The sequence below is a fragment of the Streptopelia decaocto genome (assembly GCF_964273445.1).
Source record: "Streptopelia decaocto genome assembly, chromosome: 4".
Lineage (NCBI taxonomy): Eukaryota > Metazoa > Chordata > Aves > Columbiformes > Columbidae > Streptopelia > Streptopelia decaocto.
Window position 1 is genome coordinate 52,046,802 of NC_138658.1, and position 60,615 is coordinate 52,107,416.

A 60,615-nucleotide genomic window follows, 5' to 3' on the forward strand; every position below is an offset into this window, starting at 1 on the left:
AACACATACAGAAAAAGCCCAACTGACATCCTTAGAAACGCACCACAAAGTAATTATTCGCGATAAAGTTGGTATAATTTTACCGCACTATAGAAAGGAGCCTAGGATATTAATGAGACATCACCCCAGAACTTGTGCATTACTGGGAGATGGAGGGATTTGGACACAGCAGGTCAAATCCTGGTGAAAACCCTGAACTGCTTTGCACAGACCAATTATGTCCACATGAGTTCAAGAGCAACTGCCCACAGCAGGCTCTGTAATTTCCTTTGCAGTGATTTTGCCATTTCCAGGGATAACACTTTTACCAATTAAAGGACAGAGCTTCTCTTGGAACTTCTGCTGATCCCCATACACACGTGGCCAAGAAACCTGTAGCCTTGAGAAGAATAAGAAAAACCCCTCCAGCTTTTTCCCTTCTACCTGCAAAGCAGTAGGAATGTTGGTGTGCAATTATGTGACTGTTTTCACTGGGCTGTGGCTTTCACAGCTATGAGAACATGTCAACACAGACAAAAGACCAAAGCTTGCATCAATATGCTGATAGTCTCGAACGACTGTCACTTATCATGTGTATGACATACAATTGGGTCAAGAAGAGGGTTTTAGTTGCTCATTGTCCAGCATGTGTTTCCACAGAAGTTCTCAGGTTCCAGCCATTTTTCTCTCTCACAGCTGTGAAAAAACAAAACAAACCTCTCTATTTTTTAAAATATCACATTGTTTTTTTCTTTTTTTTTTTTTTAGTTCAGAAATATCCTTCTAGAGTGATGCATAAATCCTTTCAGCCAATGTCTGTGCCATAATAACATCTCCATGACATAGCATTTATTGAAAATGACAGCCTGACAGATGGCAGGGCAAACCCTTTAATCCTAGTTCTCGACACAGTAGTACTTTGCACATCTGATGCCAAAGAACATTTCTCTCATGTATGCAAAGCCATGTGCTCTGTAAAGCCTTCAAACTCCTAAAGCTACCATGTAGGTGGCTCAGTTGTTGCACAAAATGCCATGCACCCTCAGATGGTTAATAAAATATCTTTGGTATGATATATATTGCACGACATAGCACCTTACTAGCTGAAGAGCTAGACAGAAAGGAAGGGGAAAAGTGTATAAGTGGAAGAGAAAGAAAATTACATATTTTGAGGAGAAATTGTCAAAAAGTTTTGTCCATGCAACTGCCAGGAAACAGTAGCCAATGACTGTAAGAGGCCACAAGAGACAAAATGTCCTTTTCTGGAACATCTTTCAGGTCACCAACTGCCAGAATTAGGAAATCAGAAAAATGAGATGCACAGGCAATTTCTATAAATTATTCACAGAAGAAAAATGCATATTTTCCCAGATGACAGTACTTAGGCCCAAGGGGGAAAAAAAAAATGAATAAATAAATAAAAAAAAAATAAAAAAAGAATCAACAGTTCCACTTTTTTTCCTGCTCATTTCCATATGAACAACACATAGGCTAGGAAATGTAGATTACAAATGATTTGACAAGCCTTCCTCTGACTCAGAATTTTACTTTACAATTACTGTCCAAATTAAACTTTCAGACCTAGATGCCATGGCATAACATTTCTTTGTGATCCTTTGCACAGGAAGACCATCAGAGGAAATTCCAAGCCAAAAGTCGCTTCAAGCAAGTGCCCTGCCTTTCAGAACAACTTTGGGGACTATGTGGCAAAATATGTAACTGCTAAGGTGCTGCTTACCCTAAATACATTGTTTTACCAGGCTGTCAGCAGATGGAACTCAAGTGAGGAGTACCACATTCAGATGGTCTCTTGCCCAGCCCATTACCTCTCACTGAAGTGAGGGACATACATAGCTCTTTGTGTACATCCACTGACCCAAAAAACCAATATGGTCATGCAGAGCAGCTGCCCTATGAATTGGGGGAGAGGTGGAGCTAGGAGGCACTTGAACTGGGAACTGGGGAAGAAAATTAAACCACTACATTTGTGCTTTGATGAGGAATCAGAAGGGTGAACTGGAAAGAGAGGAGGTCAGGCAGTCTCTCTTGGAGAAATTCACAAAATGAGGTGGGGTAGTACAAGAAGTACAATAAAACTTGTGCAGATAAAGCCTTTGCAAATTAAATGCATGTGCATGACTGAAAACCTGTACTTACACACTGACACAAACTTCTTTATGGACTACTGTGCACAGAGATGACACCCAACCCACATGTTCACTGATCTGGAGGCAGCACGACCATTCTTCTTCTCCATATCACCTCCTCCCTCCAGTGACTATGTCCTGCAAGCCGATCTTCACTTTTCCCTTAGGGTCTCTCACCTTTTCTTTATATTCCCAGCTTAAACTGTTTATCCACAGCATTGACTCAACAGCATGTTCTACTCGCATGGCTTCTGTTGAGTCAGGAATGCTTCCCCTCTGTAGAAAAGGTTGCAAGCCAGAAATTTTTATTATTTTTTTTAATAAGAACACAAGAACAACTGTACCAAGGTCAAAGAAAAGATCCATCTAGCCCAGCAGAAGGTTTTATGATGAGAAAAGGATTTTAGCATTGTGGGTGCCATTTGTTTTTGAATTGGAAGCAGCTGAAAGGAAGGAGGCAACTGTCTCTTGGTCAAAGAGCATTTGACATATCCCCAGAATGGAGAGAGAATGCCTTTATTAAACAAGAGTGGTCATCTGTATGCACAAACAGTCCGTACAATTTGTTATCAGTACACTTACTCAGTGAATCAGTCAAGAGCTGACTCATTCCAACCATTTGTGGCTTCTTGTTTGTGGATTCATGCCTTGCCTAAATTGAAATCAGCAGGAGCATCTACTCCTAGACATAATCTGGCTGTGTCAGTTGCCAACAGCAATTACAGAAACTCACAGGGAACATTGGCTGCAGGTTACCAAAACAGATGTCAGTTGTAGCAACACAGGCATGAGACTGAATTTCATTGTGCAAGCAGCCCAACGTGCAAGTTCCAACAGCTCCGACCATAAATCAGACCAACAGCCAAAAACCACAGTTTGCGACCATCATTTACATACAAAGCACCCCCTACCTTCATTTGCCTTGTGGAATCACACACATATCACAGTAAGAACTTTTATGTTTTTCTTTCCTAGTCAGTTTTAGAACCTTATCAGAGGTACGTAAAGCAGGGAGGTGGAGATGTGACAACAAGCAATTCGAAACACAGGCTCATTCCTATTAGAGGAGGACAGTCATTCTAGTAATGAGGTTAATAAAATTTTGAGATTAATTGTATTGGCAGATTTTTGGTTTTTTAAATCTATGGAATTTTAAAGCACATGGCAAAAAATCTTTCTGCAAGTTTTGTGTTTTCATCATTCACAACTGTGCACCCTTTTTAATTAACATATCTTCTTCTGCATAAGTGAAAAGTGGAAAAAAAAAAAAACTGAAAATGCTGAATATGCGGATTCAAGTAATCAGTATGGACAGGTCTACCTTGGGTTCAGATCTGGCCTGAGTCTGCCCCTCATTTTCTATTCACCATCTTACAGCCACAATCACAGTCTCATTCCTTCAAGGTAAAAATCCTACAGTGAGAACAGGCAGGGTGAGTCTTAGCACTGCTTTATATGCAGCACAACTCAGGCCTGGGATCTACAAATTCTTCAAGTACTTTACAAACCTGGTCCTCAGAGAGAGCTACAGGAGGTATTAATAACATGCAGCCTGTTTTCTGCATTATCTAAACATCCTGAGGCAGTGCTAGAGCAGCCTGAAGAAAACAGCTCCCACATAGTATCTCTTGTCCCACTAAACACACGCAGCAACTAAACTCAAACTTTTGAAAGGCACAAGTTTTCCACTAACAAGCAAAGCATTCACATCACTGATAACACGCAAATTAGCTGACATGGGACACTGTCATAAACATTGCCTAAGAGAGTGAAAACAACCTGATGCTAACAGTGTGACAGCTCCAGAAGCCTCGTATTAGTTTTATATGGAGCTAGACAAAGGATTGCTGAAAACTGTCCTTGGCAGACGTCTTCATAGTTCACAGCAACACCAGGAGAGGCCCAAGCCTTCCTGCCAGAGGAGGATGTCAAGCATGGCAAAGCCTCAACAGAGGAAGACTATGAAAAGAAGGTGGAAAGAGTGTGACCTTTAAGGATGGCACACTGACTGTGGAGAGGCACACTCATATAAAGTCTTGTGTGCAAACTCTCTTAACCAAAGATGAGTGACACACCGTAACTCCCCGCCTCCGTGAGTTGTTTGGCCATACCCATGCCACCCTTACATCCATGTCTGCAGAGACAAAGGTTACTCTTTTAGTTAGATTGTCTGTGGGTGCGACTCCAGGTGTCAAGAGCTCAGCAAACTGTAGCATTTGCTCATGCTTTCCTGCCTTTCTGCCTGTTCTGCCTACCTAATCCAGATCCTGGCATAATTTCAAGCTTCCTGGTCTGCCTGCTACAAGCAAAATTTAAAGTAATGTCAACCACAAATTTCTTTCCCTTCCCAAACTGCACTAACCTTGAGGTGAATTAAGACATGCACATTTTTTCATATTCTGTCTTTTGTGCCAGTGTTAACCCATCTGTAGAATCTGAATAGATTTTATAGGTTTTGAAGTAAATAGGTTGCATTCTATATATTTTTAGATCTTAAAAAAAAAGAAAATGTATTTGGAAATCCTGGCTCTACAAGGACTTTGTTAAAGAAATAAAGGATGCAGTGTTAGAGAGTCAGGGACAATCCTGTCCTCAGGTCTTTCAACTCCTCTGCCTGCTGATCACAACCCTTTTAGCTTGACAGGTGGCAACAGAGATCAGATGAATCAAATAAAATAATGGGGCTATTTCTGTGGAGTCCTCACGTGAGAACAAAAATGAAAAAAACAAAACAAAACAAACAAAAAAGAAACCTCAGCCATGCATTAAGAGAGAAAAAGGGTTTGTAATTGGGTCCCACCTGGAGATCCACTGTTTTGTCTCCAGAACTGGACAAAGCAGGTAGGTACACAACCACAAAAGGTACAGTGAGTAGAGAATAGCCTGCCCTTTGGGGACCGGCAACTGCTCCTGTTTGTAGGGATTAATAAAGAATTCGCCAGGGGGAAGAATTTGCTTAAGCCTTCTCTATCTTCTCAGTCCACTTGTAACACCTGCAGGTGGGGCCAGAACTATTGTCTTCCCTTCCAGGAAACAACGACCCAGGTGGGACACAAGATTCAGCAACTCCCCTGGATGATAACCACTTTCTAAGATCTAATCGGCAGAGGGTTATTGCGACTAAGTGTGAGGTAGATTCAGAAAACCTATGGTTAAAATGGCAGCGCAATAAATACAAAGTCAATCCAGATAATCACCCATCAGTAGTTTGCTGCACATTCTGCAAAGTGGGCGCAAATATACTTCTGAACTGCTCGAGCCATGACTCAGTCTAGCATGACTGAACGGCTGGCATGGCAAAGGACACCACCAGAGTTTCCAAAACTAAAGTTATGTATATTGAAAGAAATTACCTTGGAAAAATAATATATGAATTCAATTTTACTGGAGTCTTTATGTATATATATATATATATATATATATATATATATATAATTTCTTTTTTGAAAGGCGTGTAAAGTTGATTCTCATTTCATGCCAACAGTTGGACTAAAGAAACAAGGCAGTATGACAGACTACAAAGAACATAAGGTATTTAACATGGAGTATTTAACAAACTAATGATTTGCAACGCTGAATTCAGAGGTTAAGATGATGACAGAACTACAACAGAAGCTGAAATGGCTGGTAAGGGAAGGCAGCCATCTGGAAAGAGAGAACACTGCACAAAAACAGCTTTGTTCCCCTCCGCCTGGCCCTGCCCGGTCCAGTAGGGCTCCGCGGGGCTCGACTCGGCCCAGCTAGGCAAGGCCCAGCTGGGCTCAGCTGGGCTCGGCTCGGCTCGGCCCGGCGGCGGCCCTCTGCTGCCCCCTGCCGGACACGGCGCGGCAGCGCCCCTCGCAGCCAGCCCTACGGCTGGTGAACAGGGCAGTTCATTTCGCATCAAGGCAGTCTGCCGAAATAATGACATATCAAGGAAAAAAACAAAACAAAAAATTTAAAACCAATCAAACAAACAAAAACAAAGGCTGATATTTGAATGGTTTATTCAATAAAGAGAGAGATAGTAGGTCCAAACTACATTTCTTGAAGCTGTTTTACAACTCTGCTCTTTCCAAGCTTTTCTAAGAAAAGGCGAAGTCAGTTTCAATAAAAGGAGCAATATTAAATGAGATGCAAAATTCTTTTCACTACAAGTACTAATAAAAAACACTGAGCATGATCTTTCTTGTTATCTCGCATCATCTTTGAAAGCCTAGCATGAAACTTTTAATCCTGGTTTAGTTTTGCACACTGTCACAGTTTTGAACACTGTCAAAGGAGTTTTTGACATGAACTTTTGAATACATCATGGCCTGCCAACTAACAAGTTTAATTTCCCGCATAAAAATTTGTCAGCTGTTTTTGAAACAAACTGAGAAGAACTGAGACACTTTCTAATTCCTCTTCCATCCTTCTAGACCAGAGAAACTTCATCCAGATTATTGTCCATAAGTATCTGTTTAGTGTTTTCTCACACATTTGCAGAAGTGAGAGCTCTAAGAAATTACAGACTTTACAGGGAGAAATATTTAAAAGGGAATTTTGAAGTGGGAACTCTTCCAGTTAACTTTCTTTATCTTTCAAGTTTTAAGTAATGGTGGAATTGAAATCTAAATGATGTCTACCTAGTGGCTGTAGAAGCTGTAATATTGCTTTAGCAACTACATGAAGGTTTTCATTGTTATGCATTAGTTTTGTGTAGGGATACACAAAATTTTCATGAGCACTAGGGAGTCGTGGAGTTTCTTGATACTTATAAATGACATATACCCAGAAACACTTCCAAGCACTGAGCTGACTGGCACAGGATGGCCTGCAGATAAGCTAGTAAAACGTTTGCTGGCTGTAAAACCAGGGAAGCTATTCCCACGTGCGTAGCTGGAATAGGGTAGAGTATTAAACATATCAAGCATCTTTTTGTGCCAAATCTCAATAATCTCTACAGAAACACCTACTACTTCTGCTGCTTTCTCATTGGCTTTGTGCAGCACATGGTAATGTGACATTCTAGATGGAGCAATTAACATCAGGGTCAGGCCCTCCTGTTCTTCTTCAGCATGGCCTCCCTACCCTGTCGAAGCACGATGGTAGAGGAGGCAGAGAAGAGCAAGCAGCTGTCCATTTGCCTGACAGGATATTGTGACATAGGACTACAGATACACTGTGTGCCTGCATTGTGGCTTCCTGAGAAAAGATAATCAGAAAACTGATTTTCCCAACACATGTGCAGTTAAAATAGAAAGACTATTCATGTAAGAATCTGAAACGACCACCACTAGCTAAATTTTGAAACACTGCCACCTGAGCTGTAATTCAGCTGACTACATATTCATATATTCACTCTTTACAAACTTCCATATCCAGGCTATTCACATTTTTCTAAAAGAGATGCTTAAGATTAGCTAGAATTCAACCACCCAAGACAGATGTCTTATTCCCCCCACCACTCAGCTGACCACATTCTGGCAATGGTCCTGCAGCTACTGTGAATCAGCCCACCCACGCTTTCATCAGGCTGCCTAACTGGGCAGACAAGAGTTAGCACGCTGAGCAAATACTCATATCCCTTGTCATCATTCACTCTCGTTCCTTAACAGCTAACACAGCAACCCTTACAAAAACACTTCAATCAGTCTTCTTGACTTATAAAAAAATCCATGAAGCATTAGATCAGATATTATCTGTTTTTTTTAAAAAAAAAAAAAAAAAAAGTGGTCCCCCATCACACAGCACTTGAAATAAGGGCACAGCTTTTGTCTTAAGCCTGTGAAGGACCCTGTGATTGATGCCCTTTATTTCTACCTTTAGAAACTTCTTCAGTTCACAGAACATGCAGCAGGCAACAGTTTGTCAAGTGAACAACCTGTTGTACACATTTCAGCCCAGTCATATTCCTGGAAGGGCTCACTCAGCCCAGGGGAAGAGTGCATTAGGAGAGGGGAGACAGGTAACTAAGAACTGTGCACCCAGAAAGGAACAGGCTTAAACAGCAGCTTAGAGCACTGTCAGAAATTTCTCTCCACATCTCTGCATACATTAAGAATGTTCCCCACCACAAGGGCAAAGCCAACCGTCGGTTTATGCATTCATATCTACAGGGCAGCTGACACTTGCATCACAAGGAAGGAGAGATCTTATCTGGAGGGAATGTAGGAGGCAGCTCTGCCTGTTGGTTCAGGCACAATCACCTGTGGAGAAATATCCTGCCACTCCAGAGACACACACAGAAATTACCTGCGTCAGCTCTCTCTACATGGCAAAATGAAGCAATCCTGAGGAACAAACACCATCACTGAGCCACTACTCTGAAAAACCGAAGAGTTTACCAGCAATTAGGTAATAGGGTGATGGAACAATGTTTGTCATGTGCCCCTCCCCTCATCACCTTTATTGCTTACTCTGTAGTGATCGACTCTGATGTTCAGAACCAGCTGGTATGGGGTAACTGTTTCAGCACAGCTTCTAACAGAATCTATGTAGGAAGCACATGGCAAGAACAGAAATGGAAAACGAAAGCATAGGGTGCTTCTCTGTTTTTGTGCATAGTTTCACAACGTGCCACAAAGCCTAGCCTGTGAAAATTAAGATGGTGCTAAATACTATCTAGATGCTTTGTTTGTGTCTCTGTTGGCATATTCCTGGCATCACAGAATCTGATGTTTCCTATTTTACTGGAAAATGGTTCCAATGGGATTGTTTCATAAAACATAAAACCATGAGACGTCATATGCCAGGTACTCCCCAGCTTACAGACACATGGTGAGATCTAACCAAGGAAGCTTTGAAGAGAGCTGTTGACAAGTACAGGGATACATGAGTATGTGAAAATATCTTCAGTCTTTGGGAACAGTAAGCAAAGCTGCCAAGTGGATTCAGTCCTTTCAGGCTTACGTCCAGAAGACAAATGAAGTTACCAGAAATTCAGCATGCTTTAGTCACAAGAAAACAGGAGGCTATTGACCCTGTGGCATAGAATGGAGTAGCAGGGTTAATTACCACTGTCTTCACATTCTTTCAGAGCCTTGAAAATTTAAAAAACAAACAGAAAAACACAAACAAAAACAAAAAAAAAAAACACACCACAAGCAAACAAAACAGACAAAAAAAAACAACCGGCCAAAAAAAAAAAACCAACAAACCACAACAAACCAAACCCACAAAATCTTCTCTCCACTGCAGTTTTCCTCCTTCTCCCCATAGGGTTATCACCCTCTAAAAGGTTTCAGTTGCTGCTTTATTGTGTCCTTATTCCTGATTTGCACACTTGTTACACAGCACAGCTTAACTCAGCAAGGTAGTAGAAGGTAGTCCTTTTTAAAGTCTTTTCATCAATTATTTGTTTCTCAACCTCTACATTTAATGCCTTGGTAAATATCTTCATTTCAACCTTTTTGGCTGCTTCTTGGTCTTTTCTACATGTGAACATCCATTTGAGTAATATTCCTTCATGGGTCCCAAGTTTGGGCAGGACCCGTCACTCTTCAAACTAAAAAGGAATGAATCTGAAGTAATAGCTACCTTGTTAAAAAAATTGATTCAAGTTCAGGTGGGCCTCCTTGGGTAAAATTCAATGCAGCTTGGTTACTACTGAAGTACATCCAGTTTAAATAACTAGTTGCTTAAACACAGGTTTTAAAAAAGCAGCACAAAAGCCACCTGATCATAGCAGATTTGTAAAAATCACATTGCCATAACTAGAGTAAATGAATTAATACTTAACAGAAGGGGCAACTAAAAAAAAAATATTATCACAGAAACACTGCTCCCAGAAGCAACAGAAAGACACAGGGATTTTAAATGCTATGACTGTGAGGTTTAAAAAAAACTAGTCACGCTACTCAATAAAACCTAATAAGGAATTAAAACTTCATCTAATTGCTAGCAACAACACTCAGTGCATATAAAGCATTTTGCATATGCTACTAGTTAGAAAGAAAAATCTGAAGAATGACGTGGGAAAAATCATACCCTATGCATTTGCAAAGTAACAAGGAGAGGTAGAATTGAATGTGCTCACAGAAGACAGAGCATTTGTCTAAGAGTAAGTAAAATATAAGTAGTTGATAATATTGCCAAGTTTGCTAAAAGGCAACAGACACAGAAGGTTGTTCAGAATATAGAGGCAGCAGGAAAAAGTGCAGAAAGTTCCACTGGGTATAGAACAACACATCACATACTCACTCATCTCCTGGAGAATACGCAACATGGGAGAGCCTATTATCTGAATTTTAAGATTTTTTTGATTAGTAATGAATTAAGTGGATTTTCAAGTTGTGGAAATCAACAAAACTTGTGTGACAGATCTTGGTTTGATATGACAACTTTGTGTGCAATGATGAACAAAACCAATGAACTACAGCAGGATAAGGAATATATGGTAGGGTCACACCTAGAGATTAGAACTGGGAACTGGATCAGAGGTGGGAAGCCTGAAAGTTGAGTGACACTGTTCTGCCAAGGGAAAAGGGGGTAATGCAAACTCCTGTTCCTGCTGTACCACCCATTTGGGCATGCACCACCCTTACCTTGTCAAGGCAGCAGGTAGCAAGTGTACACTAAAGCAAAAATCCTCAGAAACAATTTATCCTCTTTAGATCTGGGTAGCTGGTAAAGATTCTAGGGGAGTACAGAAGCCCATTGCTGCTACCTTCAGCTACAAGCTGGCAACACTAATGATGCAAAGACAGTGAATAGACAATATCAGCAGGACAGCAGGGAGCTGATGAAGAGAGAAGCACAGATAGATGCTGGACCATGAGAAAACTAGTAAGTAGTCTCTTACATTGACCTTTCATTTCAGAGAACAGTGCACACCATGAAAATAAAAGGATCTTACCTACAAATCTGGTGACCTAGGCATGTAGGCACCAAAGAAATGTGTTAACTAGTCTGTTATACGCAAAACTAGTTTACCACTGAAGTGTTATACATGGTCCATACAGCTAAGGAAAAACAGAATGAAACTCCAGAGGCCAAGCTTTGGTCATTACACGAGATTTGAAAATCACAACCTCTACTGCAGCATCCTCTGAAACAATTAGAGCAGTAGAGGCTCAGAACGTTAATCAAGAGAAAGCAATATCCTTTAGGACCTAATAAAACTTATGAGACAAAGACTTTCTATGTAGAACAGGCATGAGCTAAATCAAGTTGCTGATATTTGAAAGTTATATTCAAACAAAACACAGATTTTGAAAAAAAAATATATTTTTATTGCTTGCCTGCTAAGCCTCAAAGACTCCAATAAGATATTTTTTTTCTCACAAGGTTGCAAAAGCACCCTTCATGCCTTTGGCAAAATATTACTCAATCTTTCTAAACTACCTTGCAGTAGTTCTAATCAGGTTACCGGAAAACATATTATGTTCATGTGAGTGTGATTCCAGATGCAGGAAACAATTATTTTGCAAATATAATAGGCCCAGGCAGGATCTCACGGCAAAGCATATTTTAATAATGATTTTGCAAGATTGGGTGTTCTACCTAAAGGTAGGCACACCTAATAGGGCAAAAAGCCCCTGCTTGTATCTCCCCAAAATTCCAGCTGCATTTCCCTCCCCTGTTCCCCACTGGTTGGTTACTTCAGAGTTTACAGACTATCCCGACGCATACAATACCCTTCCTTTTATCAATCTATTTAAGATATGGATTCCTGGTACTCTGGCTTCTCTTCTCCCTATATTAACTTATCAATACAGGTATCAGTATGTATACAGGTGTTAGTACATATTCTGGGAAAAGACTGTGTATTACATTAAGAATTCATAGTCCGATGTCTCTCGGTCCTTCCTCCCTGCTACGATCAGGCACCAGGTCCTCAGTTATGTAAAAACAACAGTTCTTAATTAAATGTTCATTACAACGATTTTTTTTTATACCACCTCCCCAAGCAGCCTTCAATTCTAATGTTTTTCATCAGTCATAGTGATTCCCAGTAAAGAGATTTACCCTGGTCTTTAATACAGCAAGGCCCCAGTGAAGCCTACAGCATATTCATGCACGTATATTCAGAATTCCATAGCTTGCTCTTTTGCATTTCCACCACTCAATTCTGAAGAAATACCCTTTAGGACTACTAACCCTTTCCTAATAATGCATTAAGATCTATCATACCATATCTGTATTAGATTACAGCTTAGTTACATCTATGAAATTATTTGACTGCTTTTAAAGCAAAAAGAGAAATAAATTAACACTTTACGTATTATTTTTTGCAGTAACTATAAACAGCCTCTTTTGCAGCCGTTTTAAGTAAACAATGAAGTTAAATGCAAACTTTTCTTATTAAAATCTCACTGTGCCACGTGCTTCCCCCATAGTGGGGCTCTGAGGAAAGGCCTCACGCAGACACACGAATCCAGCGTATAAAACAGCGCAGTACTTTCGCAGCAGCCCCTACCCACCCCATTAGCTGCTTCATAGACCCTCCTCCGAGAAAGGGACCCACAGAGAAACATGGAACTCCCCTCCCACAACTCCACCCGGCTGCCCCAAAACGCTCCTTTCGGACACCGCTGCCCCGCGCATGCGCGGCACCGCCCCGCGAGGCTATTTCCGGTCTCGCAGGTGCTTCCGGGTGCTGTTAGCGGCGGAGGAGCGGGGGCCGTGGGCGCTTCGCTGGGTGCTGGTCTTGTCCTGGTCCCGTCCTTCTTCCGCACTGGCTTGCCAGCCCTGGTTCCGCTGGTGACCGCTGTGAGCTTTCCTGGGGGTGAGCGGGGCCGGGCAGCGTCGCGCTGGTTGGCGGGGTGAGGCTGGGCCCTGCTGCTGGCCCTGCGGGTGCCGCGGTGCCGTAGGCCCCGGGGGGCGGAGGCGGTTGTGCAGTAGGGCTCTCCCTCCAACAGTGTAGACTCGCCAACCCCACTCTAAAAAGTGGCCTCGGCCAAAACTTCGCGGTCGTTGTGGTGCCCGTTGATGGGTCGCTCTCGGAGAGCGTCACCGTGTTCTGGGGGTGAAATCGTTAAAGCTTTACGGTGCTGCCCTAAAGCCGCGGGGTCTCTGTTTCTGTTCTCGAGTGTATGTGTTCAGTTTTTCCGGACTTGTGCCATAGCGTTTCCTCTGCAAGGGTAAGTTTGACTTGTCACGAGTTCACTGTCCGGGAGAGGAGGCAGCAGAGTCAGCAGAACGTGGTGTTTGTGTCCTTCCCTGTTTGGCAGGATGTACAGATGTCACCCTGTTAAACACTATTGTAGTTTGTTTCTTATTTCTGCTGAAGCTGGTATCTCATTTTGGGTTAACTAAGAGTAGTGCATGCTAGTGGTGGTTTGGCACTTAGTTGGCCTTTGCTTCTGACACGTTGTCTTCTGGCTAATGCCAAGAATACTTAGACCTGGGAAGAGAAGAGTAATGCACTGTGAACTGGCTAAAGAGCCTCAGTCTTTCTGATAATTACCTGACTCTGTTAAGCAGAAACTCATGGAAAATGTAGTTTTATGTAAATGCAAGAGATGCTCATGTACTTTTAACAGCCAAGCTTGTTTTCTAACTATTCATCTTAAGGGTTGATATACTTGCAGTCAAAATTGGAGCCTTTAAAGAGTGACTGATTTATGTTGAAAATTAAAAAAAAAAAAAAAGAGACCTCATAGGTATTTTTTCTTTGAATTATAGAGATTTCAAATTATCTCTAATGCATTATCCTATTTTTGCAGATTAATAAGCTTTCCGAAGCATTGTTATGGGGCTAGAACAGGAGTGAAAGGAGTTTTAATTGTTTACTTTCAATTATCTAGTTTGAAGATGGAATAATGGGGTAGTTCTAGGCCTTGTTTTTCGAATTTCAGGCATTCAGATGCTCATGAGAAACCAGAGTTAATTTCAATATTTGTTTACTTATTTGTTTGCTTTTAGTTAAGGCACAGTATTTCCTCTTTTCTAACACTAGTAACTTATTAAAAGACTGAAATTCAAAATGGCTTGTTCTTTCTTTGTTTTATTTTTTTCCTACAAGTTACTTTAAATTAGTTTGTGAATTTTAATAAATATTTTCATTGTAATCACTTGGATTCTGTAGCTTTTCTTTTGATTGTCCCACAGTCCAGCTTGAACTAGGAGTGCAAGAGTGCAATATGCTTATGCAAGTAAAATATGTTAGTTAGTGCAATACTTCACCTATATAAAAGGCCATTTTTTATCTCCTCTCTAATCTAAACATTTTACAACTATTTATGGGGTGCTTATTTTTAAAACTCTGACATTTTCTCCAGGTTTGAGTTTATTTTATCATACAAGCTCTTCACAGCTATAATGAGGCTAGTAATTCTTGAAGATTATGACCAGGCTAGTGAATGGGCAGCAAAATACATCTGTAATCGTATTATCCAATTCAAGCCAAGTCAAGGAAGATACTTCACACTTGGTCTACCAACAGGCAAGTCTTACTTAAAGCCTATGTAAATGACTAAACCTAGAACTATGTTTGTATCCATGCTAACAGATACAGTATTTAAAAGATCTCAAATGTATTTTTGGTAATATTCCAACATATTTCTGTTTAAATATGGATTTGATTTGTGTAAAAAGCTGTGATAAAGTTTGAGAAGCTCAGAAATAGTAAATGAGAAATAACAGATTTCTTTTATGTTGAAAAGCATTGTAGCAAAATCTGACTATGAAGAGATTTAAATACACTGAAAAGGTTATGCAGATAAATAGAATGGTAGAAAAACTTATATTTAACAGGAAGTACACCTTTGGGATGCTACAAAAAGCTGATAGAATATCACAGAAATGGAGATCTCTCTTTCAAATATGTGAAGACTTTCAACATGGATGAATATGTAGGTAAGATGTGCTAATTGTTTGAGAACATACTATACTTAATTTTTTTTCTTCCTTTATTAAAACAGTTAAATACTTGACAAAACACAAGATCAGTGTAGTATGCTTGCACTTGTAAGTTTGACTTATGTCTGTGGGTTCATCTTAAGCATTTTTCTCTATTCCTTTATCTGCAAAAATGCAAATAATAAACTAGTCCAGGTGGATCCTGGGTTAAATTCAGTGCTTGTGAATTACTTCACAGTATTTCTGTAGAAAGTATTTTGTCACATAGTGTTGTGACCGCATTTCTTTTAAAGACTTTACACTTGTAAATGTTAGACCATTCACCTTATGCATGCCAAGAGGAAATTTTTCTTCTCACTGTGATTTCAAATATTGCTTTATCTGACTACTTAAGTTTGTCTTGCATGCCCTGCATTGGTTACACATAGACTAGAATTAAGCCTGTTTGGTTAAATCTTGTAATATGTTAATTTCACTCTAAATGATTTCAGGGCTTCCCAGAAATCATCCAGAGAGCTATCATTCCTATATGTGGAATAACTTCTTTAAGCACATTGACATAGATCCAAATAATGCTCATATCCTTGATGGGAATGCTCCAGACTTACAGGCGGAATGTGATGCATTTGAAAAGAAAATTGAAGAAGCAGGGGGGATTGATCTGTTTGTTGGAGGTATGAGGAAATGCTCTATGGTTGGCTGTGATTACAACAAATACACTGACTGTTTAATCACTGTGTTCATATCTTGGTTTAACCCACTCTTTTTTTCACTTATGGTTTAAGAAAGTTCTGTGATTAACAAAGAATCTGTATGAATACCAAAAGAGAATGGCTGGTGTCCAAGTTTCTAATAACTTAATTTCAAGTAAGTTTTGAATGCTTTTTATTGAAAACTGGGAACCAAAAGAAAAGAATGAGTCCTAAAACTTCTTTATTCATTTACAGTGTTTAAGGATATTTGTTGACTCACAGGTCTGGAATGATTTACTTTTTTTAACTTTGAAAAGGCATTGGTCCAGATGGCCACATTGCATTCAATGAACCCGGATCAAGTTTGTCTTCAAGAACAAGATTAAAGACTTTAGCAATGGACACCATTTTGGCAAATGCTAAATACTTTGATGGAGACTTATCTAAAGTACCAACTATGGCCCTAACAGTTGGTGTGGGTACAGTGATGGATGCTAGAGAAGTAAGAACTCATTTAGTTCTAGTTGCATGTGTCTGTTTTCAAGACTAGTTGGTACTGATACTGGGACTGAAAGTAGAGAGTCTTTTTTTTTTTTTTTTTTTTGCAGGTGATGATTCTTATAACAGGTGCACATAAAGCTTTTGCACTGTACAAAGCAATTGAAGAAGGAGTCAATCACATGTGGACAGTTTCTGCTTTCCAGCAACACCCTCGTACTATCTTCGTGTGTGATGAAGATGCTACTTTAGAACTAAGAGTTAAAACTGTGAAGTACTTTAAAGGTGAGCACTGAATCAGAGGTTAAACATATTTAAAAATAAAAATAAATTATATTCATTTAAGTCTGAGCCTTCCAACACTTTACAGTAGATAATGTATAATGTTATATATTCAAAATACTTACTGTTAACTTATTTCTTGTGAATGGAGAAGTGCTAGGAGGCATAACTTGTTTCTTACATTCCTGACAAGTCCGCTTTAGAAAAATATTCCATTTACTTCCAATTTGAAATGATAGTTTAGTAATCTTCATCTATATATAAAAGCGAAGCAGTCTGGTGCTCCAGAATACTTGTCTTAAAAACACTGGAAAGTTTCATTTAAAGAAAACTTGATGCATTTATTAATCCTGATATATTTTCATGCTGCTTTTGCCATGTGCTGTAATGTGCTGTCTAGTAAGCTTGAAATGTGTGATACGGACTTTGAAGCCACCTGAGGACATTTGTCATACAGTGTGATTGGCATAACAATCTATACTGACTTAATACATTGCAGCCTTTTACTGTGCTTTTCATATTTGTAGTAGGTATATTGAGGCAAGCTTAAAGTAAGCTGGGATTTTTGGTAGTCATTGGGGGTTCCCAGTTGTGACTTCTGTTTCACTAAGACTGTAGAAGCTGAGAAAAGTAGTTTTCTCCTAACTATATCGGCGCAGCAAATGTAATTGTGTAAATCCGCCACCTTTCTCACTAGCATGGATACTTATGATAGTTGAGGCATCTGAGATCAGGACTGTAATTTCATAGGTTGTTATTTAGGCCTTTATATCACCAGTGTCCATATATGTATTAGATTGCAATTCTGGCATTAATGTGATTTTTATCCTGATATAATTTGTGGCCAACTTGTTAAATTTGGATTCTTTCCGCATGCTGTTCTCTGCTATGTACTGGGTGGGGGCAGGGTGTTTTAGTCTTCACCTGTATCACATGGCTAGATAGTACTTATTGTTGTTTTCAAAGACAAACTTCTTGAACTGCTTGGGTAAATTTTAAACTTCAGTCCTGTATTTCATATAAACAAAAGCTTTGCTTGGGAAATATATAAACCTAATGTAGAATTACTAGGTATGAATGACACTGAATGTTGCTTTAAAAAAACCAAGGGCTACAGTATATGAATGTGTTCTGTTGTGTCACACTGTATTTATTTACCCTGTAATACAGAGCAATAGAATTCTTAAAAAGTTTGTTTACCTTAAACTTGCTTAATTTTACCTATTCTTAAATCAGCCAGATTTTCTGCTTTTAAGATGGTGGAGAAATCAGTGTGGGTCAGATTTGAAATAATTTCTGATTCTTGATCTTCATGTTAGACTTCTTAGTAAGCTAAGAAGTTCTTAATGACTGCTAATTATGGCAGCTATTTACTGTGAATTTTTTTCACCGTTTAAAAATCTCAAGGTACTATAAGAAACTTCAACTACTTTCAATAATCAAATACCACACTGGCTGGTAACTAGAATAACTCAACTTCACTTTTTTCCCACTTCCTGAAAAAACTATCAGAAGCTAAAATTATCAAGTGTACGTAAATATTCTTATTGGAAAAGGGAAAGCTAACTTTCTTGCAGAATGAAACAGAAAATTACTTTTGAATTTACGAATTGGTTAATTCAGGGTAGTTTTTCCATACTGGTGCATGCTCTTAAAACTGTATGCAGAAATCTGTTTATTCAAAGCATACTAGAACATACAGTGACTTTCCTTTTGAAATAATTGGTTTTGCATCTATCAAGTAAGGACTTTAAAAAAGCTTTTGTTTCTATTTCCTGAAACAATTTCACTAACAGTATTTTAATATCCTTCATTACGTATGGCAGAGGCAATACTTTGTAAGCATTTTTTTGTGCTTCTAGGAAGGGGGCAATTATATTTCCCTAATTTAGAAGAGAAGAACACTACTAGGAAATAGAATGCTTTAAAGTTCAAAACATGGTTCTAGTTTGAGTAGTGCATGCAGCTGTACACTTAATATTTTCATGCTTACTGTTAAATGCCTGAAAAGTATTAACTTGATCTTTTCTATGTACATCATCCCAATAGTTACCCTTCATGAAATTGAAGAAACTCTTCAGTTATTTTGCCTTCTAAGGTTTGAGGGTTTTTTTGCAAAAATATATAAGTGACATCATTACCTCTAGAGACAGAATGAGCTGGATTCTTGAATCAGTTATAGGTGTGTTGGCAGTTTGGTATGGCTGTGACACCAAGTGGAGAAGAAAATAGTAACAACTGCTTTTAAATAATCACTGATTAGAAATAGATGCTGCATAAAATGTCTTATGTTATGGTCACCTACAGTAATGGCCTGAGATTGCAGCAACATGAAATTTGAATAACTAAACAGTGACACTAGGTTTGCCACCAGATCCATTATATAGCAAAGGTATTTGAATATTCTTTGCCTTAGATAATCACTAAAATGTGCACTACTGTCATACTTCTTTTGTGGTTTAAGAAAATTTATCTACTATTAAGGTTGCATATTACTTAAATGTGTAATTTTAGAAATTAATCTTTAGTTTGGTGCTAAAATGGACTTTGCAGACTGTGAACACCTATCAGTTACTGTTATTAGTCCTTAAGGTGAAATGAGGTTAAAAACATACCAGTGCTGAATGTCATACATGCCTAGATATAGGTAACATTATTACTAAATTGTAACAAAGTACAGAAAGTAATGCCTGTTTTTTAATTGCTCGTCTCCTCAGCACTTTCCAAAATTAATGTATCTGAATAGGAAAAAAAAAAAAAAAAACAAACAACAACTTCCCTAATCACAGCTATAGATGACTTGTATACATGACCAAAAAAGCCCAGCTAGAATAGAAGACAGGTCAGCTACTGGAGTTCTGAATCTGCATTAACAGTCTGGGTACTTTGAGTTTGGTTTTGCATGCCTGGGACCACACATACAATATTAATTACAAAAACAGTAATACCACAATACTAGAACATTGCAATTCAAGCTGTATCAGTATATGTACATCTGATTTTTATGAGAAACTGGTATGAGGGAATTTTATGTTGCTGTTATGCAGTTTTTAATACAAAGGAAGATGGGTGGATCTCATGTATTCAATTCGTTTTGAAGTATTCCAGATCTGCTTTTTGATGGGTCTGTTAAGTCATCTCTGCTGCCTTAACACTGAACATGTCGATAGTATTCAAGTGATGCAAGAACATAGATGCTGTCTTTGATTTATTTTAAACTACTTTAAATAGCTATTGTTAGTCTCTTCAGTGAACAATTTAGAAAGTATACTTTGAGGCAAACTCCAAATAAAAATGTGGCTAGAAAGAGATGTTGACAAAGTATAACTAATGTAAAGCTGGCATTGTTGCTTTCCCCCCAAGGTTTAATGCATGTGCACAATAAGCTTGTGGACCCATTGTACAGTATGAAAGAAAACTGAAAGAAGAATCGAAGAGGAACTCCATGTGGGTCAACAACAACAGTTTTAGGTAGCAGATGAATTCACTGCTATGCAATATGCTGAAAAATGTTTAAAACGAGGAATCCTAGGTACTGTATTTTTTTAAAAAGGTCCAATATCTGTTACATTCACATTCCATCTTTGCTGTGTTGTGCATTTTGCTTTAACTTTGGGAGCTCTCTTGTTGGCTGGTACATAGCTAAATGGAACAGAACAAACCTGTGAGAGGCTGCATGTTATGTAGAGGGGGAAAAGCAGAGCAGTTTTAGCACAGCAATGTAATGCACCTGCTTTGTGTTAGAGAAAATGGTATTTTATTTCCAGGAATGTGTAGTTCTTGGCTTGATTAGCGTAGCTGCATTTTGCATTTGTGTTGCTAGGCAGAATGGTTTGGCCTTTGTCAATACTATGGACTTGTAATAGTTGTAAATTTCTACTATGAAATGTTCTGTTTACATATATCTAATGTACACTGAGCTTTTGCACTTGGTTGCCTTAAATTTATCTTAAACAGTTTTTGGGCATCTCAAGTCCTGCTGTACAATTCAGGCAAATAAAAATACAAAAACAGTGCCTAAAAATGCACCAAATTCTTGAAAGTTATAAATTATTCCACAGATAAAAATAGTAAACTTCTGCCATAGCACTTTTTCCTTTCATGTATTTCAAATTACTTTAGGATTTTTATATTTTTGGTAATTGAGCTTTATACATAAGGAAAAATCTAAATGTTCCGTTCTGGAGGTACCTGTTTAGTTGTACCATTGATAATACTATTAAATGCCTGAAATTATGTTAATTTACAGGAATATAATGTCTGCAAGTTTAATACATGATCATGTAAAGTCAACTGTTAATCACTTTGTAATAGTTACCTCTCATTGTATCATCATTATAAACATTGAGTTGTTAGAAGGAATGTTATTTCCTACTTTGAATATAAGTAAAACTTAAATATAAATCTATCACATCAAAATTGTTTTGTTTTGAATATAAATTAACATGAATAAATACTCAGGGTTTCATGCAGATGTTAGGAATTTTGTGCCTCCTTCTGCCTAAGGGAGGAAGTTAAGAGTTTGATATAGACTGTGGTAGTTGTGGGTTTTTTTGCTGTGTTGTTTTTGTTGTTGGGGGGTGTGGTGAGGAGCATGCCCTTGTGTAATATACTTACTGGGAGAAAGTGCAGCAACCAGTAACACCCAATAATAGAAGTGCAACAAAGCATAATCCCCAATAATTTAACCTTTAACAGAGGTAGATGATAGCTGGATAGTCTTTATTACACATTAATCCTATTTTATAGTTGAGAATACTGGCCCAGTAGGCCCAAGGGCTGCACTAACATGATTTTGGCCTAAATCCCTGGGGTGGAATAAGCGAAGAGCTCAGGCTGTGCACCTGGGGAGCAGCCTTGCTGGGACCAGGTGCACAGCAGGCTGAACATGAGGCAGCAGTGTATTGCTGCAGCAGCAAAGGCAAATTTGATCCCGGGGGATAAACAGGGGCATTTGATCCATGGAGGCATTGCTGGCAAAGAGAGAGATGTGATCATCCCACTTGGTGTTAGTCGGGCTGCACCTGGACTATCATGGCCAGTTGTGATTCCCCACAATTCAAGAAAGACAGGGACAGACGGGAGACGGTCCAGGGGAAAGCCACAAAGATGATCAGAGAGCTGGAGAATCTGCTGCATAAGGAGTCAGTTAGGTCTCTTCTACCTGGAGTGTTCTCCCTAGAGAAAAAAAGGCTTAGGAGCACCTCATCACAGTATTCTGGTATTTAAAGGGTGACTACAAAGAGGAGGGAGGCTCTTCTTCACAGGGATCTCCTTTTCTCATGGAAGAAGCAAGGAGCACTAGAACAATCTCCCTGCCAATGTGGTAGAGTCCCCACTGCTGGAGGTTTTCAAGACATCATTGGACACAGAATTGCAGAATCACAGATTCACAGATGAGACACAGTGCTAGGTAGTTTCATCTAGGCTCACCTAAAGGGTTGGACCAGATGGTCTTTTAAGGGTCCGTTCAAACCTAGACTCTGATTCTATAAAATTACAAAAGGATTGGAGAGTCTGTCTCAAGCAGGGTAGGAAGCAGGTGTAATTTTTCAGTTCTTAACAGCAGATTGAAGAAGCACAGATATAAAACAGGCTTTCAGGCTTTTGACTCAACTTTTTTACTTATTGTAGCATATGACACACAAAGTGCATTGTTACACTTACCATTCTTAGTCTTTACAGCTCAGTGAAGACTTCACTTTATAAAATAAACATGTGTATTACAAAAAGCATCAGACTAAAATAATCTTGAATTTAAGTTACTATTAAAGGAATTCAAGCATGCTTTTATATTAATGATCATGATCTATCTTGTGGGAAAACTGGGAATCCTGTTAAACAACAGAACTTAGGCTCAAGCATGAGTGGAAATCCATAGCTTTTATATAACCTCTACTTCAGTCTTCTGCCTCTTGCCAATGTCATTAACTGAAGTGTTTCCTCTCAAGACATGTGAGACCAAAGAATTAGTATCTTTTCTCACTCATAACCTTTGGAATTTCTCTAAACACAGGCCAGTTTAAATACTGTTACAGTAGTACCAATACTTGTCTGAGTGGGGCTCTTTTCATGAAGAGTCTTCAGTTGTTCTCCATTTACTTTCTGTTATTGTAAAACTTTTTTTCTAAGTTATGAATTCTAATGGATGTAGAGTTCTACTCTGTACCCTATAAATTAATGACTTTGTTTTTTTTATACTGCTACAGTGTTTCTATAATTTCAGTCTCTGAGATACTTCCAGTTGCTTTCTTAAGAAATGCCAGTTCTTCTATAGCAGTACCTTCCAAACTTGTCAACTACTAAAAATAAGTAAACCGTGTAAGTTATATTAAGCTTTACCTGTTACTGTGCAGTTCCTTGTTAATATGTAAACGGCAACACAAGCATTTCCAAGTTCAGCAAGTCTTAAGTTATGGGCTCTTGGGTAAATGAATAAATTCAAACTTAGCCTGGCACATCTACTTTAGTATTTTATTCTCCTTTTTCTCAGTAGGATTTTCAAGTATGTCTCAAAGTTGGGGGGGAGGGGAGAATGTGACTAGATAGGTCATTTTGTATCAAAAACTAATATTTCATTTATTGTTCTAACAGTAACAGTACTAATGAGTTAATTTAAAGTCCTTCCTCTCAAAACTGACAGCATGTACAAGTCCTCTTGGAACTGGATTACAAATTTGTATTTTTTCTGTTTCAGATGGATCTAATAAGGCAAAAAGACCGAGTTCTAGTCTTATTCCCAAGGCAGCTTTATCCATGCATGTAACTTTCCTTTAAATAGGTAAAATATATTTGATGTGTCATACTCAGATGCTTTATGAAAGATTTCCTACTTGGATAATCTCTAGCTTACCTTTAGCCTCTGCCTTATTCCTCAGTACAGAGCCAGTACTTTCTCTCTTTTATCTCTATTTAAAGGAGGGGAAATAAATATATATTAAAAAAAATGCTTTAGTTCCTTTGCTCTTAGCAGATATTACTATATCTGTACTTTCTAAAGATATCTTTGTATGTTCTCAAGTGCTATCTTTTAAGATGGCATTACTGCAAACTTAATAATTATGTTAATGAAAGTGAATCTTTGTCCACAGCATCTTTCCTGTCTTCAGGATCAGTAGTAGCAGCAGCAGCAGCTTATGTACCTTTATTAGAGTTATGGGATATCTTATTCACATCCAGATCTGTTTTTTCAGTACAGCTGGAACAGCTTCAAACAATAAAACAACAACAACAAACCACTGAAGTATCAAAATTCCCTCCCTCCTTTTTCTATAGACCCTGAGAGTCATGTAGGTTGAAAGGGACCTCTGAAGGTGTCCAGTTCAATTTCACCCCTCCAAGAATTTTCCCAATTAATCCTTGTACTCAGGTTGAAATAAAAGAACTAGCTAATGATTAATAAATCTCAAATTATAGTTACAAGTCTAAACTTAAGAGCAGGCTTTCCTGGTGATTAAGTACTTTAGCAGGTATTGCTAGGAATTTGTTTTCTAAAACATATTTAGTAACAAGAAGTAAAGAACTGTGAAGATGCAAATTAGTCCCTGAAGATCTAAAAAAATAAAAGCAGCTTAAAAGTTTGTGCTGGTTTGACTAAAAATGGGTTAATTTTCTTCATGGAGTTAGAAACCTTTCTTTTCCATAGCTAGCACACTCATTTGGACTTAGTTTAAGAACAAGAGGTAACACCCCAGCCCAGAGCTAATGTTTTTAATTGCTCTGGTCTGAAAGCCAAGAACACTCTGAGCACTCTGCCCACAGGTGTGAGGCATCAAGGAAGGGGGGCATGGATAGGGCAGAGCTTGACTAACATCCCGACTGATCAATAAGAGTATTCCATCCCATTAGCATCATGCTTTGTATTTAAGGAGAGTCAGGACCTTTCAGGTAGCTCTTCCGCTCTTTCTCGCTCTGGGGCGCAGCCAGGGGAGTTTGGATCAGGAGTTTTAGTTCAGCCTTTTGCTGTTTGCACAGGCCTCTGAACCTTTCTGCCTTTTTCCTTTTTTTTTTTTTTTTTTTTTTTTTCCTTTTTTCTCTCTGATCGGCTGTTCAGGACTGGAGTATCACTTACTGGGACTGGCTGCTTAGTGTGGATGGAGTCCATGGGGAATTGCCTTGAGTATCTTTATTTCTATTTTATATACATATTTACTAGTAGTATATTAGTATTTTGTTATTTTATTAAACTGTGTTTATCTCAATCCAAGTTTCTCACTTCCCTTTTGATTCTCTCCCCTACTGGGAGAGGCGGTGAGTGAGCAGCCATCATGGTTGTATTGCTAGCTCGGGTTAAACCACTACAAAGCTTTTGGAGGTTGGCATGCAGTTGTGACTGCAGTATTTAGCATGGTCATTGACTTGTGTTAATTATTGTTTTGTTTACGCTTCCAAAAGCAACAACTTATATCAAGCACACTTAACTACAGCTTTCAAGTGAGAACTCACAGACAAACTTTAGTATGTGAACAATATAAGTAAAATAGCAGCAAGTACACTAAGACACAAGTTCTAACCAAATCTTCATGCCAAAGGAATTCTTTAAGGCTGGAATTGGTCTTATTGGTGAAGAAGTTAAGTATCTTGTATTTTAATATATAAAAACCTTATGATTTCTTCGGAGATTAGCACAGCTAGGCTGTACTCATGGTAAAGTGACACACTTTAACAAGTTTAAAATAAATAGTGTGGTACATTGAAAAAAGACAGGATTAGTTTTTCCTGGCATCATCATGATTTCCTGACAACAGCAACTTTAGAAAGTAAAACAGGAAGTAGTTTGATATTTTTGTGGCAATAGTTCAAACTGTTGGTTTTTTTTTTTTGCATTGTTTGCCTATACATACCTTTCAATTATTTTTATAAACTCTTTGCCATGTTGCTGCTGTTCTCTTATGCAAAGACTTGCAATGCAAAAATAAAACATAATTATGTTAAATTTTAAGTGTTAGAAGTATGAAAATAATGAAACACAAAGGAAAACAATGAACACTTACATTCAGTTAAGTCAAATAACTTTAATTTCATAATAATCTACAAGTATCTGTACATTTAAAGTACATAGTCCTTTCAATTTATGTTCCCACATACTGTTAATTTACACCATTTAAAGTCAAATATGTTCCCTCTCACAGTGATAAATTATACATTAGCTCATCGTGCTACTGTCTACAAAAAGTTGAAAGAATAATCACCTGCATGTCACTGATCTCTATTTGTCAGTTTGTCTCTTTAAAACACGTATAAAGGCATCTCTTGGTACTTCCACATTGCCAATTTTTCTCATCAACTTCTTCCCTTCTGCCTGCCGCTTTAAAAGCTTCATTCTTCTTGTAATGTCTCCACCATACTATGAAAATGAAAAAGCGTTTTAGTAAGCTTAAATGCAACTACAGTAAATTTCAGCAACACTAAACTCAAGCACGTAAAAACAGTCAGAAATGCGAGTTATAGTATGACAAAAGATTATTTTCTACTCCATGTAGTTATCCCAAAAGGCCAATAGTTAAAAAGAACACGTTCATTGAGGGTTGAACTGAGTTACCTAAACATATACATTTACATAAGCATGGCTGACATTGGACACAGCCTATAGGCTATCCAGATCTCCTTGGAACAGCAGCAGGATGCCAGCTCAGATACACTGGGGCACCTATACTAGCACTAGGTGTTTACGTCCAGGTAAGATAACTGAACCCTTCTATATGTTGAACAAACACCATCTGATGTATGTGCCTAGCAGAAAAATTCCATAATAGTTGTGAAAAAGGGACACTTGCTTAACTTTTTTCCAACGTGTTTGCTTCAGAGAGCTAAAGACAAGTAAGAGCCATCACGTTTTTCCTACAGCTTTGTCCAGTGTTGTTCATAGTCAACTATTGCATATTTAAGGCCTTGTCATGATGTATTACTGAAAACCCAGGTAAAAGTCTAATCACAGTCAGTCTCTAAGGAAGCACTTTTATAGTTTCTTAAATCACACCTGGAAAAAAAAAAAATCAGGAAACATGAAGTTACACAGATGTGTGTGTACACACACACATACACTTACTATGTCTAAAACTATGAGAAAATGGTGAGATGGGAGTGAGCACAGCCACAGCTCTGTTGAGTTCAGTCTAGGTGTGTAATTTTGAAAAAGCCTTTACTCTTTCTGATCCACTCTTACTGCAACTAGAGGTTATATTAGTTGAATTTTAAAATAAAATATCAAAGTATCTGTTAATATCCCAGTGAAATGTTGGAGCACAAGCAGAACGTGTCTTTGCTGTGTTTCTAGGAAAAGATAGGCCTATCACATTAGCAAGACTACACACTACACACATCAGAAACATCAAAACAATGAAAAAAATACCTACACATTTTGCCACAACGTTTTTTCTGTAAGCTTTCAGCCTGTAAAATAAAATATGTACTTCAACACATCAGAACATCTCCTATACGTGAAGCTAAATACTAAGCTGTCAAAACGCTAGGCATTGTTTTTCTTCTGGTTTTGTAAGACTCATTGGAATTACGCATTGTATTTTGTATACAGAAAACAAACTTCTAAATAGAAGACTTAATTCACATTTCTCAATTCTAGAAATATCCCTTAGGGTGTACAATACGTACATAAAAATTCCAATCTTGCATTCTTATCTAGGATTTCTTCTATGATTCACAGTGTTACCTAAGTGTGTATATAGGTACGTACACACAAATTCTTACAGCACCTCTGCTTGGATCCCTACCTTTAATTCTTTTACCACAATCTGAATCTTATTTAAGCAGCAAAAGTGCAACAAGAAACATATCAAGGAAACAGTTTGCTCTAAAAGAAACGTGCTGCTAAGTACAGCTTGCAACCTACTTCCTTTGGAAAAGCACAGTTCAGTTCTTTCCTTTTTTTTTTTTTTTCTGATTCTCCCAGAGGTTCATCTATTCCACAACTAGCTAGTTTTTTTCAGCAATAAGAAAGTTTTTCCAGTGCCAAACAGGAAGTGGACACATGGGTTTTGCAAGTTATACTCTACGCACTAAGCACAATGCTGACCACAAGCTATTTAAAATAAAAATACATTTTTTTTCAATTAAATTTATATAAAGTCCTTAGTCATAGTCACAGCTCAAATGTTTTGGTTTGTTTCCCCAAGAGGTCTGGTAGCATACACAAGAAAAATATGACTTTACTGTAAACTGCAGGTACTGTAATGTATAAAACTATTGGGTAAGACGTTACAAGTATGTATTTTAAGTACCTTAAAGTAAGGAAGGAAAAAAAAAGGGAAACAGAAGGGCTTCACTTACGTTTCTCTTGCAATGATTTTCTTGCCAATAGCAGCCTGGATGGCTATTTCAAACAACTGTCTAGGAATAGCATCTTTTAAACGTTCACAAATAAATTTACCAGTAGCATACGCCTTATCACTGAAAAAGAAAGTTAACAGCGTTTTCAGGAGGACTAATACAACCCCACAAATATATCCATAGAACAAACTGTTTGACAGAAAGATTTTAGTAAAGGTTTTTAACTCAAAAGATAAGCTGATCAGAAAATAATTTTACATCTGAGTGGTCTCTCTATGTCACCTGTTTCATACTAACAAAAGGTGTTCAAATACATTTAAAATATTTATGATAAGCACCCAGATTATCTATCACACTGAAGCCATTTTGAAAACTGTCACAGCTTCAAATGGAATTTTTAAACTAGGTGGTCAAGGAGGATTTTCATTGTAGGCTCAAAAGGTCAGAGGATCTACATATTAGAGAAATATTTTTTAAAAATCAGTGTTTATGAAGCAGGAAAAAAAACTAAACCAAAAACATTTTAATGTACTCTTGGCATCTGCTAATGAAAATTACCCAGCTATATTTAGCATCTGCATATGCTTCATATTTTTGAAAGAGAAAAATGACAAAAGGGCTGAAAAAGCTACTGAACGGATACTTTCATAAGCCATTGAAAAATCCATATTTAGCAAATATATTTTAGCAACATACAGCTGAAAATAGTTTTACATGTATTCATGTAGCAACAACATGATTCCCTGTTACCTGTATAAAGCAAACAGCTTAAGGTTGAAGTACTTAAGTAATGTTCATTAAGGATTAGTTTTAGAAGACAGAGATATTTATTTGTATAATTAGGACAAATAATAATGGTTAGCTTACTACTGATCTTACAGTAATTTCAGTAATTCTATTGCTATGAATGTAGTTCAGCATAATTATTGTTATACAGATACATAGTCTATTTACAGTGAGAGGACTCAGGATAACTGAAGCAAGAGTAGAATGAATGCTGTCTACAAGTTTAAAAATTTATTTGTAATCTAAAGCTAAAAGAAAAGCTATCATTAGTTTTAGTGAGTGAAGCAGTTCTGGGGTGCAAGATAAATTGATCAAGAAACACATGTTAAAGCAATAAGTAACTTTTACAAGGTTGGCTACTCCATTTTCCATGGTTTCAAAGTAAAGAGATGCAGGTAGATTGCTAAACACGGCTTACTTATGAAAAACACATTAAGTAGCAAATGTATATGAAAGAGTTATTCCACTCCAGCCCCAGGATCTTTCTGGATAAAGTAAGGGTTTCATTTTCCTACATCAACCTTCTGAAGTTAAGAAATTCCAAGGATTTTGGGATCACAGTTATGTAAAAAATATGAAAATATACAAATTTTTACCAACTGCAAGTCTGTATTTTAAGAAGGAAAAACAAACAAACCACAAAAAGAAAAACCTGAATTATTAATCCACGTAAAAGCACAGCCCTCATCCATCCTGTAATTCCCAGACTTGCTAACCACCCACTCAATCCACCTTCTACAATGATGAATTTCTTCAACATTTCCTGCAAGTCTTCTATTTGTCTGTTGTCTCAGCCTACTAGCTCTGCACTGTGTCTTTATATGACCTGATTTTCCTTTTTGAATCAAAGGCTTTATGGCTGCTGCAAAAGTGCTAGCCATAAAACTGGTTTGTTCTTCTGACGTGCCGACCCTCAAACACACCACCCGCATACCAACCAGGGATCCGTTCTTTGGCAACTCCTGTAAAATGCACTTACAAGCAGGATTAGCATTCTCCACTGCTAGACACATAAGCAGTGCTTTGCAAACTGGATCGGTCAACTGTGACCATTCCAACACATTGCGCAAGCGATCTAAAAAAGCCATGTAAGACTCATTTTGACCTTGCTTAACAGTAGTATAAGGTGGTATAATTTTCCTGTCCTCAGGCAGTGTTTTCATCGCTTCCTTGGCTAAGGTCATTCATTGATGCAGTACTGGCACAACTAACCTGGCTTGCTTTTGCATATCAGCAAACTCTCCCTGTCCTGTGAGCATATCGACGGTTGCTGTCCTTAGTGGATCACCATCCCCCCCTTTCTAAATTTTGCACTACTGCTTGTCCTACCAGATCATACCGGCATGTCCGCCAAAGTAACTGCTGCATTGGTGTTAATATCATTTCCATCCATGTACACGAATCTGATGGAATCATAAGGTTAGCAATAAAAATACTGTCAATAAATGCTTGAGTAAAAGGTGACTGTAACACATGTTCTTTTACCCATTTTCTTGCCTCTTTGACTAATTCCCAGGGAAAAGGAGTCAAGTAATTAGGTTTTTGTCTCCCATCATTCCAAGTACCTCCCAGCATTACTGGACATGCAGAGGGTAATACTTCTCCCTCAAGTAATGCATTTTTTATGACAACCTGCCACCTCGTGATAGGATTGCCACCCACAGCACCCCCCGTTGCACCCCTGGAACGTTTATCAGAGATGTTCTGTTCTAGTCTACACGTTATCATGTCCTCTCTACATTCTTGGTCTGCTTGTTGAATCTTTTGTTGTCTCTAAATACTCCAGCTTCCAAATAAGCTCTTGGGCCCATCTGGGCTTATCCGGAAACCCAGGATGCATCAGAGGCAAATCAGGAGTAGGCGGTGTAAACGGCAGCAAAGGAGGATAAAATGTTTTCTTCTTTGTCAGATCGGACGGCACATTTTGATCAGTGTCCATATTGTCATTACGCTGTTTCTGTCTTTTGGTGATTTTTCTTCCAGGAGAGGCACAGACAGTTCCCCTGACGGCTTGTCTTCTGGGAGTGAATATTTTGTTGGTTCAGGGGTAAACACTTGCCATTTAACTGGCAATTGAACTGGAAATGCCTGTTTCAAATCACTGAGCTTCATAACAGTCATTTCGGCTTTTAACTGTTGCAATGTTGGACTCAATGCTAGGAACACACCTTGTAGCCTTTTTGGCTTTTAACTGTTGCCATGTCATCATTATCAAGCACCAGGCTGTTGCAAGGCCATTAGTATATTTTTCACGTGGCTAATCGCCTCCCACAGCACATTTCCCACTTTCTCCCAAGTCTCTATTTGAAAGGCTCCTGATGGATCGGTAGGAAACCCATTGTCCTGGCACCCAATTAATAATCTTTTGAGGTTACTTTCCTCATATTTCACTCCTCTCCTAGAGAGGATATGCGAGAATAGCTGCAAAATTGCTTTTCCTTCATTAGATACATTCTGCCCCATCTCTCAGCCAGCTGCTCACCTCGCCTTCGGGTGTACATTGCGCAACAGTGTCAGATCCTCTCTGACTGTTTTCCCACAGCCCGCAGACTGTGTCCCGGTCACAGTCCAGCCGTGCCAGCCAGCCGAGGCTTAACCCTCCTTCAGCAGTCGTCCTCTCGCCATAAATTCTCCTTGCGTATCACGTCGGGGTCACCACTTGCGAGGGTGAACGACACAGACTCCACACAATCCAGTGTGAATCCAGCTGAAGCCATTTATTGCTTGTTACAAGTCTCCTTAAGTATCTTTTTGCTTTGTCCACACATCTACAGGCTGCATGTGATTGGATAACTACTGTCCACGCACCGCAGACTAACAAGGGATTGGATCTTTTACAGTTAGCTCGAGCTCTAGCATTCAGCATTACCTCACTACAAAATTGCTGACTTGCTGATGCTTAATTTCTTCATCGGACACTCTTTTGTTCTTGCTCAAGGCTGCTCAAAGTCACGTAAGGCACGTAGGCTACTCGACTCTTGCTCTCTTGCTGGACACATAGGCCTCAGAAGCCTATTCAGTTCAGTTCCATATAATGCCCATTTGCTTCAAGAAAATCCCTCAAATCTCCCACACCTGAAAAAGCTGATCTCAGAATTACTAGAAAGGGATGCTGAAGTTACAGAAGGGAGCCTTATAAAGACTTCCTGAGAAGAAAGCATGGGCAGAGGCTGAAAACAGGAAGGCACTATTCTCACCTGAAAACCAGTCATTCCTGAGAAACTTCTAGAAACTGAATCATTTTAGAAAAAAAAAAATCTGAGGTAATTACATCCAATAAATATTTACATTCTCCTGGTATTCTGGCTGGAGACAAGATAACAACAAACTTCTGTAGAATATTAATTATTTGGAACATCAAATAATTTTTTCATGTTTTTCAGTAGTAAATAATAAGTGCCATAAATGATTCATCTGGCATCTCCTATACTGGTCAAAATTTAACTTTTTTCAGCCCCTTAAAAGACTGGCATTTTGCATTTCCTTCTCCTACTTTGTCCAACATTACCAAAAAAACATTATTACCTCGCATTTAAGTGCCTCTTTTTCAGATCATCTCCAAAAGTGGTGATGTAGTGAAATCCTCAATACTGTTTTCATATATGTGTATCTGTCTATCTATCTATATATGTGCATTATATGACAAATATATTTGCATTGTATATTAATAGCAAGTCTTATTTCTTTGGAACAGAGAATCCAGTCAACTTACTTGTGTATGATCGTTGCCAGCTCTTCAACTGGATTTCCATTTAGAAGAATATCCATTTTGATAAGGTCTGCTGTCTGGTATCCTGCATCTTCATAATCAAAACTAAATGAAAGCAGTTTAAAAGTTAGTGATGATTTTGTAAAAAATTATATTCTGCATTCTTTGTTCCATAAATTTTAAGTTTGAGACACATTTCTTAATAAAACACTCCGACTTTTTATTAAAATAGGAGCACAGTTTTTAATGGTCTCTCAGTCCATTTCCCTTATGCAAGTCCAGCCTTGGCTGGACTAGAAATTTACTGCAAATAAATCTCATTTCCAAGGCAGCAGAAGGCATCGTCCTGTCTTCCAGCTATTGAGTCAGGTGCATAAATAAAGAAAAAAATCATCTACATTCTTACTGCAATCTCTTGAAGAGTTTATTCAAACATTTCTATCAGCTGTAAGATCCTTAAAACTCCAGAAACAGAACCCTTCAACACAGCTTTTGAACAGCAAACGTCCTTGATGTCACACAAATCAAACACTAACACTGGATTGTTTTCTTTTCATCCTCTCATTTGACAGACTTTTTATATGACCTCTATTATTCCCTTTGACAACAAAGTTTTCCTCTTCATTTCCAAAGCATATTTCTCCTTTGGTCAGTAGGGGCCTTGCTGTCTGTGTGTCAGTTTTCAAAACAAATCTTAAAATGGAGGAGACGCAGAGATATATGTATGTAATTTATACATTCATACAAGATAGATATGCGTGGAGAATACAAATACCACTAAACTGGTCAGATCTGAAATATCAAAACAGAGAGGGGAAAAATCCTCTGAGAGTATTTGAAAGTACTTCTATCTTAACTGGCTTAAATCATAGTTATATTAATAGATTAACAGAACAGAAGTATGATTATTGAGAGCATTAAATACACAAGCAACATTAGGGAGTCAATTAGGAAATGAAAATCAAGAAATAATCTCAAAATCTCCATTCCTCTGTTTCTGTTACCTGTCCTTGCCCACTTTTGGTTATGCTTCTACTTCAGATAGAAAAACCTGGGCAAAACACATCTCATCTTACCTTTATAAGGCATATTTAAGAAAACACAAACTCAAACCAAATTCACTCCTTCAATGAAATTCATTTGTATGCTCATTAAATTAATAATGTAATTATTAGGTTGGTGCAAAAAGAATTGCTGTTTTTGCATTGTTGAAATGTGCCGCTTGATATTGGAATACATTCTTAAATAAATATGGTTATGTTATACATCATTTTAACACACTTTTCTTGCTTTATGTTTTTTTTTGCTACTGACTTATTACTTGCTGTTTATTTTAGATTTATTTTAGACTATGGAAATTATGTTAGACGAAAAGCAAATTCGAGCAATTTTCTTATTTGAGTTCAAAATGGGTCATAAAGCAGCGGAGACAACTCAGAACAACAACACCACATTTGGCTCAGGAACTGCTAACAAACGTACAGTGCAGTGATGGTTCTAGAAGTTTCACAAAGGAGATGAGAGCCTTGAAGATGAGGAGCGTAGTGGCTGGCCATCGGAAGTTGACAAGGACCAACTGAGAGCAACCATTGAAGCTGATCCTCTGACACTACACAAGAAGCTGCCAAATGACCATTCTACAGTCATTCAGCATTTGAAGCAAATTGGAAAGGTGAAAAAGCTCAATCAGTGGGTGCCTTGTGAGCTGACGAACAATCCAAAAAATCCTTGTTTTGAAGTGTTGTCCATTTCTTGATCAGATTTGACAGGTGATGAAAAGTGGATTTTATACAACTAGCAATGAGTGACTGGACTGAGAAGAACCTCTAAAGAAGAAGAACCTCTAAAGAAGAAGAACCTCTAAAGAAGAAGAACCTCTAAAGCACTTTCCAAAGCCAAACTTGCACCAAAAAAGGTCACAGTCACTGTCTCATGGTCTGGTGCTGGTCTGATGCACTACAGCTTCCGGAATCCCAGTGAAACTGTGACATCTGAGGAGTGTCCTCAACAAACCAATGAGATGCACCAAAAACTGCAACACCTGTAGCCAGCACTGGTCAATAGAAAGGGCCCAATTCTTCTCCACGATAACACCCGACCACACATCATGCAGCCAACACTAAAAAAGTTGAACGAATTGGGCTATGAAGTTTTGCCTCATCCGCCATATTCACCTGACCTCTTGCCAACCAACCAGCACTTCTTCAAGTGTCTTGAGAACGTTTGGCAGGGAAAACACTTCTACAACCAGCAGGATGCAGAAAATGCTTTCCAAGAGTTCGTTGAATCCTGAAGTATGGATTTTTATGCTACAGGAATAAACAAACATTTCTTGTTGGCAAAAATGTGTTGATTGTAATGGTTCCTGTTTTGATTAATAAAGATGTGTTTGAGTCTAGTTATGATTTAAAATTCACAGTCCAAAACTGCAATTACTTTTGCACCAGCCTAACAGGTATAATAGTTTCTGTTAAAAATGCAGTGTATCTAACTAACATGTCTACATACCGGATTTGTAAGAGCTATTGAGTCTCCTGTGGCATAAGCCCATCTGCCACACAAAATTTTCCCTTCCATTCAACTCACAAAGGCTCTTCACAAGCGGCTGAGCACTGTTCTAGCCTCTGAATTTAAAGAATCCACCCATAGCAGAACATTTTGTCTCAAAATAGAGATGATTTACCTTATTCCCATAATAAAGCATGTAAGTCAAGTAAGTGTTGTTTGTTTTATATATAGTTTGTTGATTGTTTTTACTAGCTTTAAAGAATCAGTATCTGGTTGTTTTGCCTTTTCCACAAAGACACTATAATGGAGTAAGAAGTAAATTTTCAGTTATTCCTTTGATAGGAAATGCCCCTTGTCACTTCAGACAAGCAAGTACCGCTCTATATGTCACAGCTGAAAAACACATGCATCAAAGAAAATTATTATTAGGTACTGATGCACTTTTTGTGGTTTTTCAGATGTATTTCCATCAATTTTCACAGTGAATCTAACTCATTAAAGATGAAGTAAGACTTGATACGCAGCACCACCATAAAAGAATATTCTTCACTTGTGCCTTTCCATATTTTCTCCTCTGATCTTTTTTTGTTTGCTACCTCAGGGTGGTGGGGACGGCAAGGGGGTACAAAGGAGGTACTTACCTTGCATAACCTGAAGACAGAGACTTAAGAGCATCATAAAAATCCACCACAATTTCATTCAGTGGAAAGAGGTATTTTAGCATAACCCTGTGTTCATCCATGTACAACATATCCTTCTGGACTGCCCTACGATCCTAGACAGATAAAAATTGCTTCAGTTCCCCTTGACAGAAATTTTCTACAAATAAATACAAAACAAACTAATATAAACTACTATCCAATTACCCAAGAGAACTCCTGTACTCCAAGCCCCAGAGTAACTATCCTATTGGTAGTTTGCTAAAATCTCAGAATAAATTTTAGCACCATCATAAATGAAATGGTTGTAACTTCACTAGAAAAATTATTCAAACCTATCCTCTCTAACAGCTGAATTTCTGAAATCCTTAAGAGCTTCTGCTTACTGCTGCCTTTTAAGTGTATAATTATTTGTCCATAAAATCTCACTGAAATTAGATTTTTTGCATACACTGCGGTATTACACAGTAGGACTCGCAGGCTCATCTTCTTCCCTGTCAGGAGGGTGTTCTTGAAGTTATTTTAGGAGTTATTCTAAATAGATCTTAAACTCCACTGCACTGACACACAGGCACTGTACTCATTTGTGTTATGTATTTTGAAGTGTTAAAAGCTAAGAAAAATATTGTGAGGAAATTAGATAAAGACAATATGCATGGCAGTTGAAATATTCTTATTTAAGAGTATTCCAAATTCACCTGGGGAAACATGACTGGCCATCACCATAATAAATGTACTCCAGTGAAGTATTGAAAACACACACAAAAAGTAAAGTGCTGACATAAATTGTATTTCCATGACTATATGTCTAAAAAACAATAGGTCTTATTTCCCTGCTGCTGGTTTCATTCTTTCAGGAAAACAGAACTAGCTATGAATTTGTCTACTGCAGGGTGCCTGACTATGTACTTCATTGTCACTGAGCTTCATCACTAACTCTCACTATAAGGATTTTGTAGTTCAGTAGTAATTTGACATATAAAAAGTTTAAATACTCTTGAAAGAAAAAAATATTTTAATAATTATTGTCAAAGATACTATTTAAGTACCAATATCTTACTATCTACTATCTTCACTTTAAGTATGATATAAAAAGCTTAAAAATACAAATGACAAAACTAAGACTATATACCAACCTGACACAAAGCAATTATTTTCCCAATATATTCATGAGGTGTTACAATAGTACCAAGAACAGTTGGCTCTAAATATTCAGATACTGAAAGTTTATCAGGAAACTGAGCGGGGTTGATAATAGTAATCTCTTCTTTACCATACTCCTGAAAACAAACAAATAAAACAGATACTGTAATTTTACAAATAAGCAGACTAAATAGCAAAGGAGACAAAAACAGCATTGAAAAAAATGCTAAAAACCATTTAAAATGCTTGGAAACACTTGTGAATCGTGCAAGACAAATTTATACGAAACACAATTTTAAGAGAGACTTCTACATCAAATACAGAAGTCCCTGATCCGCATATCTTTAAATATTATTATATAGAAAGATTATAGTAATTACTTTCACTGGGAAAATGTTTTTTTTAAGCATTTTATCCACTGAATTTTAAACAGAATTGCTTAGAACTAGGACTACAATCTGGGATTATCAATAGAAACGAAAACGCTTTTCTGTCCCTCTTCCGTCCTTCTTTTGACTGTAGAGTAAGGATCTTCCTTCTTACTCCATCCTAACCCTTTTAGGTGGAAAGCACAGCTTCACCAAAAGACCTGCTTCAAGTACTCTGCAGTTTGGTGACAGGGACATTCTTCTCTGAATAGAATCTTGGGTTCAGGCTCCCTTATAGGCTGAAGTGGGCTTGGAAATAGAGCTTTTGATTCCTGTACAAGTGCTTTCATCATCTATTTGTTGTAGTCCAACATCTCGATAGAGGCTGCAGTTGTCCTTCCAAAGTAAGAATAAAAGGAAGGTTAAGCTTCTTATCATGTAGATACAACTTCCCCCCACGGTCCAAAGCAAGTGATTCTATCACTTCTACTGACAAGGCAGTGTTCTTGAACAATGACCCAACTTCCAGCACTGCTTGAAAAGTATCCCACAGCAATCCAGAATCACTTACACCCCTAAAGGTGTCAACTACTTCATTCGTAGATACTACACTACCTAAGGAAGAAACCAAAACAACAGGAGAGAAAAAGAGTCTATGGCTTACAATTTGCAAGCACAGCAACCTTTCTTAAATAAGCTGTTCAGAATTCACAGATTTCCTGTAGTGTTTAGAGTCTCTCTCTCTCAAACTCAAACACAGTAATTTTTTTGCACCCAATTCAATGAAGTTTGCACATGCCTATTTCACTGTCATCAAAAACTCACTTATCTTCAGCAGCCCCTGCCATCTACAGTAGCATTACAACCTATTCCTAAAAACAATGTTTTTTGACTGATAAAACCTTATAAAAGATTTTTTCACCTGCTTTAACCTCAGCCCAGTCAGTATGCACCGAAAAGAATACAGCAAGAAATGTGCCTTTTATTCTCATTTTCATGGACGGGTATAAGACATAAGAAGAGAGTGCTTGAAGTGGAAGGGGTAAGGAAAGATAACATTCTTAAAAAACAAAACAAAGCAAAACAAAAAAACCAAACCAAAACAAAACATTAAAAATGTTTGAAGTTAAATATTGGTGCTTCAAATGTTTACCATAAAATTAAGTACTAGTCTACATTAAAAAAGTGTATATGTTTCTAATGGGAGGCTTTTAAGCTGCTATTTACATAAAGCTGTAATAAATATAACGTACCTTTATCAACTTCGCTGAGGAAAGAACAGCTTTATATGGAACTGTAGGTGCAGTCAAAATAACAGACATGTTATACTCCTGTTCCAAACGTTGATTAAAAACTTCCATGTGTAAAAGACCAAGGAAACCCAACCTGGTAAAAAAAATATCCTGTTGGTAAAAGTATTTGTATATCCCCTGGAATTTCACAGTGGGATTTTTTTTTTCTTTTCCCCTTCAGCATGTTTACACTGCTAGTCTGGCAATATCAGGCACAGCAAACAATCTCCAAAGGACCCTGCAGGTGAATAGTGTGAGTATTTGTGAACAAATACTATCAATCACTACAAACTGCATACTCTGCACAAATGCAGAAGGCAAGAAAAACACATGCTTTTGACCTTTAAGTGGCATTAACTTGAAGTAAAACTCTTAATATTTAATACTTTTTAATTCAATCTTCAGCTGACTTACTTAAACTTGCATTCTCAATTTACAAACCATTCTAAAAAACAAAAGCAGTATAAAAGCCTCACCTCCATCCAGCTCCTAAGGCAAGGCTACTGTCACGATGAACAGTTACACTGGAATCATTCAATGTCAGCCTTTCCAAAGCACTTTTGAGATTATTATATTCTGTTTGATCTACAGGATACATTCCTGTCAAAACATATTAGATAAAATTGACGTGGTAAGAGAGCTTTATCTAGTGTGTACTTAGCTCTCAAATATGCCTTCTACAGTGAACACAGTAATAAAATCAGAAATAGCTTACCTTCTGGTCCAATTTTAAAATGTGGAAAAACAATATGAGGATTTTTTCTTTTTTTTTTTGTCTCCCCAAAAATTATTTAAAATGTAATAAAGTTTTAGATTACCTCATAAAAACCAGGAATTAACATTCAAACCATAATGGTAGGGACACTGTACCCATCAATCCTTCAGAGTTGTGGAGATGCACAATTGACTATAACCACTCTTTTGCAGGGCTGCAGTGTAAACATTTAGCTTATGCATCACTGCATCACTGGACAAGCAGACAAATTTCACTGAGATGTTCCTTCAAAGGTAAGAGTGACTGGCAAAAAAAAGTGCCACATCTAACAAAGTTGCAAATGTTTCTATATTTTTTGAAATTAATTCAAGCAGCAGCCTGTATAGTTACTACCTGAAAGAGTTTCTACTGTATCACTTTTCACATCACCACGTGTTCAGAAAATGTTGATTGTTCTACAGCAAGAAGTAACACATATGCATCCAAAAAACCATTACTGACAGGATTACACTTCCTTGCGTTCACTGACAGACCACCTAATCTTTATGAAACAGTTTACTTGAGTTTTTACACATCCCCTCACAGGTGTAGAAAGTGATTTCCAGAATGTCTTTATTTCAAAAACATCTTTCTATAGTAATTGTAGTAGTTAACTGAGGCTGGTGGAAACAGCTCAACAGAACTATATAAGCTTAAAGTTTACTTACACAGTTTGCTGATGAAACCAAGCTGGGAGAAGTGGCTGACACGCCAGAAGGCTGTGCTGCCATCCAGTGAGACCTGGACAGGCTGGAGAGTTGGGCGGGGAAAAATTTAATGAAATATAACAAGGGCAAGTGTAGAGTCTTACACCTGGGCAGGAACAACCCCACCTTCCAGTATAGGTTGGGGAACGAGCTATTAGAGAGCAGTGTAGAGGAAAGGGACCTGGGGGTTCTGGTGGACAGCAGGATGACCATGAGCCAGCACTGTGCCCTTGTGGCCAGGAAGGCCAACGGCATCCTGGGGTGTATTAGAATGGGGGTGGTTAGTAGGTCAAGAGAGGTTCTCCTTCCCCTCTACTCTGCCCTGGTGAGACCACACCTGGAATATTGTGTCCAGTTCTGGGCCCCTCAGTTCCAGAATGACTGGGAACTGCTGGAGATAATCCAACACAGGGCAACAAAGATGATTAAGGGAGTGGAGCATCTCCCTTACGAGGAAAGGCTGAGGGAGCTGGGTCTCTTTAGTTTGGAGAAGAGGAGACTGAGGGGTGAACTTATTAATGTTTACAAATATATAAAGGGTGAGTGTCACGAGGATGGAGCCAGGCTCTTCTCAGTGACAACCAATGGTAGGACAAGAGGTAATGGGTTCAAACTGGAACACAAGAGGTTCCACTTAAATTTGAGAATAAACTTCTTCTCAGTGAGGGTAACAGAGCACTGGAACAGGCTGCCCAGGGAGGTTGTGGAGTCTCCTTCTCTGGAGAAATTCAAAACCCGCCTGGACACATTCCTGTGTAACCTCATCTAGGTGTTCCTGCTCCAGCAGGGGGACTGGACTAGATGATCTTTTGAGGTCCCTTCTAATCCCTAACATTCTGTGATTCTCTGAAAAAGTCAAATATTTTACAGAATCATTCTGAATATTAGCTTTAGTATTTTTCCATGTTTAACGAAAAAGAAACAGCTACTAATTTGTAAAAGAAAAAAGAATCACAAAAATTATGGAAACCTAATTATCTAAATTAAGAATTGTCAAAAATCGACTCACTTTTTTAAAACCTGAACCCTTCTTTTCCAGCCAGCAAGAGTTTACTATCATTAGGAGCCATAAACATGGCTAAAAATACATGCTAGTCTTGTATTCCTATAAAACCAGTCTGCAGCTAATATGAATCCTGTCCAGTCACAGAGAAAATTACACAGTTATATAAATGACATTCTTCTTCAGCTTAACTTTGCTAAAATTCTAATCCTCACAACTCTTAACATCTACAAACGTTATTTTAAAAGCTTAATAGCTCCCTCATTCTTATTACCTGAAAGAAGTAATTCCACTTTATATGAGTTTACTCCTCACCTGCAAAAACCATTGGCTTCGCTGACTTAAAACCAGGCAAAGGCTCCACTGGCTGTTTATAAAAAAACAGTGTGTCTCCTATTTGGGCTTCTGTTACTTCTTTCATTCCAGCAATCACGTAGCCCACCTGTCCAGCATATCTAAATAAAATTGGCATTATATAGACATGCTTCTTGGTGTTATCAGTATTTCCACTATTTTTCCCACTTGACTTAGCTCAATCAGAAATTCAAAGAGAGCACCTTCCCTAACAGCCATAAGCCAGATTTAAGTTGTTTCTCCTCTGAGTTGTGAGCTTTGTCTCAAGGACAAACTATCTGTTGACTCAAGTACCTCTATTTCTGTTAAACAGTAAATTTATAGTTCTGGATTTTGAATTCTGTGCTACTCTCAGTTTGAAAGCTGGAGCTAGAGGGAAGTTATCAGGCATCTAAGACAGAACCAAAACAGTTCCCAGCTGCCAGCAGACCAAATTTCATATGCTAATTGTGGCAGAAACAACAAAAGACAAATGCATTTCATCACCACATAATGCTGTTAGGAGAGGAACCCTGAGCAGATAAAACTAGAGTGTATTGGTTTTGGCTGGAATGGACTTAACTTTCTCCAGAACAGACCTGTATGGTGCTGCACTTTAGATTCATGCCTAAAATCGTGTTGATAACGTATCAATGTTTTAGCTGTTGCTGAATAGTGCTTGCACAGCATGAATGCTTTCTCTGCTTCTCACTCTGTTCCCCCAGCAAATAGGCTAGAGGTAGGTAAAAGGCTGAGAGGTGACAAAACAAAGACAGAGGACCCGAACTGACCAAACGGATATTCCATGCCATATAACATCACACTTGGCAATAAAAAACAAGGAGTGTAGTCTTCCCAAGGTGGCTGTTACTTGCAGACTAGCAGGGTATCAGTCTGCCTGTGGGAGGTGGTAACTGATTGCCTTTGCATCAATTGTTTTTATTTCTTTTCTTTTTCCTTCACTTATTAAACTGTCTTTATCTCAACCCACAAGTCTTTCCTCACTTCTTCTCTCCCACTTGTCTCCCCAGTCCCACTGGGGTTGAGGGAATGAGCAAGTGGCTGTTTGGGTCCAACCCACCACACACAGTAATGTAGTCTCACTGAGAATCTCTCAAGAAAGTTATTAACACATTCTTGGATGCAAACTGATAAAGCTTTTCCACTAATTCTAAGTACCGGATTTTCCTCCCAGTGCTGCCATGAGGAGCCAGTTTCTGGAAGTTGTTGCATTCATGGATTTTAAGTTTTCTACCCTCAAAATACACTGCAGCAATAACTAAGATCAAGCCCCATTCCCTTCCACTCTCAAACTAGGTAGTTCCTAGAAATAAATTGGACAGCTGAATAAGAATATCAAATGCTAGTCTTAAAATACTAGCTGTCCAGATGTTCCACGTACTATAGAATGTCTTGCTCCCCGAGCAGTGTCCAAAAAGCAGTGCCCAAAAGCTCCTGCCTCAGCATGCCCAAAATGAAAAAGACTGACACTAAGCATTAAATTACAAATAATAATCATAAAAAACCCCACCAACAAAGAAAAAGAACAAAACCCCAAACCACCTCCCAGCCATTACTAACCAAAACAAAAAGCAAAGTAATGCACGGTTTTGTACCTTACACCAAATTATGATTTGTTCCACTATAAGAAATTTTTACTTACAGCTTATGCGTTGGCTGTTCACTTGGAGTCAGAATTCCAACTTCATTAACTTCATATCTTTTCTTTGTGTGTGCAGACACAATTTTATGCCCTTTCTGAATCTCCCCACCAAAGAGTGCAATGTTAGCTATGACACCTCGGTAGTGGTCAAAGGTGGAGTCAAATACTAAGGCTTTCAATGGATCAGCAGTATTACACTGAGGTCTGTCACAAAAATTTAAAACAAATTAAGCAGTATGATTTAATTGAACACTGAATGAGCAAGCACCCCATCACAAAATATTAATACAGATATACATTAATATAGATAAAACAATCAAGTAATTTTCAGTAAACACATACCAGACATAATTAGTGTTTCACTATGTATTATACAAAAAATCTTGACATTTTATTTCCTCCATGTGCAACAGTAGTATGCATATCCATCATACCCATTTCACAACAGGTGATACTGACGCTTAAAATTTTGCATTATGTCGGACAAGAAAAATTCAAAAGTTACATTCCAACAGCTGATTTTAAAAATGTAAGTCCCCTGTTATTCTGGTTTTGCCATCTTTCACAGAAACCTGATCTTGGATTTCCATTGCAGTTTTTTAAACTATATTTGTTAACTAATATGAGGACTACAATTATTAGCTAATAAAAGGAAAAAAGAATGAAAACCAATATGCTCATTGAAACAACTGTAATTTAGCAGCTTTGTCAACAAGTTCTTACAATAAAGGTCTATTTTAAAGGTTGGGTTCAGGATATGAAACTCTAAACACAGTGCACATCAGTTACCTTTATCATTTTAACAATGCAATGTTCAAAGGGAGTAACAGCACACATACTCAAACAGTGAGTTTCATGGATGCTATATTAACTGCCATAAAAATATTACCTTCAGTGGTTTACCTATTTCATTTCAGACTGAATAAATTTTCCTCTCCCACTTCTTAAGAATAAAGAAGTTTCCTCTGCTAATATTCACACAGTCATTTTATAAAAGGCCTCTCTAATCTGGTGTCATTTTTTCTGATTTGCAATTTCAAATTGACTTAACCAGCTTAGACATTAGATTTGTCTCACCTCTCTTTAGAAAGTATTGACTTTAAATCAGATGAATGCTAGGTGCAAAACTACTGCCAATACTGCACACATGCAACTCATGGTTTCCTAATTAAACTTGCAAGGTTTCATAGTTAAATACAGACTTACGGAGGAATCTTCTCAATGACCTTTAGAAGAACTTTTTCAACATTTGTTCCTTGTTTAGCAGAAATCTAAAACAAGTCCAACGACAATTTTATAAGACATGTGCCTTACACTCACAAAGTATCTACTAAAGTGTCACATTTACTTAGACCGTTTTTGGTGGCCACAAATGATATTACTCATAAAAGCACTCTGAAGCACACTTTAGAATGCTATTACTCTGCGATGCTGATTTGATTATAAATTATTCTGTAACAGTTTTTCCTCTACTGAATGGCAATTATTGTTATGGTAAAAATGAAAACAACTTATGGACCCACAATGAGAAATTATTTAAAAATCTGATGCCATTCATCAAGACATACTAGAATTTTTAACTGAGAAGGGTGTTCTCCACTCCTGTTTTCCAGGAGACAATCTTTAAAGAAATTCATGTATGTCAGACAAAGAGAGACAGACAGATGACACCTTGTTGATTAACTATGTGGACAAGTCTTTCAGTAGCTACAAAGTAGATACAGATATATCATCAGCCATGCTATAAAACTTCAAGTGATCTTACCCTTATACATTCATCTGCGGAGATATCAAACAGCTTCTCAATTTGTTTTTCAACTCTTTCAGGGTCTGCATTCTTCAAGTCAATCTGAAGAACAACAAACTGCTAAATATACAGGTAATCACATCTTCCGTACGATCCAGCACTGTTGTTTCCAAATATACAAGCGAAGGATTCTTACTGTATTTACAAGTAGAACACAAAGTTCTTATTATATTCTAGCTATTTCTTCATTATATATTTATATTTAAGGATATATCTCTTATAAATCTTCTATACATTTAAGTAACCCAACTATTTAATATGAAACTCTAAAGCCTTTATTACCTTATTTATGACAGGAATTATTGTAAGCTGTGCTTCGAAAGCAAGGTAGAAGTTTGCCACTGTCTGAGCCTGAATACCCTGGAAAATAGGCATGAAAAAAATTTAACATGGAACCTTCTTGAGTTTTGGTGTGCTGTTGTTTTTTGTTTTGTTTTGTTTTCCTAGGCATAATATACACCATAAGATTACTTCGCTATTCTAACCACTCCTTCATTTGTCGGATGGAAAAGAAGTTATTAATTATAAACATTGCTGAGAAAGAAAACAACATTCCTAATTACCATTTCTCATAATCTGAATATAAGTAAACAAACTAATAATGTTCTATGTGCTATCACTTACATGGAATTATTTATATATAACACAGTATTATGCATATCCTATGCACCATGTATGTATTTTTGCGCATGCTATTTGTTTCTGAATAGCCGAGATCATAATAGGTACCTTCAAACATAGATTCTTTGCCCACAACAAACTATTTACAAATAGAGTTAAGACAGAGGGATATTCATCATGGTAATAAAACTGTAGTTACTCAAGAGGGCAGGAGCATACCTTCAACTTACCTTACAGTTATATTCAGAAAAGAACACAAAGTATAAGGTTTCTACATGCACTTCTTTGAAATGTAGGAATAGTTATGATTATGCAGTCCTAAAACTACATTTGGCCCTTTGAAGGCAACCACAAGGCTGATGGGGCCCCCAGTGAAAAATGAGTTTGACACCCCTGATCTAGTAGATATAGATATATCTAGCAGATAGAAACTTCTCAAGTTTCCAGAATAAATTTATTCATGTTTGGCTTATAGTGTCCTTCAGCTTTAATGTGGCCAGTATCTGTATTACAGACAATCAAAAACAAAAAAGCAATTAGTTCTAACTAACAATGTCGTTGGCTGAACTGATCATTAAGCTTTACAAGAAGAAACTGAAGCTACTCAACTGGGTATTTGCACTATAGCCAAAAGTTCTCCAGAGTACTATTTGCAAAGTTCAAACACTGTAAAAAAGTAGAATCTGATTCTTATTAATGCTATACTTTTATTACTGTATCATGGAACTGCAGTATTTATCTAACTATCAACACACAAGTATTTGTCTCTAGAATTTTTTTAAAACTCCCATTACTCTTCTTTTGCAACATAATATAGTACTTTTATATGGATAGATGAAAGGCAAAAACACTGATGGAAAAAAATAAAAAAAACAAACAAACAAACTTAATCATCTCTGTAGCTTGCTTAAAGAAATTGCTGAAATTCTAAGTAGAAAACAAGAATTGAGAACTCCACCTCATTTGCATCCACTACAAGTATGACACCTTGACAGGCAGACAATGATCGTGATACTTCATAGCTGAAATCTACGTGGCCCTGTGGAGAAAATAAATGTTTACTATTTCAGCTACTTCTAGAGTCTTTTGCAAAGATTACTATACTATCATGTTTTAATTTGTGTATATGTTTATAACCCTTAAAAAAAAAATTGAATAAAGACAAGAAGCCATAAATGTCCTACTTTTAAATATAAATACATTAGGCTTTGTGTGATTTAAACACTGTTTATACTTAACTTACTGGCGTGTCAATAAGATTTAAGAGGTAGTTAACTCCTTCATGATTGTAAAAAAGAGATGCAGATTGTGCTTTAACTGTAATTCCTCTTTCACGTTCCACTTGCAGTTTATCCAGCACTTGTTTATTACAGTCAGTCTTAGCAATTGTTCCTAAGACAAAAAAAAGTTTTATTACCTCACTTAGTACATTAGCTCTCAAAATAAATAATTCTTGAAAATGCCATTAACCAGGAGAACATGGGACTTGCAGCTGCAAATGAAGCTTTTCCATTTTTTTAAGCTAAACTTAGATTTTAATTTAAAAATAAAATTATGCTTCAACTCAATGTTAAATAAATTTTTACATATGAAGTTATATAAAATATTTTACTGAACAAGCAGGATACAAAACATCTTGTAAGTCTAAGTCAGAAATAAAGAAGTAGTAAGGATTCCATTCACTGCTAAATAATTTTGATCTTTATAGAAACTTCACCTCTTATCACTGGAGAGGAGCTCTATAGCCCATGGCTCCAACCAGTGCCAAACTCCTGTACAAAAAGAGCTTTATCACAGAACTTGACAGACCCCAATTGAAAACTCCATTCTAGCACAGGCATCAGGTAAAATTGCTCCTAGTGACACACAGGAGGTAACCCTAAAGAATAACTTTGCTCAAAAGCTTCACTCCCAAGTTTTGTTTTGCTCACTTGTCAAGTGTATCCACCACATCACCCCTCAAGTAAGAAAAGTGTATTTCTGAGTAGCAATTTAAGATTTGCCCTGAAATTAGTTTCCTCTTGGGAGATAGAACAATCGCTTTACAGCTCACCTTAGAGAACCTTCTAAGGCAGCATCTGTCTCTGTCTTCCAAGGAAACCCTAGTTTCAGAGTCACTTATAGTTATGAATATCCTTTAGCATTTCAGTTTCTCACTTTCACCTTAAAGGTGGAAAGTTTTCCTGAGCCTAAACAATAACACAGAAATAAAAACACTGAAGTCCAAGAAGCACTCCCGTGAGGACAAAATAAATACTGCTGAAGATGAAAGTAACCAACTTCACCAATACTTAGAGTGAAGGAAAAAGCAAGTCCATATAGTATAATACACGGAATTTACACTTAATTACTAGAAATTATTCTACACACTAAATCTAAACCAACAGAGTACATTTCTAAAACTTACTATGCAGCATCATATCAAGTTTTGTACCAGTGAGCCTCACCACCATGAAAGGCAGTTGCTTACAGCTTGCTCACAAGCAGACCTATCATTACTTTCATCTAAGCAAAAGCAGCTGAAGTTCCTCTCTGTTTATATAACACTTTTGAAAAATACTCTGTCCCAAACTCCTAGGTCATGACAGTCCCCTTCTCTCCACCCCAAACATCAGCAGTAAACATCATGAACTTGCTGTGCACCGATCTAATGGATAATTGGTCAGGAACTAAAGGAGTACCATCTTGACCAAGTAAGTACACTCCTTTTCAGTCTCTCTCTAAAATATATACTTCCTTGAGTGAATTTCACACTTCCTTATCCCTACTTGTAGGCAGATCTCAATCAAAAAGTCCATCATATTCACATATGTAACACTACACAACTGGCAGCCTAAAAGCATAAGCAACCTGCTACTAGAAGAGCAGAGGTATTAGACATTTTAGTAATAATCAAAGCTACAGAAACACTTCATCTTATGTGTCAAGAGAAGGTAGTATAAAATTAGAACACTTACCTGTAATTTCCAACAATCTGTCTGCCAGTGTACTTTTGCCATGATCTACATGAGCTATAATACTGAAGTTTCTGATGCTTTCGACAGGATACATTGACATATCTATTTTTTCCTGAAAAATATAGATTTATCTTCATAAACCATGGTTACAGTCTCTATGTATAATAGATTAAAAATAATTTAAAAAATAATTAGAGGAGACATAGTGACTAGAGATACAAAAAATCAAATTGTTATCAGTGTTTAAAATGCTAGCATTTCATTTTAGTCATACACATGTATGTATTTATTTGTTACCCTGAATAATCAGTAAGTATGCTGGAAAGTGTTGTGAAAGGTAGTATATTCTTATGAATATAGGGAGTTGGAAAACTTAAAACAGTTTCAAGTTTGTTAAACTACTAAACTTAAGGATTAAGAAAGCTTGATTAAGGGGACAGTTAAGGACATTATTCTTCACAAGCTTGACAGGAATACAGCAACATTACCTGGCAGCTCAGGTAACAGTGACCTTATCATAAGGATCAAGCAGACTTTCTCGGAAAGGAAGCTAGAGGGAACACGTGTCTTGGCTAAATTAAAAGAAAAAGCAGAAGAGCAGCCCAGCTTCCTTGGTTCACACACAGCAAGGCCCAATAGTAAAAAACTTTTTTGTGTTATTACTACTAATTCCACGTAGCATGACACTTTGAAGAAGTATCTTCTTTGCTTTTCAAAGCTTTCAGCATCAGGAACCTCATCAGAGACCTCTAACAGCAATCAGCAACACTGAAAAACTCTGGTCACCGATATTAAGAGATACACAAAGCTCATCTCTCTTTCACAAGCTATGTAAGCAGCTCCGGGCCAGGCAGAAAAGCAACCTCGGAATTCTTTGCTGGCATCAATACACAGCATTAGGCAGCACTATCTGCAGTGTCCCTGGCAGGATGCCTCAGTTTGGAACCGCACGTCCTCGTTCTGCCAACGGGACGCAAACAGCCCTGTGGCGAGACACTGCCACTCCAGGGTGACACCGCCGGCCCGGCAAGGCCAGCTTCCACACACCCGACCGCCGCCTCCGGGGACTCCCGGCAGCCCAGCTGCGAGCAGGCGAAACGACTCCCCGCACCCCGCGGACTCACCTTGCCGCGGGAGCTGTACAGCCGCCAGCCCGCCGCCAGCCCCGCGGGCCGCCAGGGGGGAAAGCAGAGCGGGGCGCCAGCGGGGTAAGGGCTCCGCAGCCGGGCCCACCACATCGCCGTCCTGCCCACGAGAGCCATGGTGCTCGGGGCTGGGGTCACACGCTCACTGTGAGGACGGGCCTTCTGCAGCCTCGACCCCCATGGCCCCCCGCTGCCGCTGCTCTCACCGCGGGGCGGCCCTAACGGCCCCCTCCTCTCCGCCCTTTCCTTCCCGCGCTCCCCGCGCGATCCCGCCACAGGGTCGCCTAGCAACCCGCCGCACGCGCGGGAGGAGGCGGACTCCCACGGCACGAGGCGCCTGCAAGCAGTCGCCCCGCGAAACGCAACACTTCACGCGCCGGAAGCGCTCCCGGGCAAGGGCGGAAGTGGTCAGAGCTGCGTGGGCGGGGGGAAGGAGGTGATGTAGTCCAGCAGCATGATGGGTGTTAAAGTATTTACAGGACAGCAAATCAGTAGCGTAAACATGAGTTTTCAAGTGATCCACTTACGTGTCAAAATGTGATGGATGTGTGTGCACAGTTAACGTTTCATGTACTTGAAAAGCCGTTAGTTACAATGAGGATAAATTAAATGTACCTGTCATTAGCAACATGGAAGCAAAACACATAAAATGGTAAATTCAAATGCTTACAGATTCATGACTGCAAATGTGAAAACAAAATGTGAGTGTGAATTTTTTTTTCTGATTCCCAGGTATCTTCTTATGGCTACACCTGGACGCAGCATTTAATGTCCTATCAATAATCATTTGAGTTGCAGACGATGTAATTCTGTCATAATTGCCAATCAGTCAGTGGTCTGTGTGATTTCCTGGCAGCTGTGTTCAATAAAAACGAACGTGTTCCCTACTTGACATGCTGTATGTGTTCCCATAAACTGACAAAATTGTACAAGTGAGCATTCTGCAGTCATGTGCTAAACTTCCCTGAGAGTGACAGTTGCACAAAATGGAATGGCATACCATAAGGCAGTGAATGATATAAAAGGTAAAGAAGCATTTCCCCAATAGAAAAATGTAAGCTGATAAAATGCAGCTAAAGTTTGTTGGTGTAATCTATAAATATATGCATGCAGAAGGCTGAGCAGATCAGTGATCCATAGTGTCTGTGAAACACAGCAGAGAGTGTACTATTTGCTGTTCCATCAGCAATGCACCTCGTTTGGAAGCAATCTTTGGTAGCACTGTGAGACTGTGGAAATGTAGAAATAGAACAAGATTCCATGGCGGTATTAAAAAAAAAAAAAAAAAAAAAAAAAGTAAAAAGGTGGGTGGTCTACTTTATCTCATTTGTGAGGATTTCTGAGACACAAGCATGGGTAAATGAAATCACAGATTTGTATTCTCTGCAAGTAGTTACTGTGGAAATGGTCTATCCATGACAAAAGCCCTTCCTCTCACTGGGAAGTGCTGCTGCCAGCAGATGCTAAAAAGGAGTGACTTCATTAAAATAACATTAGCAGAACTTTCTCCTTTCTGTAAAATGTATTCTCCCAAGCCAAATTCACAGATTTTACATTGCACAGTAATGAACTGCATTAAAAGGACAAAATTTACCCTGAAAAAAAACCAACCCAAACCCAAGGTTAATGAATTTCAGCCTTGGATCTCCTAAACCAAACATGTTGTAGGACAGGTCCCCAACAGTCGTCTTCTAAATATGTGTTTGCATGGCAGAGTGAGGTGCTTACACAGACAGCTCTATTAACTAGCCTGGTCTGCCAGTTTCATAGCCAGGATATGAGTCATCCAGTTTTCCTCAGATTATCTGAGTTTGACAAGTCCTTATTGCTCTTGGGAGGACAAAAACTAGCAAATCCTTTTTTCTTTTTATCCCCTTTTTTCCCCCCTTTATTTTTTCGTTCTCCTCTTTTTTTCCTTTTTTTTTTTTTTTTTTTCTTTTCCCTTCTACAACAAAAAAATGCCAAATGCAATGTCCACATTGCCATTGTGTCTGCTCTAGGCCTTTCTTAACCAAAGTTACGATGAAGGCAGAACGGTGCAAAGGGACAAAGGGACAGCAGTGGCTGCAGTTAGTATTTTGCTTCAGGCAGACAGTGAGTTTCTGTTTTGGAGCCTTTCCTTAACTTTTGCAGGTCACGTTATTGTAATATGTCAAGCTCTTCTCCAATTGGGCTTGAAAATGCAGCTTAAACTTTGGTTTCTTGGCACTTTGTTGTGGTGATGGCCTAACATTTCAGTTGTAGCCAAGCTGACATAATAGAAGACACATATGTATTTCTTGCCTTAAAAATAGAGCAGAAAAGGTATGTAGAATCTTTGTGTCTAATCTTCAAAAGTAATAGCAGAAATAGAATGAAAGAGCAGTGATTTAGTCTGTGAAAGAAAATGCCTGAGATTATTATAGTCTGGATAATAAAAAGAAAAAAACCAGAATGTTTCCTTTTTTCTGTAAGTGATGCCCAATTCCGTGCTCCTAGGCCATGGCCTGCAGAAGAAAAAGGGTATATAATGAAATACAAAACAGAAGAATTGATATTTTTCTTCATAGTGGAAATCTTTGTTGCTAAGACATCTTCTATATTCTACTTGCTAGAATGCCAGTATTTTAGAATTATATTCTGTTTTGTTCCCTGTGTTCATAATTCCAACATATTTTAATGAGCAGTGATCAAGAATATTTCATTCTCTTCCTCTCCCCCTCATTGTTTTAAGTTCTCAGTATACAGACTGTGATTAGCAGCTTTGCCTGAGTTTACCAGTCTAATGGAAAATTGCCTATTTTAAGATTTTATTGAGAAGGCTTAATGAATATTAGTTGGATTTCTGTTAGGTTGATGTGTGTTTACAAAATAGTTCAAACGTGTTTAACAGGTTACATCATTTTAACAAACTGCGTATTAAGAAAAATGCTTGAACAGTAGAGATTAATGAGTTTTATTTCTAATGAAATATCTTCTGAATAGAAACGTGGCATTTTAAAGTGTGTTTTTACACTTTTATTATCCAATTAGTTTTACAGGAATGTTTCAAATTTTCAAGGATATTTTGTAAATGATCTATTATAGCATGCTGAATAGATAAAGCATATATTTAAGAACCTAAATTGTCTTACAGGAGGTATAACCCTGAACTAAAGTTCAGTCTAGACATTTCAAAACACTGAAAAAGTGTCATATGTATCTGGATAGAAAGACCAAAAAATGGAAGATGCCCTTCATGATTCACGTGTATGTAATAAAGTTTCTAAGACTCTGGATTGAATTCTTCTTTGCACTAAAATATTATTATTAATAAAAAGCAAGGAGTCTTGATTTAGAAGGCTGTCAGTGATGCAGAATCTTTTTCCACATGGGACGATGACTCTTAAGAGCCGCCTAGTTTTAAATCTTTAAAAAAGTGGATTTATTTCTCTATTTAATATTAATTACTCTATTATCAGCTGCCTGTTGCCAAGACTGAAAAGACCATCATGAAGGTTTCTCTCCTGCATAAGTTCTTACCTGATCCATAGGCCTCCCTTAATCTCTTTGAAGCCAAGCTAAATTCCCTGAGGTTTGGTAGATGGAATTACATTTCTTTTATTGTTTTTCTTTCTTTATTTCCCAATTAATTTATTTTCCTATTATGTTTTTGTCATTCTCTACAAATGATTTTTAATGAGAAAAGGCTAGTAGCATAGCCTTCCCATTTTCATGATTTACCTATTTATGTGTTCAAAAATAATTGTTTTTCTGCAAGGTTTCTGAAGCTGATGCTGCCACCATGTAAGAAGAGATCACTTTCTTTGTTCCAAGATATGTGACTTGACTTTGGGTACATCATAAATACTTGGTTTCGTTATGCCCACCTTATAATATTATACAAGTCAGATGGCTTTGCATCAGTGACTTGTCCTTTTCATTATCTAAAAAAATCCTCAATCTTTACCTCATTTTTAAGTCTATTAGAAATAAGTTTGTTTCCCAGAAGAACTAGGCAGAATTCTTAAAATTTATACAGCCAAGGAAAAATTCTGCCAGATTTCTACTAGAAACACAAGTACTTGATGGTCATTTCTTTTCACCATGTGGTTGAGACTTAACAAGTAGACTAATCGATTTGATGTGCAGTGTAAAAGTTTTTTTTGTTGCAACTTCTTAATCAAATATTGTATGTTTGATATCAAAGTCACATACCATATAGAAATCTAAATATTTTAGATTGAGAGTGTTATCTACCACATGTCAACCTAACTTGTAACCTCCTTTTAAATAAGAAATTAAGTTACTTTGATGGGATATATTTTTTCACACATCCAGATTGATTTGCATTAATTATGTTATCCTCCTTAATTCTTAATTATAATCCTGTAGCATCCATTCTATTATTTTGTGAATGTTCGACATCCAACTGACAGGTCTATAATTGCCCCCTTTAAAAACTAAAACACATTTGCTCTCTATCACTGTTCTGGAACTGACAGAGTGTTTCCAGAGTTACTGAAAAGCAGTGCTGGTGGTGCACAGAGCTTTTTAGGCAGCACTCTTTAAAGTTTTGCATGCAAATTATCTGGGGACAATGATTTTTTATATCTAAGTCTGCATTTTCTGGTATTGCTCTTAGAATGTAAAGAGCTCAACCCTTGTTATCGTGTAACATATGTACATAAATATTTCTGGTTTGTATTTTGACAGGAATTAACTGTTGTTCTGTATAATAAATATTATTTTTAATATAATCACCTAGTGGATCGATATGATTGGATCCTTTTTCTCCTAAGGACTGGATTTCATTCCCCGAAAACATTAAAAAGTCAGCATGTACCATCTTTAACTCTGCTAAACAACGTTCTTGGCAAGTGTCAAGTGTCTGTACTTGCCTTTTTTTTTTTTTTTTTTTCATTTCTGGATTATTTTTTACTTATACCTTCCCTTCTGTGACTCATGGTTTGTTTAACCAGCATGACTTCTGTCTTCATTGACTGCCCTGTGGCTCTTTGGACAGCAAGCACAATGTTTGTTGGTGTTCTGGATTACAGAGGTCTGTATCCTAGGCCCATTTTTTTGTTCTCCCTTTTTCTCCCCACTCCAAGATCTTTTGTCTTACATAGTTGGGTCCATTCCATTCTGCTGCCCAACTGCTACCTGAGGTTAACTCTTCCTTCATATTTGGTAGTTACAAAAACAGTCAGAGTCACAATTGCATTAACCAGGAGTATTGCAGAAATGCAATACTGCAGTCATTCTGCTTCCTATGACAGGCCTCACAAAGAAATAACATTTTCTCAGAACTTGTGTTCTGCTTGGAGCAGCACAGCTTCAAAAGGTTTCTGACCAAATGTAGAAACTCCAGAGGACAGGAACAATAATACTAAGAGGTTTAGAAAGTGACTTTGCCAAAGTGTAAGAGTCTAGGTTCTTCTAGAAAAGGGAAGGCTAGCCAGCCTGTGTTTACATGGCGTGTGTGCTTGGCAATGCGGTTGCCCATGCAGAGCATATATGATGGATTTCTGTAGTGCAAATCTTAAGTTTCATATTGCTTTGCTTCCATCTCAGACACTCTCACAATCATATGATATATGTCAACACTATAATGAACAGGGGACTGCTAGGCTTTTCTCTCAAAAAAGCATCTGTGAAACCTTGCAGTGTGTTCCATACAGCAGTATCAGGAAGCTGGAGATTTGTGGGAACTCTAGTATTTCTTAAAGTTGAGAAAATCAAAGAGGACATATATATATTAGTTAATATAGCTAATTGCATTATTCAGAAAACATGACCTCATTTTAATTTCTGCATACATCTAATAGAATAAAACCTTACGTAACTCAATAGACATATCTCGCTTCTGTCTTTCCATTGATTAAATGTATGCTGTAAGATAACTTACCAGAGTAGCTGAAAGCATTAGGAACATAAATGACACTTCATTGGGTGAGATGATGCCCAGCCCAGTACTTTTCCTTCAGCAGCAGTAGCAGAAGGTGCCATTTCTGGGAGCACGCAGGACTGGCAGTGTATTCCCCTTGCCCTTGGTCCTGCCTCACTTTGCCTTCTCTCCAGCACGAATGATCTCAGCCTCCATCCCTTTCATCGTTCTTGTTGCCATTTGTTACATCCTCTTTAACTCTAGTGTCTCACGATCTCTTCTTAACTTCTTATGTACTGGAATCAAGAAAGGTGATTTAGCACTTTGTACATGTTTAAACATGAGTTCCCAATATATGGGACAGTCCTGAGGATGAAAACAGTAATTCAGCAAGGCATATGAACCATAGCTGGAGGAACAAAATCCATGTTCCTTGCTATTTCAATTAAATTCCCTCCAGACGTAGATCAGGTCATTAATCAAAATTTTAATTGCTTTTCTCTCTCATTAATATGTCTGTATTAGAAAGCTAGATCCATCCAGCTGTGGAGAAAGGACAATTAAATCTTTTTGATGGTTATTACCTAAGCAGAGTTGCAAGTAAAAAAAATGTTTCTGAGCAGAGCAGAAAGGATTGCTTATATTATACATAAGTGTTTAAGTATTCCAGAAGGACAGCTTTGAGGATTTGGGTTTTAGAACATGGTATTTTGTGAATTACAGTTTTATCCCTACTTTTTAGTTTCTATGGCAATTGAAGGATACGTGCCTTCTGTAGCATTGTGCTTAACTTTTGAGTCTATATAAGTTTCTCATGATCTAGCAATATCTATGTTGTATGACTTGTCCAGCCAGATAAATGAATGTCTCTGTTTGAAAAGTACATTATATATTTCTGGGTACTTCTTCAATCTATAGCAATAAGTAAGAACTGTTTAACAATACAATTCATGACAGGCTTTTTTGTCTTTCAGAAAGGATTTTTTTTTTTTAAAGAAATAAACTGATACACAGCAAGTGTACTGGTAAACCTTGCCATAAAACTTCTACATTTTTTCTTTTCTTAGTTATCCTAGCAAAACTGTTTTATTTTTTTTTTCTTTTTCTCCTTAACTTAATGCTAAAGTAAAGTTAATAATGAATAGTACCATTTTAGTAAGAATTTCCAAAAGCAATTCACCCATTAGAATTTTGGGCTCTGATATATGTACACTTATAGTTGTAGTATTTATTTGCTATTTATTTATTCTACCATGGATCTTTTCTATGTTGAGAGGAAAAAATTCCTCAACCCCATGTTTGTTGAACTTCAGCTTTTGGCTTTTAGCCTATGAGTTTTATCTTGTTTCTATGTCCATCTCTTATAATGCCTACTGTGATATAGCATAACAACACATAAAACCTGGGCTAAGCAAATGTTAACTGTGAAGTCTGAAAAGTTTGAAAGCATTGGGAGTGAGATTCTCTTTACAACTATCAAGTTATGAGTTCTGCTCATTCATTTTCATACTTGCTCAAATACTTTTTCTTTCGTAAACCATATATATATATATTTATTTTTTTTTTCTTCCCCTAAAATGATTCTCAGAAAACAGCTAGCATTTTTTTCACAGAATTTTCTTCACTTGAAAATAAAAGGCATGGAGAGTCTAAGCCCAAATACTTAAGATTTTACAAATTTGTAAGCAACAAGGTCTTTATCTAAGGCCTTTAATTACAGTGTAGGCTACAGCACTAATCTGTTGCTTGGATTACGACTGAGTGTACACTGTGTCACGACAAGCTTGTACCCTGGATGACCTCAGCTGGGATGAATCCTGAATTTACAGATCCCTGTCACTCCATTTTGCCATCCAACATTGTGTCAGTCTGTGGAATTTGCTTCTGGACAAATGTGGTTCATATATCTTTTTCCAATTCAAATTGGGCTGGGACCAGAAAGGGCTTATTTGCAGTGGTAGATTTTGCTGCTCAAGGGAGGAAACCCTGTGCCGCTGTCCCTTTTCTTCCTAGTAGTGACTTGCAGGATCCATGTGGCATCTGTCTGACTTTTGACGAGGTCAGGATGTACTCAGCTAAATAGAAATTCATTAGAAGGCCCAGATTAATTATTAGTTAGGGCTTTCTCTGGTGATTTAGGTTTATTTCCAAGATTTAGATTTATTTTCTCTTCTCTTTCCTCCCCTCCTGTGGAAGCAGAATAACGACAACCAGCAAAGGCTTTTACCTTATACTTTTATCCTAGTTTAACATTTCTGTCCTATGCAACTCATATATAGATATATATATATAAAATAATATGAGCAAAGCTACAATATCTCCAAAGGTCTACTGTATGTTTTACAAATCACCAGCAACTTTTTTCTGCTCTTTATCTGGCTCCAAGCCTGGCTACACTCCTCTGTACATGATTACTCTAGGTATAGAAAGGGAGCTGAAATTTTTCCTGAGAAACTCTCTAAGGATGCCAAATTCATCTATGTGTTTTTCCAAAAAGTAGAACTTACTTTCTGTAGTTAACATTCCCTTTAGGCAGCTTGTGATCCATAGATTGTTCACATAAATTGCTGAAGCTGCTCTTCTGAAACCTTTATAGTTTACAGAGCCTGTGTGTGCTTATTCTAAAGAAGTAATTACGGTTTGTCCTTAAGAGCTTTATGACCTCCACACAGAAAAAACTTTCTAGCTGAAATGTTACCAACTCTTCTGTCCCAGCCCGTTTTGGAAGAATGATATGATTACACGGGATGAGGTGTTGTAGTTTTTTTTACTCCACTAAGAGCCCTGTGAAAAGTACGTATTATGCAACACACTTCTCAACTATTTAATATCTTTATTGTGTTCATTCAAATAAGATTACATTTTATTTTCAGTCTTGTTCATAGTCATATAAGGCTTGCCACAGAACCATCATTTCTAAGAAAGGAGAACAAAAATTGTCCTAGATCTGAGGACTTTAAAATTTCATTCCCAGCTATATTGCTGGCTCAGTGAGTTTAAAAAGGTTGCCTGAAGTCTCTTTTCAATTGTAAAACAGCAACAATCCCAACTTCTTGCATAAAACACTTCACAAACTTTTGAGTAAAAGCTCTACAAAACAGTAAAAAAATGTTGTATTTTCTGTATGTTAACTTTCGTTTCACTGTTCCTGGAAAATATGTTCTATTAATTTAATGCAAGGGTAAGCTAATATAATTAGATACCTACACTTCAGACAAGTGTACTTCAAGAAAAAAAGTTTTATTTTTCTTTTCTTCCTCCTTAATCGTGATGTATTTTTATTTCAAATTGAGGTCTCCTGGAGTGTGTGGGTTGTACTTTGTATGCCTCTATATTTTGATCTCTCCACAAGAAGATTTGAAAGAAACTCCACTAGACTGACGCAACAGAAAGAATATGGGGAGAAAAAAAAAATAACATATTAATGTCATTTTTATTACAGAAAAAAACTTTATTTCCTATAGATACAGGTTATTTTGGGTTGCTTTGCTCCTTCACAAACATAAAGAACATGAATGGCCATATAAGTCAAAACAGAAAGACTTCTCTTCAGCAATGACAGGGATTGAATGCATAGGGAAGAATATTATTGTTTCAGACAAATATTTTCCTAATCTTCTACTATTACTGCTTCATGGACTTCTTGAGCTGCATACTGTTCCTATGCATTTAATAAATCTTGGTGGATTTATCTTTCATGGACTTATTCCAGATCTATATAAATATTCAACATGTATGACTGCCTTTGGTGAGGAGTTCCACAGGTCTGTCACCTATCAACCTTTTGTTTCTTTGCTTTGAACCTAATACCAACACTTTGTGGGTTTCCTTCTTCTTTCAGAAGAGTCAACAGTTTATTCCTACCCACCAGTTCATGCTACTCATAATTTTGTAAGCCACTACTAATTGTTGTTCTCTCAGCCCGAGGACTCCTTGCTGACCTGGTCATTCTTCACATGGAGCCCACCCCATACACACCTCCCCTACCCTTCTCTCAGCGTGTCACTATTCTGCTAAACACTTTCTGAGATAGGGGAGCTAGAACTGCTCATAACATTCAAGTTGCCAGTGAATCACAGATTTATACAGGGGTATAATGATGATCTCTGTTTTATTGTTGTTTCCTTTCCTAGTAATTCCTAACAATGGAATGGTGTCTTGGACTGCTAGTGGGTATTAAGAGGTAAAACTATTCATGCAGGAACCCATAACTTCTTCCTTGTTTGTTCAAGTCTAGCAAACTTGTTCAGCAGAAAAAAGAAAAACACTAAGAGCTTTGGATTTCACTTTTTTTTTGGCCTCTTACACACTCTTTGAAGACTTGTAATAGGAAAGGATTAGGGTGTTACACTAGATGTGTCTGAAGTTTATATGCATAACATCAATTTAGCAGACACTTTATATAATGTAAATAATCAATTTGGAAAAAATATTTCATAGAAGTAGGAAGTGGTATACTTCTTTACAATTAAATTTTATTATCTTCTTTAGTAACATATTTTAATAATGTCCCACTTATAAAATAATTAATGGGGCCTTTAACTGTAAGTGATTAAGCTTAAGGCTTACTGAATCAATCCTTAATGTGATTAATTTTTACATTTGAAAAAAACGATAGAATAATTATGATTTTCTCTAATGGATTCATCATAGTCATCAGTTAATGTTGAGTAACGAATATAGACTTATATAACTGATTCTGTAGCCAGAATTCTATAGTCTTTTCTGTCTTATCCCATTTAATCTTGTGGTATCCTGTTTTTTCTTTTTTTTTTTTCTAAATAAAGAAAAGTTAATTACAATTTTTTAAAATGTTTTAATGACATTTGTAAAAAAACCTGAAAATGAAAATGTAAGCTTATGAAAACTGATGATATTTCATTTTTTCCTCCTTTGTTTACTTTCCTTTTTCAGGAAAGATGGAAAAAGTTAGTAAAACAAGCCTAGCGGTTTACTTTAGAGAAAAGGTTTTAATTTTTGTAGAAATTATCATATTTTTCATCAACTCTGCTCATCTCTTTTACACTCATTGGCTTCAAGTCTCGTTTTCATTTTTGATTATTAGACCTCATTGAAATGAATTTTTCCCATATTATTAACATCCTGTCTACCTGCTAGTCAAGTAAAGTGAGGTTACATTCTGTTCTAAAGCCTTGAGGTGTAACAATTTATTTTTTTCCTTTTTTTCTCATACCTGACAGCCTTCTCTAATGTGTTGTGTCAGTGATGGACTGAACATCAGGTACCTGAGGCTTAGTCACACCTTAGCTCAGTCTACTGACTTGTACCAGTAAATATCTACTGCGTGCTCCTTCCACACCAAACTTCAGCATTTAATATTTGCCATATCTATTGTGACCATGGGCATATGTTTTTCTTAGCCCCTCTCTGATTGTTTTCAGCCATATAACTTTTTTCACCTCCAAATGGTTTGGTTAGTCTTCAAGCCTGCCCCTGAGAAAATTAATTTTCTATTTGTAGTCTTTAAGACTAGAAAGGACCTGTGCTATCTAGTTTGTAGCCTTGGATAAACAAGGGTCATGGAACACTACTGAATTAATTGCCCACCTGAACTGAAATACAGTATCTCATCTGATCATCGGATGTTCAACACAGGAAACTTGCTAGCAATGTTGGGAAACTGCTCTTTTGGTCAACTGCTG

At 37.6% G+C, this 60,615-nt stretch overlaps 2 protein-coding genes across 2 annotated transcripts; one reads left to right on the forward strand and one right to left on the reverse strand.

The window, feature by feature from the left end:
* Positions 1 to 12,651: 12,651 nt before the first annotated feature.
* On the forward strand, positions 12,652 to 20,835 carry GNPDA2 (glucosamine-6-phosphate deaminase 2). The gene is made up of 7 exons (XM_082050400.1): positions 12,652 to 13,171; positions 14,312 to 14,479; positions 14,791 to 14,888; positions 15,383 to 15,565; positions 15,901 to 16,085; positions 16,192 to 16,366; positions 19,727 to 20,835. The coding sequence occupies exons 1-7, from the start codon at positions 13,020 to 13,022 to the stop codon at positions 19,783 to 19,785; spliced, it is 1,020 nt and encodes a 339-aa protein (XP_081906526.1). The 5' UTR covers positions 12,652 to 13,019; the 3' UTR covers positions 19,786 to 20,835.
* A 2,054-nt stretch (positions 20,836 to 22,889) lies between these two features.
* On the reverse strand, positions 22,890 to 49,490 carry GUF1 (GTP binding elongation factor GUF1). Its single transcript, XM_082050399.1, has 17 exons — positions 49,084 to 49,490; positions 47,960 to 48,071; positions 46,246 to 46,394; positions 45,961 to 46,041; positions 44,664 to 44,741; positions 44,340 to 44,423; positions 43,781 to 43,845; positions 42,575 to 42,778; positions 40,894 to 41,033; positions 38,591 to 38,714; positions 38,076 to 38,208; positions 36,448 to 36,591; positions 35,294 to 35,427; positions 32,148 to 32,249; positions 27,650 to 27,769; positions 26,719 to 26,755; positions 22,890 to 25,709 (listed from the first exon to the last, which is right to left on the reverse strand). Exons 1-17 carry the CDS (start codon positions 49,219 to 49,221, stop codon positions 25,572 to 25,574), a joined length of 1,983 nt encoding a protein of 660 aa, XP_081906525.1. The 5' UTR covers positions 49,222 to 49,490; the 3' UTR covers positions 22,890 to 25,571.
* Positions 49,491 to 60,615: the final 11,125 nt, after the last annotated feature.

Excerpts from the sequence above, each read along its gene's own strand:
- GNPDA2 (XM_082050400.1), top strand. The coding sequence starts at position 13,020 with ATGGGTCGCTCTCGGAGAGCGTCACCGTGTTCTGGGGGTGAAATCGTT. Across the intron at positions 14,480-14,790 it reads CTTGGTCTACCAACAGGCAA|TACACCTTTGGGATGCTACA; the intron begins GTCTTACTTAAA and ends TTTAACAGGAAG. Across the intron at positions 16,086-16,191 it reads CAGTGATGGATGCTAGAGAA|GTGATGATTCTTATAACAGG; the intron begins GTAAGAACTCAT and ends TTTTTTTTGCAG.
- GUF1 (XM_082050399.1), bottom strand. The coding sequence starts at position 49,221 with ATGGCTCTCGTGGGCAGGACGGCGATGTGGTGGGCCCGGCTGCGGAGC. Across the intron at positions 43,846-44,339 it reads CCGCAGATGAATGTATAAGG|ATTTCTGCTAAACAAGGAAC; the intron begins GTAAGATCACTT and ends GACTTGTTTTAG. Across the intron at positions 25,710-26,718 it reads AAAACGTTGTGGCAAAATGT|TATGGTGGAGACATTACAAG; the intron begins GTAGGTATTTTT and ends TCATTTTCATAG.